The sequence below is a fragment of the Natator depressus genome, chromosome 5 (genome assembly GCF_965152275.1).
Source record: "Natator depressus isolate rNatDep1 chromosome 5, rNatDep2.hap1, whole genome shotgun sequence".
Classification (NCBI taxonomy): domain Eukaryota; kingdom Metazoa; phylum Chordata; order Testudines; family Cheloniidae; genus Natator; species Natator depressus.
In genome coordinates this window covers 105,245,246-105,317,334 of record NC_134238.1, presented here as the reverse complement: position 1 = coordinate 105,317,334, position 72,089 = coordinate 105,245,246, and positions in this window count along the sequence as shown.

The window sequence follows — 72,089 nt, the reverse complement described above, 5'->3', positions numbered from 1 at the left end:
TACAATAGACCTGGAGATCACAGCATTACATGGAACAGGATCGGTTAACGGGAGTTTTGCGAGGGAGTTCTCCCGGTGAAGGAGTTGCAATTATGTGACCTTTGGGGTAAGTTTGTTGTCTCTAGTGTGTTTTGTGGGATCAAAGAGATCAAAGCCTCAACAAAGGAAGGAGCTGCAAGAGTAAAAAAGAGAATGCAGGCAGAAGTCCAGCAACAGAGTGGAGGCTTATTTATTTATTGCACCCAATGCAGCATGTATGATTACCTGTCCCATGGGCAGGTGGCATATGTGTGCATTTGGTGTAAGGAGCTCCTGGCCCTCAGAGACTGTGTACGGGATTTGGAGACCTGAGTGGCTGAACTGGAGGAGCTAAGGGACACAGAGAAGTACATAGGTGAGATTTTCCAGGGCACAGTAGAATGGTCCCACCCACGGTCTGAAAGCCTCTGTGTTGTTCAGGAGGATGAAAGTCTCAGGGAAGGAGAACATCCAACTGGAGCAGAGGGAAATGATTCCATAGTTGGGACACTCCTTCCAGATGATGTCATGGTATCCTTTCACACTGAGGATACCTCTCCATGGTAGGGAACTCCAGTTATTGGGAAGAGACAGGTATTAGTAATGGGTGATTGAATCATTATTAACATAGATAGCTGGGTTTGCAATGACGGGGGGGAACAGCATGGTGACTTGCCTGCCTGGTTCAAAGGTTGCGGATCTCTCAAGACCTCTAGATTGACTTGTGTAGTGATGGGGTGGAGCTGGTGCTCATGGTACATGTAGGTACCAATGACATAGGGAAGGATAGAAGAGAGGTCCTGGAGGCCAAATTTAGGCTGCTAGATGAGAGAGTGAAGGCCAGGACCTCCATGGTGGCATTCTCTGAAATGCTTCCAGTTCCATGCATGTGGCAGGTTGGACAGGCAGAACTGCAGGTCTCAATGTGTGGAAGAGATGATTGTGTAGGTAGGAGAGGTTTAGATTTATTAGGATCTGGGGAAACTTTTGGGAAAGGGGCAGCCTATACAGGAAGGATGGGTTCCACCTAAACCAAAATGGCAACAGATTGCTGGCACTTAAAATTAAAGAGCAGTCATAGAGCAGTTTTTAAACTGAGGGCTGGGGAAAAGATGACCAGTGTGGAAGAGCATGTGGCTCAGACAGAGACATCTCTTAGGGGAGGATCTATTAATGGAGATTGTCTATGTCCTAGTAAGAAGGAGAGGATGGAAGATGACAAAATGCGGGTAGGATCTGATGAGAAACAGTCAGCGGTGCTGAACACAATGCCATCAACAGCCTCAGGAACAACTCTGACATCATAATCAAAAAGGCTGACAAAGGAGGTGCTGTCGTCGTCATGAATAAGTTGGAATATGAACAAGAGGCTGCCAGGCAGCTCTCTAACTCGACATTCTACAGGCCATTATCCTCTGATCCCACTGGGGATTACCAAAAGAAACTACATCACCTGCTCCAGAAACTCCCTGAAAAAGCACAGGAACAGATCTGTACAGACACATGCCTAGAACCCCGACCAGGGGTATTCTATTTGCTACTCAAGATCCATAAACCTGGAAATCCTGAACGCCCCATCTCAGGCATTGGCACCCTAACAGCAGGATTGTCTGGCTATGTGGACTCTCTCCTCAGGCCCTATGCTACCAGCACTCCCAGCTATCTTCGAGATACCACTGACTTCCTGAGGAAACTACAATGCATTGGTGATCTTCCAGAAAACACCATCCTGGCCACTATGGATGTAGAAGCCCTCTACACCAACATTCCACACACAGATGGACTACAAGCTGTCAGGAATAGTATCCCCGATAATGCCTCAGCAAACCTGGTGGCTGAACTTTGTGATTTTTGCCCTCACCCACAACTACTTCACATTTGCGGACAATATATACCTTCAAGTCAGTGGCACTGCTATGGGTGCCCGCATGGTCCCACAGTATGCCAACATTTTTATGGCTGACTTAAAACAACGCTTCCTCAGCTCTCATCCCCTAATGGCCCTACTCTACTTGCGCTACATTGATATCTTCATCATCAGGACCCATGGAAAAACCTACTGACCGCTATGCCTACCTACATGCCTCCAGCTTCCATCCAGGACACACCACACGATCCATTGTCTACAGCTAAGCTCTACAATACAACCACATCTGCTCTAATCCCTCAGACAGAGACAAACACCTACAAGATCTCTATCAAGCAATCTTAAAACTACAATACCCACCAGCTGAAGTGAAAAAACAGATTGACCGAGCCAGAAGAGTACCCAGAAGTCAACTACTACAGAACAGACCCAACAAAGAGAATAACAGAACGCCACTTGCCATCACCTTCAGCCCCAACTAAAACCCCTCCAGTGCATCATCAAAGATCTGCAACCTATCCTGAAAGATGATCCCTCACTCTCACAGATCTTGGGGGACAGACCAGTCCTCGCTTACAGACAGCCCCCCCCAACCTGAAACAAATACTCACCAGTAACCACACACCATACAACAAAAACACTAACCCAGGAACCTATCCTTGCAACAAAGCCTGATGCCCACTCTGTCCACATATCTATTCAAGTGACACCATCGTAGGACCTAATCACGTCAGCCACGCCATCAGGGGCTCGTTCACCTGCACATCTACCAATGTGGTATACCATTGTGTGCCAGCAATGCCCCTCTGCCATGTACATGGCCAAACCAGACAGTCTCTACGCAAAAGAATAAACGGACACAAATCTGACATCAGAAATCATAACATTCAAAAACCAGTAGGAGAACACTTCAACCTATCTAATCACTCAGTGACAGACTTAAAGGTGGCAATTTTGCAACAGAGAAGCTTCAAAAACAGACTCCAGTGAGAAGCTGCTGAACTTGAATTAATATGCAAACTAGATACCATTATCTTAGGTTTGAACAGAGACTGGGAATGGCTCAGTCATTACACTAATTGAATCTGTTTCCCCATGTTAAGTATCCTCACACCTTCGTGTCAACTGTCTGAAGTGGGCCATCTTGATTATTACTTCAAAAGTCTTTTTTTCCCTTGCTGATAATAGCTCCTCTTAATTAATTAGCCTCTTACAGTTGGTATGGGTATTTCCACCTTTTTATGTTCTCTGTATGTATAAATATCTTCTTACTTTATGTTCTATTCCATCCGATGAAGTGGGCTGTAGCCCACAAAAGCTTATGCTGAAATAAATTTGTTAGTCTCTAAGGTGCCACAAGTACTCCTGTTCTTTTTAGTCATACGAAAGAGGCCCATTTAAATACATCATGTAATGGCAGACAGCTAAAAAGAGACAAGTTTTTAAAATGCTTGTTTATAAATGCTAGAAGTCTAAATAATAAGATGAGTGAACCGGAGTGCCTCCTATTAAATGAGTATATTGATATAATAGGCATCACAGAAACTTGGTGGAATGAGGATAGTCAATGGGACACAGTAATACCAGGGATAAAATATATCAGAAGGACAGAACAGGTCGTGCTGGTGAGGGTGTGGCACTATATGTGGGGGGAGAGGGGGAAGAAACTTAGAATCAAATGAAGTAAAAATCTTAAACGTACCAAACTGTACCATAGAATCTCTGTGGATAGCAATTCCATACCCCTAATAATAAGAATATAGCAGTAGGGATATATTACAGACCACCTCACCAGGATGGTGATAGTGACTGAAATTCTCAGCGAGATTAGAGAGGCTATAAAAATAAAAAACTCAGTAATAATGGGGGATTTCAACTATCCTCATATTGACTGGGTACATTTCATCTTAGGATGGGATGCAGAGATAAAGCTTCTTGACACCTTAAATGACTGCTTCTTGGAGTAACTAGTTCTGCAACCCACAAGAGGAGTGGAAATTCTTGGTTTAATCTTAAATGGAGCACAGAATCTGGTCCAAGAGGTGAATATAGCTGGACTGCTTGCTAATAGTTACCATAATATAATTAAATTTAACATCCCTGTGTCAGTGAAAACACCACAGCAGCCCAACATGGTAACATTTAATTTCAGAAAGGGGGACTGCACAAAAATGAGGAGGTTAGTGAAACAGAAATTAAAAGATACAGCACCAAAAGTGAAATCCCTGGAAGCTGCATGGAAACTTTTTAAAGACACCGTAAAGAGGCTCAACTTAAATGTATACCTCAAATTAAAAAAAAAAAACATAATACGAGAACCAAAAGTGCTACTGTGGCTAAACAACAACATAAAAGAAGCAGTGAGATACAAAAAAGCATCCTTTAAAAAGTGGAAGTCAAATCCTAGTGAGGAAAACAGAAAGGAGCAAAAACTCTGACAAATGAAGTGTAAAAATATAATTAGGAGGGCCAAAAAACAATCTGAAGAACAGTAGCCAAAGACTCAAAAAGTAATAGCATCTAACAAATTTATTTGGGCATAAGCTTTTGTGGGCTAGAACCCACTTCATCAGAAGTAGGAAGCCTACTAAACAACCAGTGAGGCCACTGGACGATCAAGATGCTAAAGGAGCACTCAAGGATAATAAGGTCATTGCAGAGAAACTAAATGCATTCTTTGCACCAGTCTTCATGGCTGAGGATGTGAGGGAGATTACCAAACCTGAGTGATTCTTTTTAGGTGACAAATCTGAGAAACTGTCCCTGATTGAGGTGTCATTAGAGGAGGTTTTGGAACAAACTGATAAACTAAAATTGATAAGTCACCAGGACCAGATGGTATTCACCCAAGAGTTCTGAAGAAACTCAAATGTGAAATTGCAGAACTACTAACTCTAGTTTGTAACCTACTATTTAAAGTCTGTACCAAATGACTGGAGAATAGCTAATGTGACGCCAATTTTTAAAAAGAGTTCCAGAGGTGATCCCAGCAATTACAGGCCTGACGTCAGTACCGGGCAAACTGTTTGAAACCTATAGTAAAGAACAAAATTGTCAGATACGTAGATGAACATAATTTATTAGGAAGAAGTCCACAGTAAAGGGAAATCATGCTTCACCAATCTACTAGAATTTGTTGAGGCCATGTGGACAAGGGGGATCCAGTAGATATAGTGTATTTAGATTTTCAAAAAGGCTTTGACAAGGTCCCTCACTAAAAGGCTCTTAAGCAAAGTAAGCTGCCATGGGATAAGTGGGAAGGTTCTCTCATGGATTGGTAACTGGTTAAAAGATAGGAAACAAAGGGTAGGTATAAATGGTCAGTTTTCAGAATGGAGAGACGTAAATAGTGGTGTCCCTCAGGGGTCTGTACTGGGACCAATCTTATTCAACATATTCATAAATGATCTGAAAAAAAAAGGGTAAACTGTGAGGTGGCAAAATTTACAAATGATACAAAACTACTCAAGATAGTTAAGTCCCAGGCAGACTGTGAAGGACTACAAAAGGATCTCACAAAACTGGGTGACTGGGCAACAAAATGGCAGATGAAATTCAATGTTGATAAAAGCAAAGTAACGCACTTTGGAAACCGTAGTCCCATCTATACATATAAAATGATGGGGTCTAAATTAGCTGTTGCAACTCAAGAAAGAGATCGTGGAGTCATTGTGGATAGTTATCTGAAAACATCCATTCAATGTGCAGCAGCAGTGAAAAAGGCAAACAGAATGTTGGGAGCCATTAAGAAAGGGATCAATAATAAGACAGAAAATATAATATATATTGCCACTATATAAATCCATGGTATGCCCACATCTTGAATACTGCATGTAGATGTGGTCGCCTCATCTCAAAAAATATATATTGGAATTGGAAAAGGTTCAGAAAAGGGCAACAAAAATGATTAGGGGTATGGAATTGCTGCCATATGAGGAGAGATTAATAAGACTGGGACTTTTCTGCTTGGAAAGAAAGTATTCGAGGTCTCTTAAATCATGACTGGTGTGGAGAAAGTAAATAAGGAAGTGTTATTTACTCCTTCTCATAGCACACAAACTAGGGGTCACCAAATGAAATTAATAGGCAGCAGGTTTAAAACAAACAAAAGGAAGGCTTTTTTTCACACAACACAGTCAACCTATGGAACTCCTTGCCAGAGGATGTGGTGAAGGCCAAGACTATAAAAGGGTTGAAAAAAGAACTAGATAAGTTCATGGAGGATAGGTTCATCAATGGCTATTAGCGAGGATGGGCAGGGATGGTGTCGCTAGCCTCTGTTTGCCACCAGCTGGGAATGGGCAACAGGGGAGAGATCACTTTATGATTACCTGTTCTGTTCATTCCCTCTGGGGCACCTGGCATTGGCCACTGTTGGAAGACAGGATACTGGGCTGGATGGACCTTTGGTCTGACCCAGTATGGGCATTCTTATGATCTTATGTTCTTAACAATGAAAAAAAAAATCATGTATTTGAACTTTCTATTGGTTTTAAAAGATGCACTTAGGAGCCCTGAGGTGACAGTTTTCCCACTATTTCTAAGCTGCAACATGAAAGTGTCCTTTTTAGAGTATGCTTGCTCTTTGTGACTTTAAGCCTACTCTGACAAAATTGGTAATAAAAATGGCTTTCATTTTGCAGAAGAAAGGAACGGTTAGGTATATGGCATTGCTAGGTAACGCCATGTTACCACCATCAAATCTGACTACGCTTCTAAAGCTTATTCTCTTTTTTTGTTTTAAATGTCATTCACTCTAAAATATTGAGTTTAGAGGAGTCCAAAGGGGGGGAAACTTTATTTTCAACTCAAAAGGAAGCAGCAAAAATCATTGGTTGTAATGGGGTTCAGGAGAGGAATGAAGAGGCAGAGCTGTGGTCAGGAAAAAATACACAAGTGAGAGACGGGGGAGAGTAGTGAAGTTGACAAAGAAAGAGAGAGATGCCGCAGATGAGAAGGCCAAGTTTGAAATAAAATCAAAAGAGGTAAAGATGAAAAGAAGAGGGAAAATGAAAGAAACATTCCTGTAAGTGGAATCTGAACTAACAGATGCTGAAAAGGACAAAATAAAGAGGTCTGCAAGATGTTTTCAAAATATAATACGTACTGTAAGAAAATCAAAAAAAGTAATCTCTTATCTTGTAATAATTCTTGTCTATACTAGCACGTTTGGTACCTGTTGTCTGATATTGGCTATGCTTGACATGGCCAAACTGTTATCAACACCACTTCAAAAAGGCTTCATCTTTACAAGGAAGTTCAGGACAGTAATTCATCATCAGTGGCCTCAGCAGCAGCAATGCTCAGGAATTTTTATCATGCGTGTTGTTTATCCCTGTCTTGTAGAGGGTTAGATGACCCTGATAAAAATGCTCAAATCCTCTCTGCACGCTATTGCTACCACTGGTAGAGCTGCACCAGTGACAAAACATGCTGGTGTAGACACAGCTGCTACGAGAGAGATCCTGGGTTCTGAATCCGAGCGGAATGAGGTTTGTTCCTGGCTATGCATGTAATTAAATGGTCTTCAGCACTGGTTCAGCTGCTACCATTGCTGACACCCATTTCACAGTGTAGACAAGTCAGACCTGCCACTTTTTCCAACTCTCAGCTTTGTATTGTAACGAAGGAATAGGAGCAACAATGAGGATCTCTGCTGGCAGATTTAGGAGCATGGGGAGGCTTTATTTCACCTGGATCAGTATAGCTATCTGGTTATGTACTGCTATTTATGGCCTTGAATAGACAGAAGGGATAGTCCACCTTAACAGTAAGCAGTACCTTAACTAGTGTAGGATAACAGAAGTTGCCTGTAAGTCTGCCTGTATATATATGTGGGGGGGAGGGGGGGCGTGGGCGGGGGCGGGGGCGGAGTTGCAAATGTTATCTTGTTTTGCTAAGACTCTGTATGAGGAGTACAGGATCAAATCCAGACTGTGGCCATTTAACAGGGATGAAGGATCCGTGTGGATTCTTTACAGTCAGATTGTATTGTTAAGGTGTGCTAGTTGTGTTGGGGGCAGTGCAGTGCAACACCATCCAACGTGCAGCTCTGGGGGCTTGTGCCTCAGAATGCAGGTACGTAGTGTAGTTGCAGCTGTGTCGGTCCCAGGATATTAGACAGACAAGGTGGCTGAGATCTTTTATTGGACTCTCACATGTTATTGTCTCTCTCACCAACAGAAGTTGTGTGAATAAAAGAGATTCCCTCTCCCACCTTGTCTCTCAGAATACATGTACCATTTAGGGGGAGCATTTTAGACTATTTTAGAAAGGGGCCCGAGTGGAAGAGAAGGTACCGGTAGTCTCACAAAACAGTCTTCTCTTAGGAGTTTCCTTATCCAGTGTTGTAGAATCAAGACGCTCAGATAAGATTTGGATAAATTGTATTTACCCAAACCAAACTCAACTGCCACAGCTTTTGACTGCACTTAGTTTTCCTGTAAATAGTTAATAGCATGACTTTGCTGTCATTCCAGTCATTTCAATTAACAAATTTAACTTTCTGAGGCTTCTTTCCCTTTGGTAATGATTCACCCTGTAACCTGAATTTACAACCTTTCAATAGTTTTATAGACCTGAAAAGCTCTTATTATTGATTTTTTTTTCATCTTGGAGGTGAATAATTATTACATTCAAACCATTAATATCAGGTGTAACAGGGCAGAATTGTTGACACAACTGACCTTTCATTCACATGTGAATTTAAAAAATTCAGACTGTTTGGAGAAGCTGAAGGCTTAAAAAAAAGTAGAAACAGTATTTCAGGATCTTCTGGGACTAATTTGTAAAATATTCTCTTAATGAAAGACTTCGTATTTAGTTTTATGTTAAATAATTGAGCAAAATAATACCCTCCCCCACCAACATTTTAGCATTGAACCTGTAGCAATTTTTTCTTTGGGAATATGCTTTTCAATTCATGGTTTGATGAGAGGGAGGAGTTGTAATCCTACATTGGGCTATATTGTATAGTATAGTATAGTATTCAGGAGAGGACTGACATCACATCCTTAATTCAATACCCGTGGAAGAAAAAACATGTGCTTAAAACTAAGCATGTACTTAACTGTTTTCCTGAATAGGGATCTTTTACTGAATCAGGGCTTAACTAGATGACAGAGGTGCGTTCTAGGACAGGTACTCCAGCTGTTTTAAATAGGTACCTAAAGAAAACTCTGCTTCTCTCCCATAGGCTTGTTCTTAATGCCCCTTTCTCTCCCCTTAGAATCAGAGACTATCAGGATTGGAAGGGACCTCAGGAAGTCATCTAGTCCATCCCCCTGCTCAAAGCAGGACCAATCCCCAGTTTTTGCCCCAGATCCCTAAATGGCCCCCTCAAGAATTGAACGCACAACCCTGGGTCTAGCAGGCCAATGCTCAAACCACTGAACTATCCCTCCCCCCTTCTCTCACTAGAAAAGCTACTATGAGGTTACTGTGGGGGGAAAAACACCATGCTTGGATAGGACTTCCATCGAATGAGTGAGTGTAGCTAAGGGCTGATTTGACATGAGTAACACTTGAAGGGAGGCCTATGCTTGAGTCTGATCAACTCAGCTTAGCGTTGCCATATGCAAATTAAAAAAACCGTAAACAACAAAATCTGAAATGGAACCGTGTTTTAAATCCCTTCCCCCCCCCCAATTATTAAAATGTTCTTCCAAACTGGACAAGGTATTCTAAATAAGCCAAGTAAAACAAAAAGTCTGGAAAAAAGAAATCCCGACAGTGAGTAGCCAGCATCTTTCATTAAAGGAAAACACAGCACAACTGCTGCTTCATTATTTATTTCAACTTCTTAAGCTCCTATCTACCCGAGTAGAAATCCCCAGCTGAAAAATTTCACCTGGTTTCAACTGGCAAATAGGACAATGAGTTTATTAGCGGGGGTCCTCCAGGAGAAACCAACAGAGACCAGTGGAAGAATTATCATGGAATCTACTGAAACTGCCATTATGATAGCACTCTAGCTTTAGGAACCTTAAATCTATTTGATAGCACACACACCAGATGGTGCTGCAGACAACAGGTTAGATGTATCCATGTGTATGCTCATTCTTCCATCTCCCTATCTGATCTCCCAAACACACATACACAAGGGGGACACAATGTATCTTAACTTGAGCACTTATGTCTTTTCAGATTTCAGCTATTCAACCATGCCACCTTAATGTTCTTTTCTCACAGAATTGCAAGTCACAATTTTATTGAGTCCTATTATACTGTGTGGTTTCTTTATTTAAAAAAAAAAAAAAACCTAATGATTTCCTAGTTTCTGCCATCAAACTCATGAATTTTACACTTACTCAAAATAGCTGGCATTTCCCATTACTTCCAATGGAAGTGAAGCCTGAAGATGCTTTCGGTTAAAATAACTATCATTTTCTAATTGCCTCTGCATGTAGAAGTGAGGCTGTCCCTAGTAAAGATGGTCTCTATTTCCCATTGTTTCCAGTGGGATTGAAGCCATGTTGTCTTGAAAGAAGTTGGCTTGTTCTCTGTGGTTCGGAAACTAGTCAGTCAACAAACTATAAAGATACGGGAATGTGAGGCAGAGGGGGAGTGAAGGAGAACAGGTGAAGTGGAGTGTGGAACACACACTAGCCAAGTATGTCTCTATTCCCATCTCTGATTGATCCAGAGAGGGTAACTACCTACTGCTGCTCCTAGCTAATGGATATTGTTCTTAGCTTGACGTGATAGAGGTGTAGGACTGAGCTTTGAAACTAGACATCTTGGGTTCAATGCTCATAGAGAACTCAGATGGGGGGTTGTCACATATGGATGGAGACTGAGGATATATAGGGAACATGGATTACAGCAGGAAACTGAGGCTGGTCCAGATGAATAGAGATGAAAGAGGGAGAATGAAGGGGGTAGGAGACCTCTTCGTAGATTGCAAAGCCAGAAGGGATCATGGTGATCATCTAGACTGACCTCCAGAATAATACAGGACATAGAACTTCCCCAAAATAATTCCCAGAACATATCTTTTAGAAAAACACCCAATCCTGATGTAAAAATTGTCAGTGATGGAGAGTCACTCCTTGGTAATTTGTTCCAGCAGTTAATTATCTTCTCAGTTAAAAATTTACACCCTATTTCTGGTCTGAATTTGTCAAGACATTTGAATGTGTTACACCTCTCTCTGCTACACAGAAGAGCCCATTATTAAATATTTGTTCTCCATGTAGGTACTTCAGACTTACTCTTCTCTTTGAAAGTTAATAGATTGAGCCCCTTGAGTCTCACTATACGGTGTGTTTTCTAATTGTTTAAACATTCTTGTGACTCTTCTCTGAACCCTCTCCAATGTATCAACTTCCTTATTGAATTGTGGACAACAGAACTGGACACTGTATTTCTTTAGTAATCATACCAGTGCCAAATACAGAGGTATATTGTGGGGTAAGGGAAGACAAATATGGAAGCAGTGGACTCTGGACTAACATGAAGGGATTATGGGAATGGGGGAAAGATATAGATAGGATGGTGATAAGAGAGAGGATGGAGAGAGAGAGAATGGCAGTCGTTCCCACCCCAAGCATTAACAGCGGTTAAATGGAATCATTTGAATGGCCAGCTGGGAGGCTTACATATTTGTGTGGGCATTTAAGATTGAGTTTTGAACCTGAACTGCTCATATACAATTGAAGGTGGATGACTTTCCGCTAAAGGCTCAAACTTTAGAAAGCCCATAAAAAATTAAGGCCCTTTCATTTATCATTTTCTTAAATTTATAGTTGTATTAAAATGTTGTGAATTTTAAGCAAATCTGATGATTTTAGGTGTCTTTTATGTGATTTTTTAAAAAAAAAATACTCAAGATTGGCAGTACTGTTATAACAGTTTTTAAATTGAATTATTTGAGAAAGTTATGTGCATGAGAAAATAAGTTCTGTAATGGACATTTGAATGTAACTTTAATTGTAGCATTAAAGACCCAGGAATGCTATTTGTAATACATACACATGTGCGCATGAGAGAGAGAGAGAAAGAAAGAATACAAAGTAACACTAAAGAAAACCATGGAGTATTGTTAGAATCTCACAGTCAACATCTAGTGTCCTGAAATCTATTCTCAATCAAAACTCTGCTCCATCACTTGTGCTTTAACGTTTATTCGGAACAAAAAGATCAATTGATCAAATTCAGCCTTCTGAAAACAGAAGACATTGCTCAAGGTTCTCTTATATTATGTTGGTATATCAGAGCTCACATGCCTACACCAATAATCTGTGCCCTGTAATTAGTAATCATTCATTACAAGCTGAAGAAACCATATAGAGCACTTACAACCCCAGAGGACTTAATTGTAAACTGTGGCTAGTGTTGTTTTATTATTCCAATAAATATAATCTATTGACTGTGATTTTATTATAGTTTGTAAAGAAAGAAATTGAATGTCTCTCTCTCATTTTCCTCTGGCTTCAGGCATTTTCTGTCTGTCTTATTTTCTGGTACCATTAAAACTGAAAACAGAGTACATAAAGTGTTGTTAAATGCATTTCTTCCTATCAGATGGCTGATGGAAACTAGCAATGTGCAAGCAATCCGTGATACTTAAGATTAAATATGTTAATTTATTAAGCTGCAATGTCCTTTTCACTAATATATTTATAGACAAATGGTTGCTTTTGTTTGTGGTGTCAGTTTGGTTCGGTGGGCAATACTTAGGCAAAATATAAGACGCTTATTGATTCTTAAAGGGTCTTTATTCACACTTGAGCCAAAGCAGCTGGTGGAGGGTTAGAGAGCACTGAAGTCACCCAAATCTCTGGATATTGCTTTCCTCTGCACCATCTGTGTCCTGTTAAATATTCTTCAGTTTTGCCAAGCTTGGGCCAATTTATACATTTAAATCAGTTATTCAAAACCCGATCCAAGAAGCTTCAGGGAGAAAAAAAACAGTATTAAACTGCACAACACTTATACATTACTCATTCACTTTGGAACAAAAAGTTCAAGTTCTGCTACACAAATAATCACAGTGAGATGTTAGATTTCTGGATCTCAATGAGACAAGTTGGAGGGGAATTCTTTTCCCAGAACACTTTGCTCTCCCCAGAGAAGGGCACCATTTTTAGTTTTCTGCGGTGCTGTCTGAATGTCACTGCAGGGGGAGCCTTACAGAGCAGCTGTAGTCAGTCCTGGTGGCAAATGCTTTTTCATCTAATATGCAGAGTAAGGCCTAATGTGCTGGCTAGTTACTCTAGTAGTCTAACATTTTACTGCCATGTACCTGACTACATGTTGAAGTAATTCAGATTATCCAACAAGAGCATTACTCTATGCAGTTCAGAATCTTTCAGCAGCTTAGTATGCTATTGCTGTCAGACTTGCATTTAAATTATTAAATTAAGAGAGTAAAGGTCTAGCCTTCAGAATATTGGCTTTAGGATAAACTGACAATCTGTTACATCATGGTAATGGCTTGTCATCCTATGACTTCAAGGTAAGTGTCTTGGAGCTGAAAATTTCAATTTTACTATCTTTCTCTCAAATCCATTAACTGCATTTAAACAGTTCTTGATCCTTGACAAAGAGGAATTTAAAAGCAAACAAAAGGTACTACTCTGGGTCATTTTTACAAGCCTCCATCCTCCCTTTCCCCTGCTTTCTGTTTTGCACACAAGATACTGCAAGCACATTTGCCTATTGATCATGGGACTACGCATGAATTGGAACCTTCCAGCATGCTCTGAGCAAGAAGAGATAACAGACATAAGGAAGTATTGGCTTAACAAGATTGTAGTCCCAAAAATATTTGGGCTTTACTTACACAGTTATACTGATTCTGCTACCCTTTCCTCATGCTTTGTAAGCATTTCCATTAATTTCAATGGGATTACTTGCAGATGATACTCAGCATGAGTAAGGATGGCAGGTTAGAGCCCTTGAACACAGTCCACAGAGCAATGTTTAGGCATATAATGCATATATTTACTTCCCAAAGTTTAGCAGTGTCCTGACCTAAGGTTTCATTTTAGTTCCATGGATAGGCACCAATTACAAAGTTCAGAGCTGAATCCAAATCCAGAATTTTAAATTTGACTTTAACATTGAAAATGAATTCATCTGAACGTGTCTTATTTTAACTAGGTTTTTCACTTATCACAACCAGTGTTAGAAGGTGCTAAAGGGAAAAAATAAAGGGCAAGATCCTCATCTTGTATAAATCAGCGTAACTCTGTTGAAGCTTGGATAGGAGCTGGAAATACAACCCTTATCGCTGGTGACCAAGCCATGAATTTGCATTCTCAGATTACATGGTCAGAGTTTAAGGTTTTCTTATGGTGATGAAATACACACTTAAACAATTCTTCGTAGGGAGATTATTTGGAATGTGTTTGATGTAATGTTCATTTCCTTATACTTTTTAAATGCTTGGGTTTTTTAAGGTTTCAGAGTGACAGCCGTGTTAGTCTGTATTCGCAAAAAGAAAAGGAGTATTTGTGGCACCTTAGAGACTAACCAATTTATTTGAGCATAAGCTTTCGTGAGCTACAGTATGCATCCGATGAAGTGAGCTGTAGCTCACAAAAGCTTATGCTCAAATAAATTGGTTAGTCTCTAAGGTGCCACAAGTACTCCTTTTCTTTTTGGGTTTTTTAAGTGATGGGATGGGTAAACATAAGGTTGTCACTAAGCAACCTTAATTGGATTTTGAAATCAAGCTTTTGGGGTTTTTTTTTCTAATCCTATATAAGAAACTGAATGGTCAATGGGATAAATTATTCCCTGCTGTAACTCCATTGACTTCAATAGAGTTAAACCAGAGATGAATTTGCCCCAGTGAGTTTCTGTGCACTTGCTTTTTGGGGTTTATATAAGTCTTCTAGCATTAGTACAAATAATAACTTCAGAAATTATAATTGCTTAAACAGTAATGAAATGTATTAAAAGCTACCCACAGATCAACAAAAGACGATCGCCTTTGCATTTTAAAGTTGTAATCACAAAAGAAAAAAATGAATAGCATATATTTTTAAACAGCAAGAGTTGAATTACTCACATTGCTTTCCAACAGGCAAGCAGAATGGCCACAGGTGGTGCCAATGCTTCATGTCAAGTGCTATATCAGAATTCAATAGAATGACACCATTATTTCATCACTGGGACTCAACCACCTAAATTAAATTGGACCTGTCAACTGCTCTGATTAGGTGATGATGGCTAATTTTCCCAAACTGTTCATAACCCAGCTGATATTTATTGAAGAATTAGGATGCACTATGAATGCCATCTCTGAAATAAAATCATGCCAAGACCTCTAATCTTACATGCTTCTGCTGCATGAGTTTACACTATTAATGTGAATTTATTTATGATTAATGGTCATAATATTTTCTAACACCAGATGAATACATAAACAATTTAAACTTGGTCACTGCATCATTAATTCAGCTGGACATCAATAAGGCTTAACATGGAGAAACTATTAATAGCTTATAATTCCCTAGTATTCAGTGTTCCAGCTATTAAGCTATTGCATATAAGTAATATCAACAATTTTTTCTTTTGAACAGGCTAAGTTTAGTTGCTTCTAAGTCCAAGCTATTTCTCTATTTTAGCTCAGAGCAAATATAAATGGAGAGGTCAAGAAATATTGGAGTATTGTATTTTCACTTACAACTTAGTTCTTTCATAGCACTGGCAACAGAAGATGAACAGAGAGAAGAACATCTGTAGAGATGTTTGGGCAGTACTCACAGGGGCAGATTCACCACCTGCAAAAAGTGGGCAAAGTCAACTGAAATTGCAGTATCTGTCTTTTACAGCTGGCCAAATAACTGAATTTTTGGTTCACTAGCTATTCCAGGGGAAAAAATTGTTTTGGGTCAAACCAAAAACTAACTTTCTCAAAATTTTCAGTGAATCAAAAAGTCAAAGAAAAAAATTTTTAGGGTCAAATGAAACATTTCATTTCCATTTTAATTTTTTATTCTTTAATAATATGTTTCAAACAGCTTAAGCAAAACTTTTTTTTTCAAAAGTGTCAAAACAAAATATTTGGATTTTTTTTTTAAACTTTTTAGACGTTTTTTTTTTTTTTTCATCCCCCAAAACAACTCAGCACAATGGACACAAATTTGCAAAATATTAGTTGCCAAATCTGCATTTTTCATCAGGGAAAAAAAAAGTTTCACGTGAAATAACTTCACCCTGCTCTAGTGACTTGTGTTTGTAGGTCAGGAAACTGTTAACACAAATAGAGATAATGCATTTTAACGAAATGTTCAGACATTTGGTTCTATTTACCAAAAAAAAATGTTCTAAAATACTGTTGCCCTTTTTTGTGAGAGCAGTTTTGCCGTACTATCCTAGTGTAATTTTTGTTCTTACCCACTATTACACTGTGTGTTTTGTGGCAGTTAGATGCCATCCTGCTCCCATAGGAGGCCACGTTTCAGTGGCATTGTACATATGGGTTTGTGTAGTGCTTTCTGGATATTCAGGAAGAAAGGCACTATGTAGTTATTACAGTGTTGCTCCTTTGCAAAGCGGTAGCAGAATTGGAGGCCTTGCATACCAGCTTCCCTTTTGGAAAACGTGGTAAAGTACAGCCAATTATTTTCTTAGTGTAATTTTTTTATATTAAAAATGTACACAAATCTCTTGTTTTCTCAACAAGGTGGTAACAAAAGGCTTTCAGGCAACACGCTCCTGCAGAAACCTCAGGGAAGGCACATCTGTCCTAGAAGCTGCTTTGTTCTTCTCTCCCCAGGGCCCCACTCAAGTCTATTTCACAGCCTCCTCTTTCTGCCCAATCCCCTGAGTTATACACCTGGGAAACTGCTAGTCCAAGGTTTCTCACTAAGATCGCAAGGCCTGGAAAGGTGAGCCTGGACATCCACCCTCCTTTTTGTGCGGCTGCAGCACAAAGGAACCTCAGAACTTTCATAGCCAGGAAAAAAGTGTGGTGTTTTAACCCATACAATACCCTTAACTTTCTGTGTGTGGTTGCTGCATGGCATGTTTAGCACCTTCTAAGAGTTTCACCCTCTGCACCTGTGCATCAGTAACCCTAATGAACAAGCTACTGGTACCTGTCACCATAATACAATTATAAAAGGTCCATATCCATGCACTATTCTTATAAATGTTCATCACTTCCATTCATTTGTTTATATTCAGTAATATGGCTGCAGAGGCTCCAGTCAGGAATCGGGGCCCCATTTTGCCAGGCATTTCTCATTGGACCGATTGCCTTCCTTGTGCCCATCATGGCCAGAGGTTGCTTTGCCTCAGGTCCCCCCCCCCCCCCCTCCCGCCCCCTTCAAGGGACTTCTTTAATAAAATTCCACGCAGGCTTTCATAAGTCCACTGACCACTACTTTCCTTAGGGTCTGTTTTATTACCTTAATGTTCAAAAATAACAACAAACATCTCTCCTCCTACCCCCCAGCCTTAAGCTGGGTACAGTCTCAAACTCCCCTAGTGTCTCAGGGTCATTCCTGCAGGGGCCTTTCTAACTCTCTGCAGTCTCTCTACACCTTCCTGAGCATTTTTCTCCTTTTCAGCTTCCTGTTTCCTTTTATAGAAGAATCAGCTCCTCCATTTCCAGCTGGTTCTGCTAATTTACCCCAGACCACATTCCAGGTGTGGTAGGCAGGGCTAAGTAGACAGGGCTGGCCAATTCCATGCCTCTGGCCTTTAAACAGGCAGACCATCCCAGCACAGCATTGTGTACACACACAAAGAAAAAGTGGTCCTTGTCTCACAGACCTTACAATCTAAGTAAATCATGTCCATCTAGCTATCTGCTATCTCCATCTACCTAGGCTTTTATACCATCATCATGGTTCTCTGAAAGCCTGCTCAAAGTATCTCAGACAAGATGTTTAGGAGCTCAACCACAGATTCAGGTGTCAAAGTAAAGTAAATGTGAAAGTTAGGTTTGCTTACATTTCCTTAAGTAACTATCATATCCAGCGGTGATTATTAAGTTCAGGATAATATCCAGGCCTAAGTCTATCCATTTCCTGCCTTCTATTTGAGTCTTGCCCAAATTTTCACATTCTGTGATTTCATTATTTTATCCTTTAATCATAATACCAATAATGTCATCAATATTGTTTGTTTTTCCACCGTGTCATCCTCTGACTGGTCTTTGACCAATCCTCTCTAATTTTATCAAGTCTCTAGAAGGGGTGAGGGTTGTATGGGTTCGAGCGGCTGATGGAGCAAAGACATGAGGAGGCTGAAGGGAAAAGCTCAGACTTGCAGATGGAAGCAAGACCAAAGAACTCTGAGGGGAGACTGCTAGATGAGGAAAGTGGACAGTGGAAGCATGTGACTAAGAGAACCAGGCAGAGGAAAAGACAGTCTAGTGAAGGAGAAACAGAGCTCAGGAACAGGTTTGCAGAGTTGGAAAATGAAGGCGCACAGCGGATGGTCACTGAAGGGGAGAAGGCAAGGAAGAAGAGAAGAGCTGCTAGTCCTATAGGAAGAGGGCAAGAGTCAATGGAGATACCACCACCAAAATATGAGCCCCAGGAGGATATGGGATGGGTTGCAGAGGATTGCAAGGGACAATAGGAATCGAGAAGACTTGCAGTCAGAGGGAACAGGGGATAGCCTGGAGAATCGCACCATCACCAGGAAAAGGCAAGACTATGTGATTGGGGACTCCTTACTGTGAAGAATAGACAGACCTGTAACAAGAGCTGATCCAGAGAACAGAAGGGTATGCTGTCTGCCTGGTGCTAATGTACAGGATGTGGACCTGAGGCAGAAGAGGATCCTAATGAGAGCAGAAAAGAATCCACTGATTGTCCTTCATGTGGGAACAAATGATACGGCTAGATTCTCGTTGGAACATATCAAGGGAGACTATGCCAGGCTGGGGAAGATGCTTAAGGAAATCGAGGCTCAGGTGATCTTCAGTGGGATTCTGTCTGTTCCTTGAGAAGGGCAACAAAGGTATGACAAGATTATGATGCTCAACAGATGGCTCAAGAACTGGTGCTATAAGGAGGGCTTTGGGATGTATGGCCACTGGGAAGCATTCATGGACAGAGGACTGTTCTCTCGGGATGGACTTCACCTGAGTAAGGAGGGAAATATACTTCTAGGATGGAGGATGGCACAACTGATCAAGAGAGCTTTAAACTAGGAATCTGGGGGAGATGGTTGAGAGATGTCCAGGTAGTCTCCACGCCAGATTTTAACATTGAGAGGGAAGAAAATGAAGCAAGAAAGGATACAGCCATGGGTAGGAGAATGGACATAAGGAGGAAGGGTAGTGTACATACCAGTCTAATAGGTGATTCTGGCGGTAGAATGTCTGTGCCTAATTGGGTAAAGAATGCGAGTGAGGCCAAACAGCAAAAATTAAGATGTTTGTACACTAATGCGAGGAGCCTAGGTAACAAAATGGAGGAACTAGAGCTACTGGTGCAGAAAGTGAAACCAGATATTATAGGGATAACAGAAACATGGTGGAATAGTAGTCATGACTGGACTACAGGTATTGAAGGGTATGTGCTGTTTAGGAAAGACAGAAATAAAGGCAAAGGTGGTGGAGTAGCACTGTATATCAATGATGAGGTAGACTGTAAAGAAATAAGAAGTGATGGAATGGATAAGACAGAGTCTGTCTGGGCAAAAATCACATTAGGGGAGAAAGCTACTAGACCCTCCCCTGAGATAGTGCTTGGAGTGTACTATAGACCACCGGGATCCGATTTTGGATATGGATAGAGACCTCTTTAAAGTTTTTAATGAAGTAAATACTAATGGAAATTGTGTGATCATGGGACACTTTAACTTCCCAGACATAGACTGGAGGACAAGTGCTAGTAATAATAATAGGGCTCAGATTTTCCTGGATGTGTTAGCCGATGGATGCCTTCACCAAGTAGTTGCTGAACCAACAAGAGGTGATGCCATTTTAGATTTGGTTGTGGTGAGTAGTGAGGAGAAATGGTTGTAGGGGACAACCTTGGTTCAAGCAATCATGAGCTAATTCAATTCAAACTAAATGGAAGGATAAAAAAAATAGATCTGTGACTAGGGCTTTTGATTTCAAAAGGGCTAACTTTAAAAAAATTAAGGAAATTAGTTAGGGAAGTGGATTGGACTAAAAAACTTGTGGATCTAAAGGTGGAGGAGGCCTGGAATTATTTCAAGTCAAAGTTGCAGAAACTATCAGAAGCCTGCATCCCAAGAAAGGGGAAAAATTCATACGCAGGAGTTGTAGACCAAGCTGAATGAGCAAGCATCTCAGAGAGGTGATTAAGAAAAAGCAGAAAGCCTACAAGGAGTTGAAGATGAGAGGGATTAGCAAGGAAAGCTACCTTATTCAGGTCAGAACATGTAGGGATAAAATGAGAAAGGCCAAAAGCCATGTAGAGTTGGATCTTGCAAAGGGAATTAAAATCAATAGTAAAAGGTTCTGTCTCCATATAAATAAGAAGAAAACAAAGAAAGAAGTGGGGCTGTTAAACACTGAGGCTGGAGTGGAGGTTAAGGATAATCTAGGCATGGCCTTAGTCTTTAATAAGGCTAATGAGGGGCTTAGGGATGATGGTAGGATGACAAATGGGAATGGGGATATGGAGTAGCTATTACCACATACAAGGTAGAAGCCAAACTTGAACAGCTTAATGGGACTAAATCGGGAGGCCCAGATAATCTTTATCCAAGAATATTAAAGGAACTGGCACATGAAATTGCAAGACCATTAGCAAAAATTTTTAATGAATCTGTAAACTCACCAGTTGTACCGTATGACTGGAGAATTGCTAACATAATTCCTATTTTTAAGAAAGGGGGGAAAAAAAGTGATCCGGGTAACTACGGGCCTCTTAGTTTGACATCTGTAGTATGCAAGGTCTTGGAAAAAATTTTGAAGGAGAAAATAGTTAAGGACATTGAGGTCAATGGTAACTGGGACAAAATACAACATGGATTTACGAAACGTAGATAGTGTCAAACCAACCTGATCTCCTTCTTTGAGAAGGTAACCAATTTTTTAGACAAAGGAAACGCACTGGATCTAATTTACTTCGATTTCAGTACGGCATTTGATACGGTTCTACATGGGGAATTATTAGCTAAATTGGAGAAGATGGGGATCAATATGAAAACTGAAAGGTGGATAAGGAACTAGTTAAAGGGGAGGCTACAACGGGTCACACTGAAAGGTGAACTGTCAGGCTGGAAGGAGGTTACTAGTGGAGTTCCTCAGGGATCAGTTTTGGGACCAATCTTATTTAATCTTTTTATTACTGACCTTGGCACAAAAAGCGGGAATGTGCTAATAAAGTTTGCGGATGACACAAAGCTGGGAGGTATTGCCAATACAGAGAAGAACTGGGATATCATACAGGAAGATCTGGATGACCTTGTAAACTGGAGTAACAGTAATAGGATGAAATTTAATAGTGAAAAGTGCAAGGTCATGCATTTAGGGATTAATAACAAGAAGTTTTGTTATAAACGGGGGACACATCACTTGGAAGTAACAGAGGAAGGACCTCGGAGTATTGGTTGATCACAGGATGACTATGAGCCGCTAATGTGGTCTTGGGATGCATCAGGCGGGGTATTTCCAGTAGAGATAAGGAGGTGTTAGTACCATTATAAGGCACTGGTGAGACCTCATCTGGAATACTGTGTGCAGTTCTGGTCGCCCATCTTTCTTAAACTGGAACAGGTACAGAGAAGGGCTACTAGGATGATCCGAGGAATGGAAAACCTGTCTTATGAAAGGAGACTCAAAGAGCTTGGCTTATTTAGCCTAACCAAAAGAAGGCGGAGAGGCAATATGATTGCTCTCTATAAATATATCAGAGGGATAAATACTGTGGAGGGAGAAGAATTATTTAAGCTCAGTACCACTGTGGACACAAGAACAAATGGATATAAACTGGCAATGAGGAAGTTTAGACTTGAAATTAGACGAAGGTTTCTAGCCATCAGAGGAGTGAAGTTCTGGAACAGCCTTCCAAGGGAAGCAGTGGGGGCAAAAGACATATCTGACTTCAAGATTAAGCTTGATACATTTATGGAAGGGATGATATAATGGGATAGCCTAATTTTTGGCAATTAATTGATCTTCAACTATTAGCAGTAGATATGCCCAATGGCCTGCGATGGGATGGGATCTGAGTTACTACAGAGAATTCTTTCCGGGGCTCCGGCTGTTGAGTCTTGTCCACATGCTCAGGGTTTAGCTAATTGCCATATTTGGGGTCGGGAAGGAATTTTCCTCCAGGGCAGATTGGCAGAGGCCCTGGGTTTTTTTTGCCTTCCTCTGAAGCGTGGGGCACGGGTCACTTGCTGAAGGATTCTCTGCACCTTGAAGTCTTTAAACCATGATTTGAGGACTTCAATAGCTCAGACCTAGGTTAGGGGTTTGTTTCAGGAGTGGGTGGGTGAGATTCTGTGTCCTGTGCTGTGCAGGAAGTCAGACTAGACTATCATAATCATCCCTTCTGACCTTAAAGTCTATGATTCTTCCCATTAGCCATAGAGTGATTGTTTTTTGAAGTGCTACTGTAAAAATTGGTGTCTTGTTTTTTTCGGTATTCATTTCCATCACTGATTTCCATACCAAATGCACTCTTTTTTATAAGCTAAAACCAGGTTTTTCTAATTGTCAGAACTGCAAGCTCATCCTCTCTCTGAAAACCAAGCTCAGTTCTTTCTGTTTTGCACTTCGTTGCCAACAATAAAGATTCTGGCATTAGAATTTAGCTGGCAGTTATTGATAATGTATGAAATACACACACATACAGCTAGCTTTTCCACAGCGACATTGGCTCTGCATTGCTTATAATAGTGAAATGTTTTGTTAGTAAACTAAGTGGATATGACTAACAAGATGCACAGAAGTACTTCTGTACAATAACAAGTTGAAATACTTTTGCACTAACTTTTCTGACTCTAACAGACAGTTCAATAAGTGGAACATGTACCACATAAAAGATTGTTCAGAAAATATTGGATGGAGATTTGAGTATTCCAGAGTCTCTCAGAACATATTTCTACAGTATAGTGAGACACATGCACAAGATACCAGGTTGCACATTATCATCCAGCAATTGCACTAGCCCAAAATAACTGCATCACAGCTCCCCAAAGTGAAATGAAGTTAATTAAAAAAAAGTCCTCTGGCAGAATGCTTTCATTAGCTACTGTAACTCTCAAACTTTTAAAGAAGAATATTTTTTGTGCTTGTGCAAAAGTCTCCAAGTAAGCAGTAGCTTGGCCTGCAGGAAAAGGAGGAAGGGGAAAAAAATCCCTCCCGTGCCCCTTGGGAGTTAATTATTTGATAAGGGCTGAGAGGGTCTTAAATATACGTACCAGTCTCAGATGGGGGAGACGAGCCAGTTATGAACTTTAAATGGTACAGTAATCCCTAAGGGTGAAACTAATTTCTTTAAAGTGAAGGAATAGGAACCCACGAACGAAGTGGACACTTAGACACCAGTTGTATAGTACTGTAGGTAGTTTCTGGAACAACAGCTGTGAAAAATAGTATTTGAGAACTCCAGACCAGATGCAGTCAAATATTTTAATTAACTTCTTAGCAAGTGTGGCAGAGTGGCTGTCCCTTTAAGGAGAGTTGACCATCACAGGAGGGTCAGAGACCCATCTCCCTTCAAGGCACAGCCAGTATTTGACATTCAGGATTCAGATGAATAACACAGAGAGTATTTTAGATCATATGACGGATATTGGTAGTCTGGGGAGTAGCTTGATGCTGAATTGCACCCAACAGAGGCTAGTATATGCAATCAGAGTGTATAATCAAGGCTAAGCAAAGTGGTGATACAAGTTGCCTAATTCTATAATTAGGCCCCTACCAAATTCAGGTCAATTCTGGTCAATTTCACGGTCACAGGATTTTAAAAATTGTAAGTTTCATGATTTCAGCTATTTAAATCGGAAATTTCATGGTGTTGTAATTGTACGGGTCCTAACCGTAAAAGGAGTTGTGTGGGGATCGCAAGGTTATTGCAGAGGGGGTTGCGGTACGCTACCCTTATTTCTGGGCTGCTGATAACAGTGGCAGAGTTGGGTGGCCCGAGAGCGGCAGCTGCTGGCTGGGAACCCAGCTCTGAAGGCAGAGCTGCTGCCAGCAGCAGTGCAGAGGTAAGGGTGACATGATATGGTATTGCCACCCTTCTGCACTGCTGCCTTCAGAGCTGAGCCCTCAGTCAGCAGCTGCCACTTCCTGGCCACCCAGCTCTGAAGGCAGCAGTGCAGAAATAAGGGTGGCATGGTATGGTATTGCCTTTAGAGCTGGGAACCCAGCCAACAACTGCCACTCTCCAGCTGCCCAGCTCTGAAGTCAATACTGTGACTTCCTTAAAATAACCCCTGTGCAAATCCTTTTTGGGTAAGGACCCCCAATTTGAGAAACCCTGGTCTCCACTGTGAAATCATGGGGGGTAGACCAGATTTCATGGTGACAGTCCGTGATGCGTTTTTCATGGCCATGAATTTGGTAGGACCCTAACTATAATTTAATCTGAACAGACCTGATAGTCATCTTAGTCAAATCAGAAGTGATAATGTTATTGCAGAGTTTGTGTTGTATTGTCACAGTTTATTTGTGCTGTTTATTACAACGTATCTAATATATCTTTAACACTTAAAAACAGGGTGGCAAAAGCCCGGGATTCTTAAAGGGTCTCAGTACCCTCTTTGTCTGGGTGCAGTGCTGTGCTTTTGTTTCCCCTTCTATGGCACTGGAGTAATCACATGCTACGCCACTGGGGTTTCAGATTAAAATGTCCCTTTCCGAGGTCTGGTGGTTCATCATCCTCATGTTCCCATTACGCCTCTGGCATTTAGGGCAGCGGCAAAGTTCCTCCACTCCTGTCTGTTTCTGGCAAGTCTTTCAATAGTTCCCCAGTTGTGCCCTAGGTTTTTTCAGCTCAGCTTCCACAGCTCTTCACCATATTGTTTTCGCTTACCTTCAGGTGTCCATCTTAATGCTACTCTGGTGATGGAATCAGTTTCCATCCAAAGCACGTGGCCAATCCATCTCCAAGGCTTCCTGGTAATGATGGTGCTCATAGCTTCTTGGCTGCATTGTGTGAATAGGTTTTGGTTTGAGATTGTTCTGGGCCAACAGATATGGAGATTTTTTTCTGCAGCAGATTGTATGCAATAAAGACAGTTTGGACATGTCATACTTTGTCATTCCCCAGCATTCTGCACTATAAAGTAGTGCTGAAAGTATGCAGCTCTGGTAAATCTTGAGTTTGGTTTTGGTGTTCTATTTTGATGATTTCCAGACTGTGTATTTAAGCTCCTGAAGGTGTTTCTGGCTTTATTGATTCTGTTCCGGATGTCCTGGCTTGTTCCATCATCCAGGCTGATGGTGCTGCCCAAGTGTGTGAATGTTTCCACATTGGTGAGAAAATGATCCTCTTTCTGTACTGGTGATAGTGAGGCAATATTAAAGGTTGATTTTCAGTCCAATTTTCTGGCTGAATGTATTGAGTTGAGTTGTTTTTTTTCCTGTATATGGTGTTGGATATGTGATAGAGTGAGATCTGGTTAATATTAAATTAAATCTATCCACGCTAAACAAAACATGCAGCCCAAAGTCCTTTCTGACCCTTCCCCAAATGCTTAAATTTCTTGTATTGGGCTTCTCCCTGGCTCTAGTCTTAGATCTCCCACCTGCCCATAGAGAAGAACATCCTCACAGGTTTCTCTAAGACAATAGCTTTCCATATACTCCTGTAAAAAGTCAGATGATTCCAGGCCATCAGATCCCCCCCCCCCCAAAAAAAAAATAAAAACAAAAAAAAAACCCAAAACCACCACACACACACACACACACACACACACACAATTGTGTGTTCGAACTGGGGACGGACATTTCCTCAAATTCTAGCCTTAAAAGGGCTATGGTTCTGTACCAGGCATGTTAGGCTGGCCATATGCCGGAAGGAGCAGCACCCTGTTACATCATCCATGATACCAGTTGCTCCAGTGCAGCTGGACATATTCATAAGGAGAAGGGAAGCAATGTTGGAAAATGTGGCTCAGTTAAGAGGTAGGGTGAAAACCCCATGATTACATTCAGGCTTTCATAATCTTGGCATGCTTGTCTAAGGCAGATGACAGCCCACACTATTCAGGTGGAGTAGAGCAGGGGAAAAAGTCAAGCCCATTGTTCATTTTATTTATTATAGTGCTAAAGAGGTATATAGCTGTAGCTAAATATAAATAACCATATATATATATATATATATATAAGGTTAGATTTGAGTTGTAGATTTAAGTGACATATAAGGAGGCTTACACCACAGGGTATGGGACTAATAAGTATGTATCACTGATAACTACATATTGCCTGTATAAGTAAGATAGGGCTGTAACACAAGGTCTACAGGCCCTAGGTCTGTAAGATATATATATATATAGTTTGGCAGTAGAAAGGCTTCAGGCCCAAAACAGGTTAGCATGAGTAGCTGACTGAGAGAGAACCCTATCCTAGTAAAATGTAAGATTATAGTAAAAGATGACTTAAAGTGCTGATGTTCTGGAAAATATGCAGCAACAGAGTGTAAAATATGTTGCAGTGTCTCCGTTTAATACTGAAAGATTATGGGCAACATCTTGATTGATTCTGCAAAGACTGCAAATTACCATAGTAAATCATTGATATGAACTCTACTGAATGTAAGTGGTGCCAAGGGGTTAGCCTATGAAAAACCAGGCACTCTGAAATCAGTGGGGTGCGGAAGTACAGATAAGGAACAGGGGCTGAAACTGTTATGCATAAACATAAGTAGCATTATAGCATACTATAAAACTATATCCTGGCCTGCATAGGGGAAGGAGAGGGCCAGAATGACAACTACTGGTGAAGCTGATGATGATGAGAATAATGGTTGGCACCTCAAGGTCTCTAGCAGGAAATGTAAGTGATGCCAGCATTAGGACTAGACATGCTATGTTACCCCTTTCTTTCCTGTCGTATTGTATTGTGTTTGATATTTTTTATCTGCTTAGTATGATTCTTAATGAAAGGATGGTTGAGACCTTCTAAGTACATCAGTTGTGGTTACTGTTCCTCATGTTACAGAGTCCACAAATCTAATGATATTCTTAATGGCGATTCTCACCCTGCTAATGCCTGATACTATAGTTATTTAGGAGGTCAAACACTTAACTCAGGTCACTGATCTAATATAAAACCAATCCATCAATAATCAATATATTAATTCAGAAATTCATAAGGCTACATAGGTCTTTACAAGCAGATGGATAGACAAGGTTTCAGAGACTCAAACTTTTCAAACCTGCAGTGCCTAGCATGCTACTGGTGCTATGTACAAAAATGTAAATTTATATCAAGAACTGGCCACATTAAGGCAATATGGGGCTCTCAGCACAGCATGATTAGGGCCTCTTGTGAACCATTTCTGTGGCCATTGCACTGCCTCCAAATCAGAGCCCTGCTTACCATTTGGCATAACAGTAGCAGGGGCTTCCCTTCTTTTCCAGAGAGGCAGGGCAGCACAATGGGGGTTCCATTTTTTTCCCAAGGAGAGGCAGCTAAGATCCTCTTCCCCAAAGGAGTCTTGGAGGCCACAGCAGAAGGCCTCCCAAACCACTGGAGGGGTAGGGGTCATAACAGGAAGGCCCCAGTTCCCTCTCACTTTTGGGATATGTATCTGTTTGGATGGGTGGGTGGGTTGATCCTCATCCTGTCATGCACACAACCCTCTACTAGGGTGGCATTGGAAGGGCCCTCCGAAGAAGAGAGTCTTTTAGTTAACTCTCTATGGAAGTGCATGGGGCAGTTCACTCCTCAGCATTGCTGTTTCATGCTCTCTGCTGACACTGGTTATGCTCAGGTCATGTTTTTGAAGGGTTTCTCACTTTTGCAACCATGAAGTCTAGATAATTAAAATACTAAAAACTGAGATTCTGATGTAATCATATGACTCCAGCAGCTTGGACCCTCAGCATGGGTTGTTTGTGCTTATGACTTAATGTGATCTTGTCTAAAACACTACCAAAAATGACAGATTATGGTTGGTGGGGAAAGGGAGTGAGAAAACATCCATGAAGGTATGTTCAGCTCTTGGCAGAAGGAAGATCTTCATATTTCTTTTTTTTTTTTTACTTTAGAATTTTATTTGTATATTTATATTAAAATATATTTTACTTCTGCATTAGGTGGATCATCAAGGATGGGTTTCTTAGATGAAGTGTCTTTTCATGAGTGGTTTCAATGGGGTGGTGATTAGGGCCCTGGTTCTAATCAGAATTATTTTGATGAAAATCTTCTGTTGGGGTACAAGGCTGATGAGAGAATTCCAGCTGATATTTAAAAAAAACCAACCCACCAACAATAAACATAGAAAGATAAAAAGGGAGCAAGTATTCAACAGTTTTAATCAAACAAGGAGACTTGGGAGAAGGAGAGCAGTTAGCCAAAGACCTAAAAGGGTGAGGGCCAAAAACCTGAATTTGATGTGGAAGGTGAACAAAAACCAGTGCAAAGATTTTGATATGGGAGTGACATAGTCAGGGTGGTAGGAGAAGATGACAATGATTTTGGACAGCATGGAGGACAGAATGAATGGTGAAAGGCTGGACTGGAAAGAGGAGAAGGTTGCAGGAATCCAGGCAGGAAGGGATCATGGTCAGATTACTGAGGAAAATGTACCACTGGAGGTGGGGTGAAAAAAGCTACCTGAATTAAAACTGTATTGATTGAGTCCTCATGAAATAGATACGCTGTTTGCCTTGAAAATCTTTTGTTTTAAAGTTATTCTATTGTGTATTCGATCTGATCAATGAATGACCAGCACCTTCTTAGTGTGAATGTGTACCTCAAGCTCATGTCTCACCAGCCACTAGGGTACAGGGCACAAACACAAATTTGTATAGGAAACATACACATCAGTATTTCATCTTACCGAAATTCAAATACCACTGAATCATTTATGCTAACATTGAAGGGCAGGTACTATTTTAACAAATTAATGTGCTTAGAGCATTCACTCAATAATACATCCCTGTATGGCATGTTGTGATCTTTTTCCAATATGATTTCCTGAAGCTGTATTTGAAGTGCATTAATAGGTGTGTATATACACCACCACGACCTCCTGCGCAGAAAGCAACTTTGATATAATTGCTTCTTTAAATGACATTGAAGTCAGATGTTTGATAATTACTTAACACAGCACTTTGTTAGACTGTGACACATAAGCAGCAAATTTTCCAATATCACAGAGCTTGTCTTTTACCTAATGTTTCCGTTTTTCTTAGTATTTTCATTAATAGACTTTATGGTCACTTTTTTTCAATTTGTCTACGACATGACCTAAAATGCTGGAGTTTTTATTTTTTTTTATTTTTTATTTATTTCTGTAATACCTACCACATTCACCAAATATATTTCAGGTAAGAGAAATTGTAATCTTGTTTTTCCCAATAAACAACTGAACTTTTCTCTACAGCTTGAAAGTCTAGTTTCTTTTCAATGTCTTCTTTAACTTTCTTTACAAGTTAAAACATTTTACATGATTGATGCATCAAGCAGATATTGCATAAAATGATAGAGTATTTTTCCAAAAGAACTATTGTGGAAATCTCCACTGTCCATTATTACTTTAAGGGTATGATGCTTTACATTCTCTCCGATCTACTGGAAAGCCACATCCTCAGTCGGTGTAAATAAGCATAGCTCTGTTGACTTCAGTGGAGTTCTGCTGGTTCACATGCACTGAGGATCTGGCCCAGACTGTTTTGCATTCCACTGCATGGCCTTAATGGGAATTACTGACAGTTTCTATTGCAAATGCTGAAATTGTGTTTATTACCCTTTTTACTCGAATGTGATTGACAACTGCATGTTGAATCTTATCATTTTTTGTCATTTGTTCGGTTTATGGAAAACAGTGGGGAGGAAAACAATTTGAAACCAGTAACTTAAAAAATGACAAAAGCTTCTTTCTGATTAAAGGTTTCAGAGTAGCAGCCATGTTAGTCTGTATCCACAAAAAGAAAAGGAGGACTTGTGGCACCTTAGAGACTAACAAATTTATTTGAGCATAAGCTTTCGTGAGCTACCCGAAGTGAGCTGTAGCTCATGAAAGCTTATGCTCAAATAAATTTGTTAGTCTCTAAGGCTCCACAAGCCCTACTTTTCTTTTTTTCTGATTAAAGAATCCAGGATGATCATAGGGAACAGATTTCAAAAGGAACAACACTGAGCTTAAGCTCTGAGTCCCATTTTGAAAGGGGGTCTCAAGCTTGCCTGTAAAATTACCACTCCAATTTTATGTATATAGAATGCATGCAGAATCTTAGCGCTTGTGCCAGATATTAAGGGCTCAGTTCGCAGCTGCAACAGTGACTGTAAGACCCACAAGTTAGAACAGCCACAGAAGCTCTAAAACAAGAGATTGGCCCAAATTAAGCCTTGGTGTTAAGTAAGCTTCAATGCATTTGTGCTTGCTTCCTCCAAGGAATCGTAGGTCACAAATGCCCAGCAATGACTAATGGTAAAATTAACTATTACTGTTCAAGAAAAAGATAAGGAAAGGACAGACAAACTTCCTCATTCTAGACACCAAACCATTAACAACATTTAAAAGGAAAAGGATACTACCATACTAGAACACTGAGACAATAGCACACTAATCAGACCCACGCTCAGATCAGAGACTCTTTCTTTTTATTCGTTCTCAAAGTTTTTGATGTATTTTGGAAATAAAAAGAATAAAACGTACAAAGATGAGAATCAGGAAAAGAATATGCTGAAACTGCAGAGCAAAGTATGTTCTGTGATAGACTCTATACTATGACTTTTTATTTTGGAATTTTCCCAAAAAAATAAAATGAATCATAAAGTAATAAGGTCCCAATTAGGCATAATAATTGGATCTGGCTCAAAATGATTAAAATATGACTGTATTTCTACTGCATTAATACTTAATAACATCAGGTGAGGGGGTTTTCAGCATCATACTAACCGAAGCCCAGACACTTCCGTCCACCCCATAATTATCCACATTTTGGCAAGAATAAAATGACTATTTCTGCACCAGGTGAAAAGACCCCTCCCTCCAAGCAGTTATAAAATAGGGAGGAGAGGAAAACTCTCTCTCGCACACGCACCCACGTCTCCTATTTATGAAGCCTCAATCAACATGATCTCAAACGATGGAAGAGCTACTGAGAATTGCTTCCTGCATCTGATGGTGCATGTGAAGGGGAATCTAGAAGTGAATTCCAGCCCTGATATATTGAAGGTTGGGCAGACAGGGATTTTCCTCTCCAGTCCTTACTTCAAGTTATGCCTGCCCCTTTGGTGTCACTGTGGATGGGGTTTTATGCCAGAGATTTGTGATATTTATGAGCAGCCTTTCACAAGCTTCCAGAGCTACAGGGCCTAAAGAGGTCACTTACCTTGCGAGTGTCACTGAACACTCCGCTCTCCCATCAGCCAGGACTGAAAAGGGGAAAGGGATTGCTGCTTCTCAGCATCCATGGAAAGCTCCCACTTACCAGGCCACCAAGATGAGAATGAGAAAGAGAATGGAAAGAGAAAGAAGGAAGTGGAGCGTCCCCACCAGCAATGAGAAAACAAATGAGGCCTGTTCTCTTTCTCCTAGCAGCCAGGAGAAAAAGCTGGGAGGGGCAGAGGAGCGAATGATATTGTAAGGGCTTGTTCACAAGTGAGTTAGCATGCAGCAAGCCAGGTTGTGAATGTACAACACCATGAATCTATTGCCTCACATGTACACAAGTCCTAAGAGTAGCAGCTGACACTTGTTTGGAAAAAGACTCTACTGCCCCATAGATACTCAAGCTTTTATAAATTGGCTTTGCTCCAATGGACTCCATTGGCTCCAATGGAGCTCTGCTGATTTATGCCAGCTGAAGATCTTGCTATACACTTTAAATACAGAAGAGAATCAAAAAAGGGCTTCTTGCATGTGTCTTGGGCAATTCTATTAATGCATTCCATGACCATGTGAAATACATTTGCCACTTTTAAAAGATAGGTCACTTAAAAAAAAAAAGTCCAACAATAAAGGGAACTTTTTTACCCCCTGCCTTCAGTTCTCCTTTCTGTCTTTGAAAAGGTGCATTGTCCCCACACCACAGGTTTCACTCCTGTTTTAGCTGGTTCAATCTTTGGGTGTAGAAACACCTTGTTCTGTCTCAAAATATCAGAAACCGCTTTTAAACTGCATCAGCCTCCTGGAAAGGATTGAACTTCATTGCTTGCCATAGTTATCCCTACCTCAGGTGCACACATGCTTGCTTCTACTCCACTTAGTAGTGGAGGGCCAGACATTTTGGCCTCTTACCTGGGATGAGCAATACATTGGTAATAAACCCCTCCTCCCCTCTTTTTTTTTTTTTTTTTTTTTTTGCCTAAACCTAGAACTAAACCCGGATGGAGACTTTTTAGAGTCTTGGGGGGGGGGGGGTATCTCTCCTTGTATTTTTATATTAGGCTGTCATCATATGAATTCCCAGGATGGGCTGTAATATTCTCCCACTTGTGTAAAAGTGGATGAAACATTTTTTCACAGGTTTTACTAGCTGTGCAAATGTTTTTCTCACTGCACAGTTCTAGCATTTGGTACATTTATAAAAGTGATAGAAATCCAAAGAAGGAAAGCATTTGAAACCCACACCTGAACTGAGTCAAGGGTGTTAAACAAAAGCAGCAAGAGCTGTGGAAAACTTCTCTTAAGGTAAAATTCTCCTCTGTGCAGAGGGCCAACATAAGACCAGTTTGCCACTTAAATACCACATAAACCCTCTTCTAAGTGGTGAATAGGTTGTGCTGGCCCTCAGCAGAGGGTTAATTTTTGATCCTAGTAAGCAAGCTCTGCTTTGTTTAAACCTCTGCAAGTTCACAACCTTACCTGCTCCTGCTCCCATTGAAGTTGATGGGAAAGCTCCTCCAACTTCAGTTGAGCAGAATCAAATCACTTATAGCATGAGGCAATACATCTAGTTGAATTTGTGCATATGAGAAAGCAAGAGAATGACTGTCCTTTCATAGGTTCCTCATGTATTTTAGAGTGGTTTACCATGCCTGCCAATTTAAGACCAGGTTGGTTATAACAGCTTTTGTTCACGAATGGGGCCCTTTCTTGCATGACTCCATTGGGTGCCAATCAAAACTGCAGTTCCTGCAGCAGGGTGAGTGTAGAGTATCCTCCCTCAGTGCACACCAGGATTGCTGGAACAATTTGTATAGTGTGATGATGAGCTAGTGAACCACACTATAAACCCTGTATGTGATGGGAAACAATTCAAGCCAGGGGGTGTGGCAGCTCCCCTAGTTCCAGCACCTATGGTGCACACTGCTGCAAAGGAACAACTATGAAGGGTGTGGTCTAAAGGCTGGTGTAACCGGTACATTCCCTCTGTACCTGGGGAAGGGGAAGGAATGTGCCTTATAGGCACAGTTTGATGCTCAATATTTAGTGAGTCTACTACATGAGATCTAGGTACATTAATGCCATGTTAATTATTCCCTTTTTGAGATTTCACATGGATACAATTATCCTGTTACATAATACCATTGGCAAAACTACTGCTAAAGAATATACTGTACCTAACTACAATGCATCTTTCGGGATAACTGAGTATAGACATAGAACTGTAATCATGCCTAAAACAATTCCATTTGGACTTTTTATTCTAAGTGCTACTGTGTTAAAATGAGGGAATTAATTACACTGGTCTTCTTTTTAATGTTTCCCCTCCACCCCCTGTGTAAATCTATGTAGCTAAAGCTTCATGTTTATATTCAGGAAACTCGCTTGGTGCCCAGGAAAAATAACATCCTTTGTTTAAAAGAGGAAGTGGGATTTTGCCTGTTTGGCTGCCTTTGAATAGAACAGATTGCCTGTCTTTTCGAAGATTGCACACAGGCTAATGGGCTTTACATCAAAATTGTTTACCTTTTTTCTTTTTCTTTTTTTTTTTTAAACCAATCTTGCCAATATTTTATGGATTGCATCATTTTGTAGGGGGTGTTGTTTATTTTGCACATATGTGGTTGTTTTTAGTTTTAAAGTTGTTGTTTGTATGTGACTTTAATAGTATTGATATTCTGCAATTAAAGGGTATGAATTATGTATACTGACACCATTTGGCTAGACGTTTTCTTCTCCCCTACTGGGCAGTAGGCTCCAGATATTAGCAGTTTCAGCATTTAGCTCAAATACTGATGCTCCTGGGCCTTGTTGCTCTGGCTTATAGAATCTTTTCTCACATAGCTGCTGATGTAGTTCATCCAATGTATATAAGCCTACATGGGCCATTTTTCCAGCATATGGTCCACAGCAACCTTTCTCTGCCCATCTGGTAGAGGTGTCCAAGACATTTCAGATGGCTTCCTTCCAAATTCCGCTCAGATGTAATGTCATATTAGTCAGTCACCTCACTGATGAAATTCAGTTTCTTTTCCTTTCCTTTATTTTAACAAGAATAGCATACAAACATAGGTGAAGATGAAAATAGGGATCATCGTAAAGATTCTGGTAGCAATTCTCTTACTTTTGGCCAGATTTACCGAGTGATTTAGGTGCCTGACTGTCCCAGCTACCTCCTTTCTCAATCACTGTGGACACCACCATCATCCTACTCATCACTTAGCCGTGTAACCAGGATGTCATCTTCAACCTCAGCTTCTCTCTAGAGCCTCACATCCAGGCTATTCTTTGTAGGGGAAGTCTGCAGAGCCATTACAATGGGTCTTACTCCTGCTAGCAGCTTCTTGGGGCAGTAACAAGACTTGTCAATGAGACAGACTGTGCGCAGCCATACACCTGAAGACCCAGCCAGCTAGCCCATTTGAACCACCTCATGCAGCTGCTGGAAGCCTTTTCCAGGCCTCCTGCTCAGAGCAGCAGCAACAACCATATCCATGCCACAACTGCCAACTTAACAGAACACAGCTTCAAGAGTAGAGAACATCATTCAGGGAACAAGTCATTCAACGATAATTGAAGAACAGACTTCAAACATGGCATCAGTTGGGGAGAAGATAAGAGTAATTAGGCCCTAGGGATTATAACTCCAGTCCTGAACAGCCAGGATGAACTGGTGATAGCCTACTACACTTTGGCAATGGCTTTTATCAACAAGGAAGGATGTACCAAGTCTTCAACCTGGTTATGAGCTTCTAATTTTCTCCGTTCCTGGACATGTATTAAAAGTGTGAGAGAGAATGCTTTCTGTATGTTGTAGCACTACCCATAAAGATGAAATAAATATCATAGGAAGGAAAGGAAGGAAAAATCCAGGAGATCTGAGTCTATAGACTAAGATCTTTTAATGGAGTGTTGTCCCTGAGTTATCCTGTCAATGGACCTATCTGTCTCCAGGATCCAGAAAAGAAACTGAAGTCTTCCAGAGGAAGAAATTAATAAGCTGTATCTACAGTTGTGCACTTTTTTCCCATGGCCAAAAAGCATGACTTACTGCTTCTGATCACAACATTCTCCAGCATGACAGCAAGAAGGCAGAATTGAGCACCCTTCTGTGGGAGGGACCTCACATTGTCTAGGAAGGTCCTGAGTCTCAGATCCAATTCTGGTGGCAATGATCACTTGGTTATGCCACCTCTATAAGAAAGATCTGCTTCCAAGGACAAAATTCTGCACCCAAGCCCAGAAAATTAAATCTAACTAGTTACACAACATGGAAGAGGTATCAACTAAAATAGGATATACAGATATGTATATAACACATCTCTTTAGCCTTGAGAAAGTGTTTTACAAACTGATCTATATGTATAGCATAGCATTAAGTTAGTGGTCTGGAGGGATCCAGTCAATGCAAAGGAAAAGCATGCAAAAATAAAATTATTTTTAAAAAAGTACTAATTCATTCTGAGCCATAGAAGTACTAACCTGACGGTTCATAGCCACATAAAAAGAGAGATGTAGAGCTGCTTCATGGTCATATTTTTCACACTTTCCCTAAGTTTTAAAAATTAAATGGTCATTCTCTCCTTGATACTTTAAGTAAAAATTGCTGAAACTACCTCCATATGTCCTCCACATTCAGATCCTTGAGTTCTTCAGTCTAGTCTGCTTCCCTAGTTCCCTTTTCTAAAATCCACCATTTTGAAATCAAGAACCCTAATTGCAGATCTATTTTTTTATCCTTCCATTTTGTTCAAACTTAATTAGCTCTTGATTACTTGAACCAAGATTGTCCCCTACAACCAGTTCTTCTATGAGGTCCTCACTACTTCTGAATACCAAATCTAAAATGGCATTACTACTTGTTTGTTCAGCAACTATTTGGTCAAGAAATCTGTCAGCTATCACACATCCAAGAAAATCTGGGCCCAACTATTATAAGTAGCACTTGCCCTCCAAAATATATCTGGTGGCAATGATCTGGGAACGTTCTGGGTCAAGTTTCTGGGAAGCTAAAGTCTCCCATAATCACACTATTCCCAGTAATATTTATTTCACTGAAAACATTAAAGAAGTTTCTATCCATATCCAAATCAGATGCTGACTGCCAAGCACTATCCCAGGGGAACCTCTGGAAGCTTTCTTTCCCAAAGTGATTTTGACCCAAACAGACTCTGTTCTGTCCATTCCATCATTGCTAATTGCTTTACAGTCTACCTCATTTTTAATGTACAATGCTACTCCACACCTTTACCTTTATTTACTTTCCTGAAGGGCACATAGATTTTAAAAGAGTGCTCATTTATTCTTTGTTTTCCATCTCTGGTGATAACACTACTTTTGGACATTCCATTCTAATGGATCTGTGAAGAAGAACAGGAAAACTTATCTTGCCTGAAAATTTCCTTTCTTCTAGTATAAAAGTCCTCAGTTCCAACCCATCCAGCGTGAGGACTCTGATTCTGAGGGAGGCCTAAACTGTCGCACTCTCCTCCATTTTCTTTGTGGGCACAATATATATATATTTCCTTGGAATGGATTTTCAAGTTGCTCTGAAACAGCATATGTTTGTGAATTTTCTTGTTTTCCCTATTAACACATGAATTCAACTTTAAAGAACTTCACTCAACAAAGTGGCTTTGTAGAGCTACCTCAGACTGGCTAGTTGACTGGGTCTTCAGGGGTGTGACCACTCCCACCCTGCCATAATTGGCAAGTCTGCTTACTGCCCCTAAGAAGTTGCATGCAGGAGTAAGACCCACTGTAACGGATCTGTGGTCTTTCCTGCTAGAAAGAACAAAAATTGATAAGGTAAGATAAAGTTTTCTATGTTGCAGATTTTTTCTGAATAACGTCTTTAAGAAACAGTCTTGCCTATCCAACCACACTGTAAAACTCTCATCCAGGCTTTCATCTTGTGTCTCAGTTGCTACGACACCCTTTTCTCTGATCTTGACACATTTAACCTTGCTCCACTCATATCTATTCAGAACGCAGCTGCAAAGATCATTCTCCTAGCCCATTACTTTGACCATGCCTCTTTCTTTTGAATCCCTCTGCTGCTCACCCTTCACTGTCACATCAGACATAAGCTGCTTGGCTTCACCTTCATGGCCTATCCCTACCCTACTGTCTTCTCTTATTCACTATCAAGACATCAGCTTTCACATCCAATCAGCCCATGATGCCAGCTGTCATCAAAACAAGCACCTTTGTGCTTTCCCTCTGCTGCCCCGCACAGTAGGGAGGAGCTTCCCATAAACATCCACAAAACTAATGCATTAGCCTCCTTCAAAACCCTCCTTAAAACTTTGCTTTTCCATGATTCCTATAAAAACATGACAATGGTTAGGCTGTTGGTATACTGAGACCATAGTGTACTATGCTGACCAATATTGTCTTGTTGTTTCCTTGTACTCCCCCATCCGTGTGTTGTTACTTTTCTTATACTTATATTATGAGCCCCTTGGGGCAGGGACTGTGGTTTTTTATTTTGTGTTTTGTACAGCACCTTGCACAATGTGATCCTGACCCATGATTCGTGCTACAATAATACTACTACTACTACTAACATCAATTAAGGTAAACATCAGTAACTTCATTTACTGCAAGGTTTCAGAGTAGCAGCAGTGTTAGTCTGTATTCGCAAAAAGAAAAGGAGTACTTGTGGCACATCCGATGAAGTGAGCTGTAGCTCACGAAAGCTTATGCTCAAATAAATTGGTTATTCTCTAAGGTGCCACATTTACTGCAAGGCTGGTGCAAATGAGAGCAAACTTGACCCAGATAAAATCACTAATTATTGCAGTCTCAGAAACTGGCATTCTGGAGCAAAGAAATGTTACTCATGTGGCCAGCTCTTTTAGCTGTGTTGTCAGCAGCACTTGAATTTACTTTTCAGCATGTGAGCTCATGGGCAGACTTGGAATGTTTGATAACATGTTCTAAAGCATTTTGGTGATTAACCTCCTTTATGCTGATGATAAAAAATAGCAACAATGTTATAACTATAGCTGTTTGTATCATCTCGAATGTAATGAAATTCATCCCACTGCAGAAAGCCCAGGCAGGGAAATCCAGTTTAAGCATTTAAAAAGATGATTTCAGATTGGTGCATAGGCCTTGTGCTAGTTCTCTGAATTTCACCTTTATTTGCCGTTATTTTGACAATACATTTTCCTCTTTGTTTTGTGATGGAGAAATTTGTATTAAAAACCAGAAGATCTGTTGATGGGATGAGCCTCTCCATTTTTACTTCTAATATTTCCACATCCAGGATGTATTTTTCAAGCTTAGCCTGGCAGTATAACATTCTTATTTTGCTCCAAACACTGCTCCAGGAGAGTTCAATTGTAGCTGTTGTTGTCCTAATCTTTTAGGTAGATGAAAAAAATACACACTTATTTTTTTTATCAGACGCTTCCTAAATTTCCAAATTACCAAATTCAGTTGGACTTTATGCCTAGATCAAGATTAATTCTTTTTATTGCATTGGAGAGTTTTGTATTTAAAGTGACCTAACTGAACTTTATTCTTGATCATGCTTCCTAGCCAATTTATTAGACTAACACTTCCCACTACAAGTGCTGCAAATTAGTGATAAAGTCACAATTAGTAGTAATTAGATAAATTCAGGGCTTGGATCCTCTACCCTTAATAGCATACGAATAACTTTATTCAGTAAGTAGCCCCGCTGAAACCCATGAGACTCCTTGAAGACTAAGGTACCAGATCAATGACACTAGCATTGAGACTAGAATAGCAAAAGCAATAGTGAAGCCGTGGACAACCTCGATGAAAACCTTAAGTATGTACTCGAGGGATTAGCCAGTATGGCTGCAGCATTTCTGCTATTGTTGTTCAAGCTAGCTTGATCAAAGATAGCTCAGGTACATCTATTCGTGCTGCAGTCCATCTCTGATTGCAATGTAGATATACACTAAGGGAGGCAAACTCAGGCCCTTTGTCTCATTTTCTCCCTGTGGAAGACTGACAAGCAGATTGTGAAGTTCTCACACTTATTCATTATCCAAAAATATGTGACTAGTGTCTTTCTGACTTTTACTTTGAGTATTGATTAAGTGTTTGAAATTCCAGATATGCTGCTTAATTGAGATTGGTCACATGAGTAATATGGTATTGTGTCCATTCTGTGATTAGCTGATGCACTTTCTATGCAAGTATATCATGTATGTATTTTATTTCTACTAATACTTGTGCAACTGTGCAACTTGTTCACTCTCAGACATGTGTGCCAATCAATCCTAAAAGCTCAAGGGTTTGTGGGGGAAAAAACAAAAAAAGGAACCAAGTGAATTCATTTACAAATTCAAACAAATATTCATGGGTTAAATATTATATTTTCCCCTTATCTCTATGTAGACATGTGTTGACAATCTTTTATTTTCTTCCAGGCATGTGAGCCTTCCTGTTTCCTGCTAGTGTGAACTGAGTTTACTCAGGTACACTGATCAATTATATCAAGATGAGCAAATCCCTTTTGTATCAATCTAACTAGGTGAGGTCACTTTATTGGTCTATTTGTGAATTAAATTATTTTCCAAGACTAGTGGAGGCAGCATGTGCTAATATTCAAAAGTTACTTAAACATAGTGTTGCTATCTTTACTTTATTCATCTCCATGGAGCCTTGCTACAAATGGGTTTAAATTCTATATTTACTTGGTACCTCAGTACAGAGAGAGGAAGATTGCTGGTTTTACCTTGTCCAATGGAATGATAAGTAGCTAACTAAAGATTGTTGGAGCTACTCAGTCTTAGACCTCTGGCTCTCTATTTTCTTTAATATACTGGAAAATGTGACCATAATGATTTCAAAATAGGTATTTACAATAACAAATTGGATCAATTTGCTTTTTTTCATTTTAAAGAACACACAATATTTCTCTGTACAGTAGCTGCTTTAGGAATGGTGGATGTGTTTGTTATTAAACATGCCTTTCTGCTGAGTGGAATAGCAAGCAACTCCCAGGCCTCCTGGACCTGAATTTCTAGATAATATGAAACAAACAAAATCTAATCCTTGCAGCCATTTTGTTCCATTAACTTATTACAAAACCAATGATCCAAATGCAGCCAGAAGAATGGAAGATTCTGGTTCAATTTCAGCAATGATGCAAATGGTGGTGTAAATTGCACTTTGTGTTTAAAGGGGGAAAATGATGAATTTGTATCAATTCAGCCTTCAAGTATAAATTATATGCAGAAGGGATTTGTGTGTTTGGGAGGGCTGGGAGGAAGTGGGTGGAATGTAACAGAAAATGAAACCAACAGGAAGGTGTAGAAGCTCCCTTCCTACCCCCCCCCCCCCCCCGCAACAAATATGTGCATGCATACACACTCACTGACTTGAACACACTTCTTATCTTATCCCCTCACCATGTTCTACATCCCCACAAAGGTAAATTCAGATTGGAGTTAGCTGGTGCAACTGTGAGGGAGAAAACTCACAGATAGAAAATATTTAAAAGACAGGAAATTAAACATTAGCTTGCAGTGCCAGATGGCTCTGAGGTGGTCAATGCAATTTTCGTTGTAGTAGCTGAAATAACAGTCCCTCTCTAAATGGCTCTGGGGTGACTGCAGCTGGAATATTTTGCACTCGGTTCTAACACATTTCCAGAAAGATGCTGACAAATCAGAGAATATCCTGTGAAAGACAACATAAATTATCAGGGTCTTCTTCAGGAGGAGAGCTTAAAAGAGTTAAGTGGGCATAGTTTGCTTTAAAAATAAAGGATAAACATAAACAAATATTTGAACTGTTTTAATACCAAGAAGAGAGGGATTATATAGTATGATATATAGAAGTATTACAAGAAGGGGATAAGTTTTAACCTTTTTAGAAGGAAACATTCCTGATAAGGTGATGTGTTTCTGTCTGGTGTTGCCTTTCATGGGTGGTCCCCTGTCACCTCCTAGCCAGTCTCAGCACCTCTGAGAGCTACAGGAGTTTAACTAAAGCAGTCTTCCTAATAACAGAGGGCTGCCATTGACTGATTCCCAGGGGTGTGGCACCCTTTATTAAACATACATACAACACTATGACCACACACACACTAACAACTTTAATGGTTTTTTCCTTTCTGTTTCTTCCCCTTTAAGTCTTTCTGGTTAGGATCTTAACACTTCATGTGTCCCTTTGATCATCAGAAATAGTAATAATGCTCAGTGGTGATTTTTGTTAATTTAATATTCCTCATTTATCAATACATTACAATAGCTATAACAGTCTGCCATCCTATTATGGTCAGGCACAGCCCATGTTTTAATCCGTTGACAATGAATATATCTCATTTATATTGAGACTCTTGTTCCCATACAACATGACAAGGAGTTGCAATTTCATGGAATCTGCTCACTTTCACATTCAAACTTTTTTTTTACAATCTACAAAAAGAGACTTTTGTTGTTTTGTCAAAGCTCTGACATAAACAATAATCAACCTAGCATCAGAATATAAAAGAAACCAAATTGGTTCTGCATTTAAAAGAGGCTAAGGTGTTTATTGAATTATGAAGAGAGAGCTCATTATTTTCAAGTTTACACAAACAAGTCTCAATTATCACCTACTGTATATCCAAGTTTTAATTCTCAATTGGCAACACACAGCTATCTCATTCAAGTGGTGCAAAAAGAAAAAGGAATAAAAAAAGAAGTCATCCAAATGGAAAAGAATTTCATAATTTTAAAGCCAGTCATTCTTTTTGAGAACTGTGTAGCTTTATTTTAGCATATACTTGCTACACTTTAAAATGTGCATTCCATTTTGTTGACCATTCCTGAGTTATCTGACGCTCTTTAAAAACAGGTAGGTTGGAAAAGATGCTGATATGAAGGCATTTGATGACCTTGTTGGTCACATATTTCCATACCTTGAATCAATCATTCATGGCATTTTGAAAGGACTACAGGGAAATACTGACTTAAGCAGATAAGTGGGGGGAAAAGGAAGCAAAAATATTGAGTAGTTTTGCAGTGCCAGATAAGTCCGGGTCAGAGGGGTTAACTTTTTAAATGATCTACCCAACTTGAAATACAGAAATAAAAATCACCTTTAGAATTAGCAGTGAAAAGCGTGGCATGCTGTTTAAACTAGCTTCTCTCTTACCTAGTTAAAACCAGCAGCACTTTCCATGAACAAACTGTATCTGTATTTGCATACCTGAAAAGCACATGTTTAGATTTAAACATTCAAATCTAACAACTCCAGGCTCAACATAAGAAACTGAATCCTGACACATAGTATGTAGAAAAATAGCTGCTTCTCGTTTGCAGAAATGTCCTATTTTACTGTTCAAAAGGAACCTACAAGATGGCTTCAAGATAATGCATATCCTTCTGAGCAATGGGAGGAAATCAACAAAGGTTCGTTTTCTTTCGGAAGTCTTCAGGAGTTACTGGAGATGGAGAGGAGTATTATTACTGTCGGAACTCTGCTTAATCTGGACCGTGATTAGCCTGTCATTCTGCAAAACTGTCTTATCCCAACTTGATAAAGCAAAAGCTAGTGATCAAGAAACTTAAAGGCATGTACTCTCTGCTGCTAATCTCATAGGAAAATAAAATTCTGCGGATTTAGGGCTGGTTTACGCTAATGCTGTAAACCGATCTAAATTACACTAGTTCAGTTACATAACTGAAGTTGATGTAATTTAGGTTGACTTACAGCAGAATCTACACTGTGCTATGTCGATGGAAGATGGTCTCCCGCCGACATAGCTTCTGCCTCTCGGGGCAGTGGAGTACAGATGTTGACAGGAGAGTGCTCTGCCATTAACTTAGCATGTCTTCACCAGACCCGCTAAATGGACACTGCTGCTTTGATCATAACAATGCCAATTTAGCCAGTAGTGTAGACTTAGCTTTAGTTTGTGGGCATACACCCATTGGGGTTTTTCTCAATTTTCAAAATCTAAAATTGCATTTACTGGACCACAATGCCATAAAGAAGACCACTATCAAACTATCTGTAGATAAGAGGATGGTTGAGTGTTTGGTGCTCAGACCTAGTACTTGGAAAGAAAAATATAAAATTATTAATAATATATTGACAAATGACAGAAAGAGAAATGATGATCCTGGTACAACTTAGAGTCAATGGGTAATCATCAGACCATGAGGAGGTAAGAAATTTAAAAGGCAGGTAGTCATTCCCCAGATTTTTGCAACAAATCAATGCCAGATTTACTTTTTGTAATTAATTCAGTTGAAATTCTTGCTCTGAACTTTGTGATGCAATAGGCTTAATGCTTTGTTCATCTTATGTATCACTATTTTTTACATTTACATAAAGTACACTTTAAAAAACCTGCTTTATAAGGATAAGTTTAAACATGAGAATCCTCTACTTCATAAATTAGTGTATTGTCAGCATACCACTAATAAGCACTAAAAGTACGTTAAAAAAAAAAAACATGTCAGAGAGTAAGACATTATAACATCATTCTGCAGGCATTCGCTTCAAGTTGCACTTGTGCATGTATTATAGAAGTGCACTGATTACACACTGCTATTATAAGGATTGCTTAACCTCTTCTATACTAACCCCCTGTTTGTTTTTTTCCAGTCACTCAGAGCTTTTTGCAACTTTTACCCTTAGGTAGATATTTTCCAGGCTTGGTCTCTTAAAATGTTGGTTTGTTTTTTGGAAAGTTAGAGCAAAAACTGTTGTTCCATTTTTAAGCATGAAAACAGTAAATATATATAATATATATTGGTTACAAAATGCATTCATCATTTTTTTGAGTAGTTCTATTGCTGCTCAAAAATGTAGGTTTTAAAATTGACATATGGGAAGGGAGTTACCTTTGTTGAGGAGCAGCACACAGTTTTCTTCCAAAGAAAAATGTCTTTGATTTGACAGGGCTTTGAATATTCAGAAATAGCATGGGATGCAATTTTCAAAAGTGCTTATCGTTGGTTTTAACTCTTCTATTGAAATTACTGGTAAAACTCCCATTGACTACAATGGGAGGAATTTTAACCCATTACTGAGTGCTTTGAAGGGTCCCACCCCTCTTGTATATATGCAGCAGCTGTAATTATGATTTAAAATGCTCTAAAGCGGCAAATAATCACATTTGACAACGGAGTTTACTTACTTCAGAAAAAGTCAACATTTCAAAGAAAATAAAGCTCTGAACAAATTGAAACATCTTTGACATATCTTCATCTATAGTGGCAATGCCTACTGTCTTCCACAGCAATAAGAGAAAGATATGTTGAAGCAGGCTACTGTGGGTTATATATCATAAAAAGAGAAAGCGCTTTTGTTTTACTGCAGGCTGATCTAATATCAGACTGCAAAGGTCTTTGCTGTGTCACAGCATATAGGATGTTTAATCTGCCGCCACTGTATCTGTTTCTTCAGTCCTCTCTGTTTCAGACACTCTTTTGTCTGTCTTCTTGTATACTGTAGATATCTTATTAATGTGAAATGGGGGAGGGAGGGAACAAAGGAAAATGGAGAACATTGTAGATGAGAGGCAAGGTAGAGGAGGTAATATCTTTTATTGGACCAACTTCTGTTGGTGAGAGAAACAAGCTTTCAAGCTTACAGGAAAAAGAACTCTATGTAACCCGAAAGCTTCTCTCTCTCACCAGTAGAAGTTGGTCCAATAAAAGATATTACCACACCCATTTTGTGTCTCTAATATCCTGGGACCTACACGGCTGCTACAACATGGCATGCAACATTGTAGATGGACAGACATCCTCTAATCAATTGCTATAAAAACTGGGGATATCTAGAATTTCATACTACATTGTCAGGTTGGAAAAGACGTTTTGCATTATATGTCATGAGAATTGAAAATCTCTGCTCGGTAAGGCAAAAGTAACATAACCCACAGTTGTCATGCGACTACCTGGAGTACATCAGAAGCATGCTTTGTCATTGCACATCAGAAACAGTTGTAAATAGCAGTACAGTGATTGAATGGATGTGTGTTGTTTTATTTATCCGTCCCAAATGTTGTAGTTACATGTTCTTTTAATGGCTTGATTCACCTTGATAAGCATATCAATTTGTTGCATATTTTTCAAAAGGGGCCCATCCACTTACCCTCATACCAGACTGAAATGCAATAAAAATTGCCTCCAGAGTCCAAAACTGCTAAATCAATTTTGAAAAGAGATATCATAGCTTGATTGACATTAGCTCTCACCTTAATCAGTTTGCAATACAGAAAAAGGATCAGCTCCACTCCTGCCTCCTGATCACTGACTAATAGGTTTGTAGCTGAAAAGTGGGAATGGATAATGGAATACTTCTATCCTCTTGCCAGCTTTTTAGTCATTAAACCGCTTGCATTACTACTCAGTGTGGGTGCTGCTTACCACAGCAGCAGTTTGGGGTAGGGGTGTTGCAGAAGTAACCCAGGATCAGTCTTTCTGAGTTCTGCACAGGCAGTGAAGCTCATCCGCTGAGGGAAGAAAAGGCCTCGTGTCACTCTCGTCCGGCCTCTCATCTCACATCTCGAGTACTGCAAAGTCCTTCTCTCTGTCCTTGGAAAATGCAATCTTGCCCCACTCATATCCCTTCAGAATGCTTCTGCTAAAATCATTTTCCCAGCTCATTCCTTTGCATCCCCCCACTGGTTGCCTCTTCTCTACCACAGCAAACATAAGCTCTTTGTATTCAGTTTTAAAGCCCTTCACGATCTGCGACCTCCACCCAACCTATTATCTGCCGTCGAACACTGAGCTGTCACCTCCTGCCTATGATAGGCCCAGGATGTCCCCATGTTAAATTTTCAAATAAGAACTTTTCTGCTTTCTCCTATGCTGCCCGACGTGCTTGGGAGGTGCTCCTCGTAAACATCCATAAAGCTACCTCCTTATCCACCTTCAGATCCCTCCTCACAACTCTCTTGTGCTGTGACACCTACAGAAAACTTGATAACAGGCTGCTGATGTGCTGAGACCGCTGCCTAATATGCCAACCCAAATTGTCTTTTACTCTCCCGTTTGTCTCTCTCCATCAGTTGTCTTTTGTCTTATACTTAGATTAAAAGCTCCCCCAGACAGGGACTGTTGTTTTGTTCTGTTTGTACAGCACCTAGCACAATGACATCACTGTTCCCTGACTAGGGATTCTAGGTGCTATGGTAATACAAATAATAATAAGAACCACTTTTGTTGGGTTCCAAAGGGATTCTCTATAATCCGTGCTTGTGAAAAAAAAACCTATGCATCCCACAGAAGCCCTACTTTGAGGTCTGACGTGGATTTTTCTTGCTATCTGCACAGGGATGAGCCTAAGGTCCTGATTCCAAAATCCATTGAAGTCAATGGGAGCATTAGTATTTCATTCCACTTCAAAATATTTTGGCTCAGGCCCCAAATACTGGAATGACTTTGATGTGATGCTTCATGAATCAAAGTTTTAAAGTGGAAGAAAGCGTACGCATGCAGAGGAGTTGCAGCTACCATAGTATTCATGAACCATCTGGAAATGGTAACAGCGAAAATCAAGTTATGTAGGTGCAAAAAGGATAGGCATCAAAGTAAATGTCTTTTCTGAAATGATACAAAGGAATAGGTAATACTGTACTACATTTTAAAATGTCATGCTGTGGTCGAAATGTTTGGATTGATTTCTGAGCTCACCGAAAATAAGGCATCATTGACTAGCACACTTGTTTCCTCCAAAAATAATGTATTCGTTTTCTATAAATGTGGTTGAAAAATATCCAGCAGCATCAAAATATGTTATGCATTCTTCCCTTCGTGGACATGGTAAGTTACATACATGTAATGCTTTCCTTGTGAACGTTTTGAATGTTTAGATCCTTCAGTTAAATAAGTCCACAGGAAGTGAAGAGCCTGTGCTATAAGTTATAATGAATATGGACTCCCTTTGAGTTGCAAAATAATCACCATCACAGGCCTTTTAACAGAAGATGTCTGAAGCTTCAAATCACAAGAGATTCATCCTTTTCTGTCAAGTAAGAACAATGCTATTTGAATCGGTTGAAGGAGGTTCTTTATACAGGAAGGGAAACATTGGAAAATGTTACTTACTGTTGTGCAAGCCCACCAGGGAAAACAGACTTCTTCCAAGAATAATTCTTACCAGATAGCTCTCAAATCCTTTCTTCCATCCCACAGACTGTTAAGAAGTAAGGAGAAAAGAGGATTGACTACAAGGTGATTTAGGTCTTCTGTTTGAACCATGCATTTTTCATTCAACCAAATAAGTAATGAAATACCCTGCAGCAGATTTTTCCATATCACATTTTGGTATATAGAGATGACAGTGATCCCATTGTTGCTTTCTTTGCATTGAGGCTGCCAAAAAGAGAAACCAAATAGTCTCTTCATTTCCGTTCTTAGCAGCAAAACTCTCCAAAACACACATGCTTCTTCTCAAACAAAAGTAAACGTCCCATCTTGATTATTAATATTGAAAACTCTGAGTGAGTTAAACCATTAATTATAGTCAGAGGATTTCTTCTTCCAGTGGCTTCTATATGATTGATCATAAAATACAGAATGTGGGATTGCTCAAAAAAAAACCAAAATCCAATCATTGCAAGTGAAAACATGTAATTTGTGTGAACCATTGGTGGAAAGCACAAGCTGCATGGAGTTTCTTTTTATCTATCCATTTCTCTTTCCTATGAGCTGTTGCATATCCCCTAATCCTTTAAGGTCTGAGATCCACACCCAATACTAGAGTTTAAAGTTCATCCTTTTTATGATACTTCAGAAGCTACTCAACACAATTTCAGAGTAACAGCCGTGTTAGTCTGTATTCGTAAAAAGAAAAAAGAAAAGGAGTACTTGTGGCACCTTAGAGACTAACCAGTTTATTTGAGCATGAGCTTTCGTGAGCTACAGCTCACTTCATCGGATGCATCCTCAAATAAACTGGTTAGTCTCTAAGGTGCCACAAGTACTCCTTTTCTTTTTTCTTTCAACACAATTTGTTTTGATTTATGTCTGGCAGTATTTTGAGAGTATGTACCAAAGGGACTGCCAAGAGATAATCACAGGAATCAAGAGTATATGTGGTCTTATTTCAGTTGAGCTGCCAATACAGGAGTCACCAGTGAGTGGAGTACTTAATTGGAACTTGGGGAACAAATATTATATTTTATAGGGAATTTGAGATCTTAGAATGGACAGGTTTTTTTCACAGTGCTTACTTCACACATTATATGTAAATGCCTTCAGTCTGAAAGATTTTCCTTGTGATTTTTTTTGTTTAAACATATGTGCTTTTTGCAATAACAGAGAACAACCTGACTAGAATTTGTTCATTGTTTTAAAGAGAGAATGTCAGGACTAGAACATAAAATTGTAGACTCACAGCAGCTGTGACCTACTTTGCAGATGGAGATATGTACATCCCACAGTTCCTAGCATTTGGTTTGTCTGCTCCATTCATGGGAGGAGGCTGAGTAGAGAGCAGGAGTATTACATATTTCAATACCTGTTTGGTAGATTAGATAAGACCATAAGTTTGTATTAAGTTTGTGACAAACCAGCAGTTGTTGGTCCATAAGGTGGTTGATGAACTGTACCCTTTATTTTGTTTCAGGGGGTATTGGAAGTAAATCAAACTCTCCACTTCACTTGGAGATATGGTTTAGACAAACTTAACCTCCAGGAAGAGAAATTCTTTCCTCATCCCTAATAATTCAACTCTTCTCAGAAATGCCATCATTGGAAGGTTGTTGGAGATGACAAAATCAGTCCCTGAGAACCAGATTCTGCCTGGTCCTTACATGGAAGCATAGTGTAGGGAGAATTAAGGCTCCTCTCTCCAACCCCACGGGCACAGCCATACAACTGCCAGGTAGAATTAAGAACTTGTGTTTTCTGCGCCCCCTTTACTTTCCTTGGGGAAAGGAGGGGGTCATGTTAGCTCAAGAGGGTGGGGGGAAAAGTGGAGGGGCTACTCACCAGTTCCTGATTCCCAGTCCTGTGCTCTGGTCAATGAAACTGTCCCTATTCCTCCTTATTACTATGTGATTGCATGAATAATATGTTAAATTTTGAAATCACTTTGACAATTATTTGTTTTCATTTGTCTATATATATTTAATTTATTTGTACTCAAGTTTTATATGGTTAAAAAGCCAAACCAGGGGGAACTTGCTAGCTTAGGGGATTTTTAATGGGATATTGAGTTTTTAACCACTTAATGACCAGTGTGAATGTTTTCTAGTTTGTAACGGAAGGAATCGTCCTTCTCTGGTTGTTTGGTGACATATATGAAATAAGTCAGTGGCCCTGAGTGGGTGTTCCCATCCCATAAAAGCACACTCACAAATGGCACGTGTTGGAAGTTTCAGGCAAGGGATCAAGGCTGAATGGGTTGGAGAAATGGTCCTGACAGAACAGGGTTGAGGAAAATTGACAGGACAGCATTGGAAAATACATAGTGCTGCTGACTGTCCTGTGTTTAATCTTTGAATATAGTGTGTCAATCTTGCACCTGCTACAGCACTAACTGCCAAAGCCAGCTCCATTCCAGTGTCAAAGAGGGTCTAACAGAAGTGTAAACAGTGTTGTTCTGATGCCCAAGATGAGGAGAGGTTGACTGTTGAGGGACGGAGCTACACAGGGTTGCATATTCCCTATGTAATGCAGCACCTGGTTGCTTCATATATCTACCTGACAGGACCTGGATGAGCTAGGAGCTGAAGGCTCTGCTGCTACATAGTTCCACCCATCTTTTTTCTTTCCCCTCTCACAAAGGCTCGCAGAGTCTATTGGTTGGAGCAGTTTACACAGAGGTGCTGGGTGAAGGGGTCCCCTACCTTCTCTGCATCTGTACCTTTCCTGACTACTCAGCATGGGCAGTGGGCTCGGATTTGGGGTCTTCAAAATGTACATTGAAAAATACATATACACAACCACTGAAAGTACTGTACAATATACTGTAGTTCCATCCTGGCCCTCTCAGAGGTCCAGAGTGGCCCAGGCCACTTCCTGCTTTTGATGCCCCCTAGCCACAATAAAAATAAAAAGACGACACATTGTCTAATCTTGTGCCATCAGAACCGATATATTTTTATTAATAATTATGAACATTTTAAACTCTTTAATGTGACAAAATCTATACCAGTGAACAAAAAAAAAGTCTTTTACCAAATTACATCTCTTATTTGCTTAAATTTGCAGCTCTAAGCTGAGAGAGTATGTCACACTTTGGTCTGATAGGGATATGCATAAAAACAAGTTGTGAAACTTATCAAATGCCAAAAAAATTAACAAGTGTCTAAATTTGAGGCCCCTTTTGAACTTGAGGCCCAGGCCAAATGGCCCTTCTGCCCCCCTCCCACTCCCCACACCGATTGGCCCTGGTTCCATCACATGTTAGTGGCCTCAATGCACAGTTCACTGGGTGAAATTCTGTGGCCTGTGTTATGCCTGGCAAACTAGAGAACTATAATGGATCCTTCTGACCGTAAAAATTTATCAACTGATCAATAAAAATAGTCAGGCTACTAGTGATGTACAATACACACCTGATCGCTTTCACATTGTACTATTTGGGGATCTTAATAACCAGATGGTTCACAGATTATAAGGCCTTAAGTCATTACTGTGATCATCCAGTCAGACCTCCTGTACAACACAGGCAACAGACTTTCTCCAGTATAATTCCTGATTGAACTAGAATATATCCTTTTAAAAAATCCAGTCTTACTTTAAAAATTACCAGTAATGGAGGATCTATTACAACCCTTAGTAATTTGTTCCAGTGGTTAAGTACTGGTTAAGTACTGTCACTGTTAAAAATACACACCTTATTTCTAGTCTGAATTTGTCTAGCCGCAACTTCCCGCCATTGGATCTTGGAATATCTTTGTCTGCTAGATTGAAGAGCCCATTATCAAATATTTGTTCCCTTTGTAAATAATTATAGTGTGTGATCAAACCTCCCTTTAACCTTCTCTTTATTAAGATAGACTCAAGGAGCTCAATCTATTTATCATTATAAGACATGTTTTCCAATTCTTTAATCATTATCATTTGGTATTTGGAATCCTAAGCATTTGTCAGCTTTGTCCACCTCTTCCAAGGGGCCAGGGACACTTTTTTCCCCCCTTTCCTGTACAGTGCTGTCATGGGAGTTCTTGAGTGCTATTTTAATGTTAACAGTAAATTAATAATTTAATAAAGATTATTCATGTGCAAATGTTAACGTCCTCAAGACACCTGGCCTCAAATTCCTGCAGGATACAATGCTCAGGTTCCATCATCTCAACTCAAGCTATATTCTGGAGTGGGATAATCATCAGTGTTGTTTTCTGCCTGCTGCTATCTCTCAGTTTAATCTTTATCTTTATCTTTATCTCCATCATACATCTGCAGTGCGATAGTACATCACCTTTGGCTAGGTTGCCCATAATTGGCCTACCCACTTTTAGTCAAGCAGAAAGTTCTTCCTATTAAAACAAAGTGACATTAAGAAGGAAGGATTGTCTAGTAGTTAGAGGACTTGACTAGGCCTCTGGAAACCTGGGTTCAGTTCCTTGCTAAGCCATAGATTTCCTGTGTGACTGTGAGCAAGTCACTTAATCTACTCTGTGTCTCAATTCTCCCCTATAAAATAGGGATAATATTTGTAGCATCTTACTGATGAGCAGACCAGTTTCAAAATAAACTCTTTAGAATGAACAGTGACAAACCTTTTACTCTGTGTAGTTGCCACCTGTGTCTGCCCTGTCCTGGGCTTCCTGGTATCTGCCTACAACAGGAAGTCTGTGTCAGGAAACTAAAGACGGAATCTAGAATGTACAGAAAGTTGGCATCTTTACACTTCATGGAGGACTTATTCTATAACACATCTTCCCCTTTTTAGATTCCTTTTTAAATGTGACTGAACCTAAAACACTATTAAATTAAACTATCAAACCATTACAAATACACCGACAACTTTTCAGTTTGCTTAAACACAACACTGACATGTCTCAGTCCACCTCTTAGGGTATTTCAGCAATCTTCCCAATCTGCTGAATCCTCTTGAGTCAAATCCTTCTCTAAGATTCAGTCTCATGATCAATAAAAGGGTCAGTTTGTGAAAGGTTTTCAACTTGTATGTCTACTCTCACTTGGCTTGTCTCAGCCAAGTTGTCAGGTATCTTGAGCAGATGCTTACAATTCCTTCATAAGATTTTGCTTTCATCTGTGATCACTGAGTATGAGCAAGGTGACTCCTTTTTAATAACTGTAGCTTTGATGGGCCATCTTCACAAATTCTCTCCAAGTCTTTGGGATTTAACTGTGGAAGAGGTTTTGGAAGTGATTTTGTCTGATTGTACTTTCACAGTCTTTTCCTCACTATCACAGACACCTTAGCCATTCTTTTGGTTTTGTCCCATATCTGTTAGGAGAGCCAGTTGTAGGGGAGTTGAGCAGTTGACTTTCCCCATTGCTGCAGTATAGATTCATGGCTGACTGGTGATAAATATGGTTCTTTTCTTTCATCCATTGCTATATGTACTGCATGTTCAGCTTCACATTGGGTTGAAGATCGATGGGACTAGAGGTCTCATGATGAAAGTTATATATGTTTAGCAAAGTCCAGGAATTCCCTATTCTTGAACTGTGATCATTGTTAGTTGGTGGTGGTGTTGGAATTCCATGACATGCAAACACACATTTATTGTGCGTGACAACTCTTGCTGCTAGGGTATCTTCAAATGTAAATACTTCTGGAAAATTGGTGAAATGGTCCATTATAATCAGGTGATCTTGTCTTCCAAAGTTAACATATGAATTCCAGCTTTGTCCCACAGAATTACAAGTTGTTTGTATGGTATCATAGGTTATTTCTGCTGGGAATCTGTTCTTCTGATAGAAATGATGAGCAGATGTGGAACCTTTGATATCACTATTCAAGTGTGGCCAGAATATAACTTCTGTAGCTCTCCTTTTTGATTTGGTCATTCCCAGGTGCCCTGTGTGCATTCATCACAATACTTTTCTTCTCGCCACTGTAGGAACCACTATCTGTGTTCCCTTTTAAGACCATGCCCAAGACTGCGGGAGGCTTATTTTTTATGGTAAAAATGGGCAAATGGGAAATGTTTATTTTTTCCCCCTCCTTTACTTGTATCACTGCTTACATCTTTACCTGTTTCTGTCTCCAGTTCATCCCATATGCCTGGAGATACAGTAAATGACACTCTTATCATGTTCATATGTATGTTTACTGTTTGTTCCAGATCATCAAGTTGTGTATTGTCAGATGGACCATATGCTCTTGAGAGTGTATCTGCCATTAACAAGTGGCATACAGGTTGGAACTCCAGGATCACACCATACTTTTGTACATTCAAAAGTAGTCTCTGTATCCTTAGTAATGCTTCTCCAAGTCCCTTTTCTGTGTTGCAATCAGTGGTTTGGGATCAGTTTCTGCTTTGAAGCTACAACCCACAGAGAAAGACAGGAAATCTTGTACATTCATATGCCAGACTTAGTCTGTTTTTCAGTTTGTACATACATCTTCTCTGCAGCTGTCACAGCCCGAGATGCATGAAAGACTGGCAACTAATCAGTTCCATGACACTGTAAAAGTACTGCTTCCAGGCCACTTTTGAGGAGAGTTTGATGTCATTCAATGGGTCAAAATAATTGCAGCACTGGAGTTGATGTCAGAATGTGTTTTAAATCAATGAACTTTCTCATATGCTTGGCATCCATGACCATTCACTGACCTTGTGGAGGAGATATTTTAAGTGAGTCATGCAAGATGTATAGTTAGGTGTGAATTTCTGACATAATTCAATGTATCTAGCAGCCTTTAAATTCCCCTTTAATCTTCTGATCTTGGCATGTTCAGATTCATCAGGTGAGGTTCCCTTGGAGATCAGTCTCTCTCCCAAGTATGTTATTTCCGTTGTTTGAAATTGACATTTGACTTTTTTTCACTTTAAGGTTATTAGATCTCACAATTTCCAGTGCTCTCCTCAGGCATTTCTGACGTTCACTTGTACTCCCTACCCCCAAATTATTCTGTCATCAATGCACACGTTCACGCCTGCTAGACCTCTAGCATCTGGCTCGTTGTACGGTAAAATATTTTAGGATCCGAACATATTTCAAAAAGCAGTCTTAGGAGTCAATATCTATCAAATAGTGTGTTGAAAGTTCAGATCTTGGAACTGTAGGGGATCTGCCAGAATACAACCAACACATCTAATTTGCTGAAGAATCTCTCTCATGCAATGTCAGACAACAGTTCACTTCTTGTATGCAAGTGAGCAGGTTCTCTTTGTTTTTGTTCTCCTTAGGGTCCATACTTCTGTCATCACCCTCCATTTTTTCTCTACAATTACTAAAGAGTGAACCCAGTTTACTGGTGGTTCTAGTTCCTGAATTATACCATTTGCTTTCATGTTTTGCAGTTATTTACCCTTCTTCTTAAGGCTCGTGGAACTTTTCATATAGCATGTACCACAGGTTCTGATCTTCTCTTAATCACATCATGTCTGTTACTGGCAGGCATCCGTTTCCTGTAAATATATTTTCATATGAAAATAATAGTTTCATAATTGGTTATATGTTGTCTTTCTGTTTCTGTATGGTATACATCCTCTTAAGGAGACCAAGCACTTAATATGTGTAGACCAAAGACTGTTGCATGCCTCTGTGTACCAACACAAACTCTTGTTTTATGTTTTCCTTTTGTGTTTAAGTTTGTGTGTACTCTTCCAACACTGGAATTGTTCCTCCATTATAATCTTTCATAGACACTTTTGACTCTTCCACTTTTATGTGCTCTTAACATTTTTCTATTTCAGTTTCTGTTATTATATTTACTTGTGCCTCAGTGTCTATCCTGTATGTGCCATAAGTGCCATTTGTGCATATTTTAATTAGTGAATCTTTGAAACGTTCAGCCTCTTCCATTATTGTGCTTAAGAATAGCTCTTCCTTTTCACCTGATTATTCCCTTTCTGCGCTTAATACGTACATTTTACTGCTTTCTCTGCACATTTTAGCATAATGGTTGAGTTTATTACAGGTTTCAGAGTAACAGCCGTGTTAGTCTGTATTCGTAAAAAGAAAAAAGAAAAGGAGTACTTGTGGCACCTTAGAGACTAACCAGTTTATTTGAGCATGAGCTTTCGTGAGCTACAGCTCACTTCATCGGATGCATAGCATATCGTGGAAACTGCAGAAGACCTTCTTCTGCAGTTTCCACGATATGCTATGCATCCGATGAAGTGAGCTGTAGCTCACGAAAGCTCATGCTCAAATAAACGAGTTTATTACAGTTTCTTCATATGTGCCTGAAAGCTGGGCATTTCCTATACTCATGCTCATCTCTGGCATTGGTTTCTGCTTTACATGTTTCTGTACTTGGCCATTTAATTTCTGTGAACTTTTCTCTTGCTAGTATAGCTATAGTACTCCGCACTCTGTGCCTTTCTCTAGGTTTTTGTGTTTTTGTTTGTTCTGCTGGTAGGGAAGTTACGGGCAGTTGCACAGAATCTGTAGCAGCCACTGCAATCTTACATCTCACTGGGTCTGCCAGCCTTCTGTGCCTTCCACTCCTGGGACCACTGACTAGAAAGACCATTGTCAGAATAAACCCTTTATTATGAAAATGAACTATGTACAGCCATGAGGTAACAAACTTCCTGCTACTCTGTAGCTACACCTTGTGACTGCCTTTTTCCAGGCTTTCTTTTTTCTGCCATGGCAAGAACTGTGTCCCCGGAAACCAAAGACTGCATTTAGAAAATATAGAAGACTTGCATCTTTACACTTCCTAGAGGACTTACTCCATAGCACAATACTTCCCATCCTCATATTGTTGGGGATAACAATATGATATCCTCATGTTGTGGGGATAACATCCATTAATGATTGTGAGGTGCTCAGATACTACAGTGATAAGGAGCATGTAAACATTTTCATATGTACATAAGCCCATTTCAGTCTTTTTATGGCAACAATTTATCAGTTAAAAGTTGCCAGGATCTTCACGCTCCCAAACAGTTTTGCATATCACAAAACTTCTGCTATTCGTAAATGCACTCATTCATAGCATAAATGTATACACAATTTGCATTAAAAAATGCTGACACAATTCATTAGAAAGACAAAAAAACACATCTTAATTAAAATGGGGCCCAGAATAATAGCAGCCAAACTTTTGCTGGGTTCCCTGGAGTGAGCCACGTCAGAAAATAGCCTGTCAAAAATAAGAAGATAGAGTTGAGATGACAAAAGTGTATGGTAAATTTAACCAAAAATAATTGTTTTCTGTATGGATAGAGTTGCTTGATAATGTCTCACAGAATTTGAACATAAATCTAAGATAAATTTCACTAAGTTGGCTCCAAATAGCAGCACCAAAATGCTTTTTTGAAGCATAAGCTCATAGCATTAAGACAATCTAACACTAAACCTACTCGTCCTGGAAGATATGAAAATAATTATACATTCTGCCTGAGCTATGAAGCAGGGAAACATTCTGTCGTGGGCTCTATAAAACATGTCCACTTTCAGTTCTCATGTTTTCTATTTTCAGTGCACAACCTACATGAGAAAGCATTGATTTGAAAACAAAAGTGTTCTCCATCAGCAAGAATCCTGAAAATTAGGCAGATGCCATACTTCCCTGTGGACATGCTTAATAATAATAAAGGAGCAGGGGGGAGGAACATCCTTCGTTTCCTCGGAAGTAACTATGAGGAACTGAAAAAGAATCTTAATGAATCTGTACCTTGCTAATTGAACCTTTGCATAGATGTTGTATCATGATTAGAGCTGTGTGAAATATTTCACACTTAATGTGAAACTTGTCTCTCTTCCATCTCAGACAGAGAGAATTCTTTTCCAACACAGGAATTTTCATCCATTCTGCCCAAGGGACTTTTCTTCATACAGGAACTGTTTTTTAAATTTTCCATAACAGAACATGCATCCAATTGGTGGTAGGTTAGTAGATCTGAAGGTCAAATTAATCTTTCTAGCTGTAGTGTCAGATCATTTCCTTCCTATCCATTCATTGGGGTGGAAGTGTTTCTCCATGCTCAGATATCAACTGGCCAACATGCAAACAGGCTCCACTCAGCTCCATTGCACAGTCTCTTCCTATTCCTGGTACCCCATGGAGAGCCCTACTTCAGATCAGGATCCAGTAGGGGGAGTGAATGGACTGGGGTGTAGAATATATCTTGAGTTGGGAGGTGTTGGGGCCTAGGAGACATGCATCTTCGCAGCCCCAAACCAAAGGTTATACAGGCCCAAATGGGTTTGTTCACTTCTTGAGAGGTGTATTTCTTTTTTTTACCCCTTCTGATTTAAATGAACTCAGGAGAGAACAAGAAGGCTACTTGGCTATCTTGTTGTTCAGCACATTGTACACTGAGAATTCCCCTCTCAGAAATATTGCTGTTGAATGTAGTGCTTGTGGAAGCTGCCAGATTGTGACATCCTTGAAGACTGAAGTCCTCTCTTCATACACAGAAGCTAGAGGCACCACTTGTGGGGATGGGGATATAGTTCAGTATCCATGCTGTGCATTTGTCTGCATATTAACCTACCAATGACTGCCAACTTCACAAGTTTTGTGACATCCACTGGGAACAGGAATAGCTTCTCTTCTTTTTGAAAAGTGGCATATTTTATTTTGATCTGGATAGTCACCAAGGATGGACAGAAGAGACCTTAGTTTATCAACTTAGGAGGACAGGTATACATATGTGCATTGCAATATTGACCAGTCCATACCAGAATGGCATAATCCCCCTCTTCTCATTTTCAAATCTTAGTGATGTCACTGGGTTTAGTAGATATGGCTGTTGTTGTTGCTCTTACTTTGTTCAGTTCTCTTCTCTACAGACTAGTAGCATGAAAAATGTGATTTTCTTTCTCCCCAAACTTTTTTTTTTTCAAATTTGGGTCATTATTTTTTCCCTCCAGGAACTTGGTGGTGGGATAATTTCTTGTTCTCAGTGTTAATAATTTTTGCCGTACAAGTAGATAGTAAAACTTCTTTTATCTACAAGGATACACCCTTGAATTAAAAAGATGAAATACATTGATTAAACTAGTGAGGAGGAGAATATGTGCATGTGTGTGCCACAGAGAGGGGGAAAAAAGTAGTGGGAAAGTCAATGCCAGTTTCAACCTTTGAAAAGGTCATTATAATACCAAGGAAATGAAAGGATTGTAGATTATGTAAAAGACTTCTGACACCATGTTCTTTACAAGAACTAAACAATTTTAATGTACATAGAGCTAATGAAATCTAAATTCCAACTACTTAATAATTATTAATGAAAAGTTAAAAGACAACATGGTGGGAAGAAAATAAAAAATAAGAAAATTAAAACACTGCTTTCAGGCCAAAGTTTCAGATAAGCATCAAAATTTGTGACCTGTTTAATCATACCAATGGAAGTTAGCTTTTGACAGGCACCTGGCTGTCATTTTCTTTGGAAAATGCTGATTTTGTTTGGAAATATTGAAGGAACAAGTTCAGAAATCAGTTTGAAAAGTGGCCCTTAATATTTTCCAACTAATATAAACAATATAGGTTGGAAATATAGATTGATCTACATTAGTTCATTCATCTGTGGATTCCATTTCCACTGTCAATTGAGTTACACTTTCTAATGTGGTAACTAATTCCACTATATATTACAATGTAGTTACAGTATATAGTGTTGTTGTAGCAATGTTGGTCCCAGGACCCTAGTGAGACAAAGCGGGTGAGGTAATATCTTTTATTGGACTAACTTCTGTTGGTGAGAGAGACAAGCTTTTGAGTTTACACAGAGCTAGTCTTCAGGTCTTGGAAGTTTATTTAGCTGTGACATTGAATACATTTCTCACACCTGAAGAAAAGCTCTGTGCAAGCTCAAAAACTTCTCTCTCTCACCAACAGACATTTGTCCAGTAAAAGATATGTCTTCATCCACCTTGTGTTTCTAATGTAATTACAGTACAGTTACACTGTGGTTATACTTTTTGGTGCATTCTAAAAATACATGTATTATTAATATCACCAAGGGAATAGTAATAAGGAATTCAACATTGTATCCAATCTTCAGATTCTATTAATTAGTGTTAATCAGTTATTAAAAATAAAACAAATTATAATTGCAATGTAGCTATGTTGTCATTAGTCACTGTCTTGTATAGTGTAACCATCAATTACAGTTATGATATTTAAAGGAACATAGAATATATCCCTAAAGTGGTGACTTCATCCTAACCTAGTCCATCATGAGGGTGTCTGAGGGTCCCCAAACAGTGAGTAGTAATTTTTACATACAGTACTATACTGAAATTGTAATATCTAAGCACAACATCTAACCTTATGTTGGATTAAAAAGAGAGTTTTAGGGGTTGCAAAAACTGACCAGGAGAGTTGTTACAGAAGCTATTCCTCATAGCTATTCTGGTCAATTTCCCCATTTTAATTTTTAAGTCTTGCTCATCCAGGTTCAAATCCATCCTTTAATATGTTTAATTGCAAGGTTATTTTTGTGGATTAATTCGTTGTTGTCTTGGAAGTACTCCATGAGTAAGCAATGGTGTATCTTGTATCAAAATGCAACTGGTAATTTTCCCTACCAAACAGTGATAGTACAGAATACTGGAACAGAGATTAATATGGTATGACATGTTTGAGAACACAGGGAAATTCTGGTCTCTTGCTATTACTTATTTGAAGTAATCTAGATTGTGATTCAGCCTTCAAGACTTAAATCATAGCCAAAGGACTTGAGAAGGCTGGAGTAATTGCAACATATCTAAAATTAAATAACCTTTAAATACATTAATGTTCTGCCATGGTAAAATAAAGGACAGAAAAGTAATCCGAAGAGCACTCACCACTGTTAGACGTTTCAGCCAATGAAATGAAAGCTTCACCAGGCCTCTCTTAGACATTACTTCAGAGTAACGTTCCCCTGCTCCTCCATGGAGTTTGACATAACATGGGACATGCAATCATATACCCATTTGCTAGTTATAATTCATTCTGCTATTATTGATTCTCAGGGACTCCCAAATCATTGCATTTATCACTCATAAAGAATAATATGCATATGTAAGGTATTTTAAGAAATCCTGTTTAATTAGTAAAAAGAAAAAAGAAAAGGAGTACCTGTGGCACCTTAGAGACTAACCAGTTTATTTGAGCATGAGCTTTCGTGAGCTACAGCTCACTTCATCGGATGCATAGCATATCGTGGAAACTGCAGAAGACATTATATACACACAGAGACCATGAAACAAAACTTCCTCCCACCCCACTGTCCTGCTGCTAACAGCTTATCTAAAGTGATCATCAAGTGATCATCAAGGAAGGCCATTTCCAGCACAAATCAAGGTTTTCTCACTCTTCCCCCCCCCACACACACACACACATACAAACTCACTCTCCTGCTGGTAATAGCCCATCCCTCTTTGAAACCTCTCTTTATAATGTGCATGATAATCAAGGTGGGTCATTTCCAGCACTAATCCAGGTTTTCTCACCCCCCCCCCGATTAGTAATTAGTAATTAGTAAAAAAAAACCTGGATTAGTGCTGGAAATGACCCACCTTGATTATCATGCGCATTATAAAGAGAGGTTTCAAAGAGGGATGGGCTATTACCAGCAGGAGAGTGAGTTTGTATGTGTGTCTGTCTGTCTGTCTGTGTGTGTGTGTGTGTGTGTGGGGGGGGGGGAAGAGTGAGAAAACCTTGATTTGTGCTGGAAATGGCCTTCCTTGATGATCACTTGATGATCACTTTAGATAAGCTGTTAGCAGCAGGACAGTGGGGTGGGAGGAAGTTTTGTTTCATGGTCTCTGTGTGTATATAATGTCTTCTGCAGTTTCCACGATATGCTATGCATCCGATGAAGTGAGCTGTAGCTCACGAAAGCTCATGCTCAAATAAACTGGTTAGTCTCTAAGGTGCCACAGGTACTCCTTTTCTTTTTTCTTTTTACGAATACAGACTAACACGGCTGTTACTCTGAAACCTGTTTAATTAGTAGTGATAGTGTGCAACAGAATTAATCCTTGGGCAGGCTATTCCTTTAACAAGTTTTAAAGTGGGAATGTCATCATATATAACAATGACTTCCACTGGTATGGTACAGTAGATTTATTATGTGTATTCCCTTAACAAATCTAATAATTACACATACTGTACAATGCACCATTTTACCTGTGTGGTAGTCGTTCATTCATTCCCTAGTGTAGCCTTTCAACATAGTATTTGTTTGAACTGGATTTTTACTATGCACACATTTTAAAGGGTAGCATGGAGCAGATCTGTTTCAGTGAATCCATTCAGTCTTCTGTCAGATACTCAGTCACTTGAGGGGGGTCTCACTGTACTGAATTTTATGAATGGATACAGAGGATATAGAACTGAGGTGCCTAGTTGCTGACAGGTGCATAATATTTTTCATTTCCTGTGCTTTATCCTTACCAATGTGGAAATAATCAATAACTGCAACAACTGCTCTTCCTGTTGTTTTAACCACATTAAAAGTGCATTTTGATATGTTTAAAAAAAAAGACGAATCCCCACCCCCCCTTACTTTCCTTCATCAGTGAAAGGACAGGAGACTATCTGTGAAATCCTGCCTAGTTAGCAATGCAGACAATCCATTTTCACACTATCAACATATTTTAAAACACGCTCATGTTTCTCCTTGCTCCATATTCTACATTTATATAAATATTTAAATGTTCATTTACTGCTGTTGAAAGGTGCCAGATTGACAGTCTTGGAGCAACAATGACTTCAATGGAGCTGTGCCAATTTATACCAGATTAAAACTTGGCCCAAGATATCTAATAGCTATAACAGAATTCAAAGAAGGACTTTCAGCATTTAAGATACTGCTTCATGACAGCGTATCCAGTATTAAATTCAAAAGACTGATCAGTGCCATTCTTCTGGTTACAGCTTTTCTAGGCATTAATAAGTGGATAAGAGTGGTGCTCAATTTGTAATGAAAGATGTACCAAAGCTCACTCAGTTAGATGCCAGGGCTCAAGCATTATTTTTACTTTCATAACTGATATGGCAAGCCCACTGGTGCTGGGGATATGAACTGCCAAGCCTAGAAGTGCTGGGGCTCAGTTCTGGCAAAGCCCTGGCATAAATTAAGCACTCGATAAGAGTCTGGGCCAGTTACCAGTTATATACCAATTGTATACTTTCACATAAAGCCATATTCAATATAAGAAGGCACACATACCCCACTGGTGGAATGTAAAATTCAGAGCTACTTAAAAATAAAGGCATGATCGTCCCCCATTGATGTTAAAACTTGCATTGACTTCACTGGAAACAGTATTGTGCTCCATGACCTAAAAACTGAATAGCTACAAACAGACAAATGTCCTAACTTTTTTTTAAAAAATGTTAAACTAACTTGATGGTGGGCAGGATCTGAGCAGAATGTCCTACAACAACAGCACAGAAAGGATTCGATACTTCTGGCTGCTGCTGTCTGGAATGGTGGATGGGGCTCGATCAGGAAGTACCACACAGTAAAATAAATTGTCTCATTGCACACATTGACTTATTAACATGAATGTTGATCTTTTGGGGGAGCATTGTTGATGGTTGAGTGTTTTTATTTTTCAGTTCTTCAGTTTGTCCATTGACTTAACTGTGTAGCACCTTTGCAAACAATACTATACAGTACAATTGGTTACTGACAAGCTAATGAATTAAAAAGAAATGTACACCTGTGTGTAATTAAATTAGATGTGATGAAAGTTGTAGAGATTAATGCATACAATCAAACCATGTGCTTTTAATCACCTCAACTGTCAGCTGTAATTTATGGGCAAAGCTCCTCTACAACAATCTATTTTACCTGAAGAATGGAAGGGTACTGTTTTTTGATGGCATCTAAGTGTATTCTGATAAATAGCAGCTCAACAGAGCTCAGCATTTGTAGCAAATACATATGTTAGGTGTTGTGTACACCACATTAGGTATTATGTGCACAGTATTAATGAAATATACATTATAAATAAGTGTTGGGAAGTTATGTTAACCAAATCTTTTATGTTCTCACAATTCTGTTCACCCATGTCAACTATCCCACAACACTTTGCAAAGCAAATAGGAAACTCATTGAAGGCAAAATACATTAATGCTCCGCCATGGTACAAGCTGGGGAGGTACCTCCATGGACTAGTATCTGGAATGCAGTATCCAAAAGAGAGATATGAAAAGCACAGAACAACAAGTTAAGGAACTAGGACAGTGGTGGGTTGGATTTTTGTGATGTGTAAAGAATTTTGTAACTCATAAAATCATCTATAAATACCAGTAGATGAAATGTGTATCTTTGAAGCACAATTTCTATGTAAGGTCACCATGCTGCAAGAATTTGCTTCTCAGAAGGAGGGTATATATGTCTCCTCTTTGTGCTGTATTGCTTAGTCAATATATTTGGCCAAGTAAAGATGGTAGGATTAGGATTTAGGGCCTTGTCCTGTTCCTTTTGTAGTCAATGACAAAACTCCCATTGACTTTAATGAGAGCAGGTCTGCAGGAGTGAGACCTTAGTGAATAAATATACATAACTATCATCTCTGTCCACAGAAACTCCATCTGTTAGTCAAAACATCAAACTGAAACATCTCTTCATGGTAAATTACACAAGCATAGAACTGAAACATATTTCTCCACAATTTCAAAGGACGTAAGGACAACTTTGAAACGTAACTATGTATTACATAGAGGGAGCATCTCATCACAATACCAGCCCAGATCTCTGGATGTCATGTGGGAGGACAAGTCCTGATTCATGGGGAAGTGCATGGCCACCTCTTGTCGTGTGACTGCCAAAGAATCGCAAAAAGAATCGCTGTCCTTTAAAAGTGAATAAAATACTTTATTAGAATATGGAAAACTTTTTTTAATTATTTATTTATTTTTGCTAAATCTACTCTCTCTCTCTGCTTCACTGTAGAACTTCGGCTAGAATCTTCAGAAGCTCACTCGCAGCCTGTTTCCTGCTACATTTTTAAAGAAACACTAGAAATAGAATCATAGGACTGGAAGGGACCTCGAGTCCAGTTCCCTACACTCATGGAAGAACTAAATATTATCTAGACCAGGGGTGGCCAACCTGCGCCTGAGAAGGAGCCAGAGTTTACCTATGTACATTCCCAAAGAGCCACAATAATACCTTAGCAGCCCCCCATCAACTCTCCCCAACTTGCCAGCAGCCCTGCTGATCAGCGCCTCTCCCTCCTTCTCCATGCCTCCTATGGCATGCAGGAGGCTCTGGGGGATGGGGAGGAGTGAGGGTGTGGCAGGCTCAAGGAAGGGGGCAGGAAGGGGTGGGGGCCCTGGGGGAAGGGGTGAAGTAGGGGCAGGGCCTGTAGCAGAGTCAGGGGTTGAGCAGTGAGCGTACATCTTCCCCGCACACACCCCCCGACACATTCGAAAGTTGGCACCTGTAGCTCCAGCCCCGGAGTTGGTGCCTATGCAAGGAGCTGCATATTAATTTCTGAAGCATGCGGCTCTGAAGCCACAGGTTGGCCACCCCTGGTCTAGACCATCCTTGACAGGTCTTTCTCTAACCTGTTCTTAAAAATCACAAATGATGGAGATTCCACAACCTCCTTAGGCAACGTATTTCAGTTCTTAACTACCCTGATAGTTAGGAAGTTTTTCCTAATGTCCAAGTTAAACCTCCGTTGCTGCAATTTAAGCCCATTTCTTCTTGTCCTATCTTCAGAGGTTAAGGAGAACATTTCCCCACCTCCTCCTTATAATAGCCTTTTATGTACTTAAAAACTGTTATCATGTCCCCTCTGTTTTCTTTTCTCCAGACTAAACAAACTTTTTTTCAATCTTCCCTCATAGGTCATGTTTTATAGACCTTTCATACTTTTTGGTTGTTCTTCTCTGGACTGTCTCCATTTTATCCACATCTTTCCTGAAATGTGGTGCCAAGAACTGGACACAATACTCCAGTTGAAGCCTAATCAGTGTGGAGTAGAATGGAAGAATTACTTCTCATGTCTTGCTTACAATGCTCCTGCTAATACACTAGAATAATGGTTTCTTTTTTTGCAACATTGTTACATTGATGACTCATCTTTAGCTTGTGATTCACAATGACCACCCAGATCACTTTCTGCAGCACTGCTTCCCACTTTGTTTATGTGCAACTGATTGTTCCTTCCTAAATGGAGTACTTTGCATTTGTCCTTATTCAATTTCATCCTATTTACTTCAGACCATTTCTCCAGTTTTCTAGATAATTTTGAATTTTATTACTATTCTCCAAAGCACTTGCAACCCCTCTCAGCTTGGTACCATCCACAAACTAACCCCTTTCCTTTTGCCCCATAATTTGGCATTGAGCACTCTTCATAGCTAATTGATTTTCCATGCAGTCTCTCCTATCCCACCACCCATTTAGGAGGATGTGGGTAGGGCTTGAACACAGTCTTTTCTGGGTTGGCCATACAAACATTATCACTAAGCCGACCCACCCTGAATGTGCAAAAGAACTGGGTTAGTTCAGGTAAACTGAGATTTCTGAAAAATTCAGCCAGTCCATTTCTGAACTTTGAATACTGATACAAAAGACTGGTGCTGAGCTTACCCACCTCCTCTCATTCACCAACAGAAGTTGGTCCAATAAAAGATATTACCTCACACACCTTGTCTCTGCCATCTCCTCCTAATCATGTTTGACAGTAACTGAAATGTTAGATACAGTATTTTTTGTGGAAAGGCTTATGATATATTTTATAATAAAGAAGGAAGGAGGAAGGTTTAAGAAGCAGGGATTTTTATCATATTCTGTGGATTTTGCTAACAATAAGGCACTTTGGTGCCCTGCTGATAGACCCCACTATCAATTTCTATATAATAAATACATTATTTTGTTTAACTTGATAAGGCACTAGCTAATGCTTGTTCTTATTGTATATGATCTTCATTGAATGTAGCTCATTTTCTTTTCCTTGTCTCAGACTAGCAATAAAACAAATAATGAATAGCATCAAATTCACTTTCTTCTGGACCTCAGAATATTTATAATTAAACATTGGGATTAGCTTGTGAACCATGCAGAAACTGTAGTTAGGGCAATTTCCCCCTTTTCTAAGAAAACAAGCTGATGCATAGGAAGGTCCTAAACTATAGGTACAGACTGAGAGTAGAATAAAAAATTAACCTGTCAAAAAAGGAAAACAGCAGCAAAAAATGGCCATGGCAAGGATCTATTTGCTATGCTGGCTCAATATATTCTTATTTCAGACCACAGTGACCTTAGTGAAGAATGAACTTCACCAGTTTCTCTGACACTTCACCGGCTCTGAGCTTTAACTAGGGAGGAGGATACTACTGATTTAGATTCCAAAATATTCAGTCAGTCTGTTTCACTCTGCATTACCCTGCATATACTGTATCTAATCTGTTACTTTGGAAGGGCCTGCAGCTGCTGCTAAGTGATTTATCTCAAGTAACCTCTGTGCTATGACAGCTCTGAGATAGCAGATAGTCCCAGTAGTGATAAGAGCAGCCACACTCAGTACAAAGTGCACAACTGTACTGTTCTGTCAAAGTTGGGTTTGCCAAATAAAATTTGTAATGCCATGATTAATCTGACTTTTTTTTACACTATGTTCATTAAGGGAACAATACAGCTTTGAATGCTTTGCTGGGATAATTGTTGTCTTGAGCATGCGTGCAAACTTTATATTCAGAGACTGATAAAAATTTATTTTATTTTATAACTCGAAAACCTAACTTTCAAAAGCAGTGAATTGTGTTACAACATTTATTTCATTACATTTTAAAGCCTCCAGCTGAATCTTAACAGCAATAATTTCAGATAATGCCTTATTAGCTGGAATCCTAAAGATCTGTAAGCCTGGAATATTTTGTAAAAATACCCAGAATAATTTTGCATATATCAATGTCTAAGCAATAAATTACTCGTTAATGACCATTTTAAATTAAATATTCAAGCAAACAAAAAAGAATAAAAAACAATCACCCAAATAAAAGACCGGCTGTACTTTGAGAGTAAATGGAGCTTGCAGTTGAGCAAAACTTGGGGAACCGCGAAACGTAAACAGTACGTTATTAGAGGTGGTCAGAATATTTTTTTCCTGTGGACAATTTTGACTTTTTTTTTGTAAAAATCTGAAAAATTTAGGCTAAAAAAAATTTATGCTTTGATTCAAAAGTGCCACTACAGTGTCTCATAAGAGTTTTTGGGTTCCTTATGTGCCCTCATTTCCCCCTATGAGAATAGGCCCCTGGCCAGACTACATATTACATGATTCATCATGATCTTCCTTCTCACCGTATTGCATCATGGGATCTTCCTGACTGTAGTGCATAATGGACATGTAGTCTAGATGGAACCCTGCCCTTACATGGGGACATGAGGCATCACCCAAACTGCAGCTCCCATGAAACACCACAATGCCATTTCCAAATAAAAAATATTTGGTCTTCCGTTGAAAATCAGAAAGTTTTCAGATATTCAGTTTGTTGACCAGAAGTAAAAATTAGCCATGGAAAACAGACACTTTTTGCAAAAATAAATGAATTAAAAGAAAATTATCGATCTTGACAGAATTTTCAACCAGTCTTGTAAACTACTTATCACCAAAATTTCCCAGTCATATAAAGTTGCCTCTGTTGCTGCTGCTCAATTGAATCTAAGCAATATGCAAGGTAAAAACTGAAGGGTCTAAGTCCAGTGTGGGTGCTCTTATTAGAAAGCAGTTATAAAGGGACAATTGGACTTATCTGAGTGGCTTTAGCAGCAGTGCATTACCTTGTCTATCTGAGCTTTTGGGGGTGGAATTTTAATGTCTAGGGCTCCATGGATGCTGTATTCTACCTCCTGCCCATGCTCCAGAGAGGACTTGGCACTGGGAGACTATACCTGTCACTAATCCGGCACAGTAGGTACAGAATGACACTGATGCCACTCTACAGCCTGGAGGGAGTGGAAGACTCTTTTCTGTTTTTCCCCCATGCAGGTTCTCAAATAGCTAGCCAAGTTAATTGGCTGCTATGGGCTGAATGTAGGGCTAAAAGAAAATGTTACATGATTAAAATTATGGTGTCACATTAATCCTTTATCTTCCATGCTTGAGACCTGCATAAGGAGGGTGGTGGAGCTTTTAATGAAAATTAAGCCTTAGTGCTATGTTTAAAAGTTTTGCTGTTCTCTGATGTCCCAACAGTTAGCACTAGTTTTCATCTAATGATTTGGTTTAAAGTTGGTGATGACCTGTGTCAATTGGCATCCAGAAAGAAATAGCATATGTAAATACAGGCATCCCAAACCTATTCCCCTTTCAATTGGAGTTAGCCACCTAACTGCCACTTGTTCTTTTGAACAATTTTATGTCACGGGCTGGATTATCTTATCTTGTGTCTATATAATCAGAACCAGAATCCAAATGTATATGCATTTTGTTCTCCCTAATTCAAAGTAGAGTAAGGCCACACCTGCAGAGTTTGGCGCTGACTCTGAACTTTCCTAAAATTGGGATGGGTGGGTCAGATCCATCTTTTCTCCAGGCAAAAGATGTTCATTTCTCCATAATATAATTCAGGCACTTTGCTGTGTTCCTTCTGTTGTTAAGAAATATCCAATTGCCTTTTCTCCACTTAGAAGAACTGAAATTCTCTCTTCTTTTTCTGTTTCTTTCCTGGTCGTAAAAGATCTATCACTCCCATATGTACTCTTGTTCATCATCTCTCACTAAGTTGTGACTGTGCGTTTACATCTGTCAAGTTTAGCATTCACTAGCCATCTTCAGAACCAATATGTGGAATACTCCGTAAAGGGCAGTGAAAGACAACATACCTGACCCATATTACCCTATAGATTATGTGCATACAATCTCTGCAATTAACCTTGCATACCTCTGCCAGCCACGGGCCTTCACATCTCAAGTCCAGTCTGAAGTGAGCATCCCTTGTGTAGCAGCATGTTCACCTTTTACATATTTTACTATCTACTCTTGTTTTAGCTGAACCTAGATGATGTTCTTCTGACACTGACAGATTATAAAATACTTTCGTCTGTCAAATTCCCAAAGCTTCAAAGAACAGAGACAGGGATATTTTAAAAAGGTAGAAACCATTAGTGAGCATGTGTACAGTAATTGGCGCAAGAATCCAAGTGAATCTTCTCCAGGTACGTCAATACTGTTTTGTTTTCCATACTATGCTTATGTGGTGCTGCTAAAGAATGTTTATGACACTTCCAGCAAGAATGTGAACGGATTTCCTAGCCTAGGCTCCAGTCTTGAATTCACCTATGTGGATGGACAGCAACACTCAGATGAAGCACAATACAGGATCAGGACCTTAGAAACTATCAAGCGACAGGGGGAAGTAATCTAATTTTAAAGAGAAACTGCCCTTTCCTGTTGGTCCTTAACTGTTTCTTTATGATGAATAAAAATATATCATTTTTTTCCCTGCTTGATTTAAAAAAAAAACAGAAGTTTCAGGTTGTCACTTCCCTCTCTCTGCTGGAGCACTTTGGTATTATTGTAGGAACAAAGTGCAATGGCACATCAGGCTGTAATGTGAGCTGCTTTTCTTCTACCCCATATGAGGAATGCTGAGTCTGCCTATCTGAAACTCAGCATCACTTCCCAACATTGGTGGGGGGTGGGAAGGGATGAGGGAAATTGGCAGCTCAAATTACAACTTTAGATACAATGGGCAAAAAAAATTTAAAATGTTGTTATGCAATCCACCCTCAATTTAAAGCCACAGGGGGAAGTAATTAAAATTTAATAGAAGCTACAGCTGTTAAACAAATTTTCTGTGACTCCCCCCCCCTTTAGAATATTAGAGCAAGGAGAAGACAAGCTTTAAATGTATATTCTTCAAATTATATATCAATCCCTCTCCCTCACCCCTGCTTTCACGAGCAACCTTGCAGGAAACATTGTTACAAATGTTTTTTAGGTAAACTGTTGGTTCAGCAAGTTTAAATCAAAAACCACAGGAAAATAAACCACCAATAAATGTAACTAATATAGAGAAGTGCAATGTCTAATTCTGTGGTACAGACTTGAAAGCGTATTCCTTCCGTCACATTAGGAGCATAGTCTGCCCTTGAAAACTCATTTGAAACTTGGCCACGGAAATAAAAAATGAAAAGACTCCCTTCCTGGCCTTTGTATTATTCTATTTTTTTTCTCTCTAAGTTGCAGTTTTATAACTAGTGATGCTTTCGGTATTTAAGGAATTATTTAGCATATTTAGTACATATCATGCTGATGAAACCATTAATGTAGTGTGGGGAGGGGATATCGTTCTGTCTAATGTCATGAGTATTCTACAGGATAGTCGAGGTGTTCTCACTGACACAAAGTAATTTGGTTTCCTCATCAAAGGGTGTGCAGAAAAGAAGGGGTCTCAGTGCCTGAACAATAGGCCTCAAGAACCAGCCATCCTATTGTTGGTTACTCTCCAGCCAGGTTAACAAAGGACTGCAGTTCATTGTTGCATGGATCTGTTAAACATTGGCTGAAACTGTAGGTTATTTATAGATGTAGGTGGAGACAAAATCCCTCCTCCTTTCATCCTTCTCATGCAGCTCAAACTGGCTCAGGGAGCAGTGTGTCTTCTGGTAAGAGGCACCTGCAGGTGTGTATTTAGTACAATGTTTTGCTATGCACAATTAAAATGGTGGCCTACTGCCTTTTCAGTGATCTCTTTCCTTATGTGCCAAAGAAAGTATGTGTTTTCAGTATTCGTATTAATTATATTGGATTCTAACGATCAGACCTTCTGACTGTTAGCATTTTAGCTGAAGTGATACTCCAGGCTTCTACATTTTTGAATATATCTAGCCTTTTTGTAACTAATTGCCTCTACCACATCCACGGCTCTAGCTTCCCAAGAAGTTGGACTCCAGCCTTCTGGTTAAAAGTGCAATATACTCAGATTCACCTTACGCTTTACCTATTGGCCATGTTCAGAATTTGTTCGAAACTGAAATGAAGTAGCTTCTAGTGGCTGTATTCTGGAAGGTTTCAGAGTAGCAGCCATGTTAGTCTGTATTCGCAAAAAGAAAAGGAGTACTTGTGGCACCTTAGAGACTAACCAATTTATTTGAGCATAAGCTGGTATATGTAGCTCACGAAAGCTTATGCTCAAATAAATTTGTTAGTCTCTAAGGTGCCACAAGTACTCCTTTTTGAATTCTGGATGCTATCATCCAGGGGCCTTATGTGAACAACTGTGAATATAAACTAGCCACAGATAATCTTTGGCTACAGGGCTTGACTTTTAAGAAAAAAAATATCCAAAGAGAGAGTGATAGTTCCTGATGGCAAGCAAGTCATCAACAGAAACACAAGCAGTAATATGCAGTCTGGCCAATTAAAATAGATGGTTTGAATCTACTGATTCATCTCAGGAATAGATAAACTGGGTTCCTGTTACCACAGTGTCTGGCTATGGACTTGTGTTAAGGTATCCTTGGTGTGGGCAAGTTTCTGCAAAACAGCTTAGCTATTCGTGGAATCAGAACTGGATATCATCTGTCAGGTTATGTAGCAGAGGAGATTACAATTCAGTAACTAAAGAGGGATCCAGTGTGGGATAAGGAAGATGGAGCTGACTCCTATAAATATTGTATATATACATATATAAAATCAATGCCTCTGATATTTCTCCCTTTCCCCACCTATGAGCTTTTTACATTTCTTAAATGGTAATCACACTATTTGTTACCATCCAGTTTACTGCAGCAGATTGTCAACTATCCAGAACTGTGTTTTTGCGCACACATACACGCTCGC